General features: G+C 32.5%; 2 protein-coding genes across 2 annotated transcripts; one reads left to right on the forward strand and one right to left on the reverse strand.

The window, feature by feature from the left end:
• Nucleotides 1-3,314: 3,314 nt before the first annotated feature.
• LOC144547893 (polyubiquitin-like) lies at nt 3,315-60,008 on the reverse strand. The gene is made up of 15 exons (XM_078296572.1): nt 59,886-60,008; nt 59,263-59,349; nt 59,130-59,168; nt 36,976-37,071; nt 36,820-36,846; nt 36,254-36,340; nt 36,120-36,158; nt 20,997-21,107; nt 20,118-20,204; nt 19,990-20,026; nt 5,056-5,159; nt 4,198-4,284; nt 3,986-4,106; nt 3,628-3,694; nt 3,315-3,529 (listed from the first exon to the last, which is right to left on the reverse strand). The coding sequence occupies exons 1-15, from the start codon at nt 59,980-59,982 to the stop codon at nt 3,503-3,505; spliced, it is 1,113 nt and encodes a 370-aa protein (XP_078152698.1). The 5' UTR covers nt 59,983-60,008; the 3' UTR covers nt 3,315-3,502.
• Nucleotides 47,648-48,838, forward strand: LOC144547890 (putative F-box protein At2g02030). The gene has a single exon (XM_078296570.1). The coding sequence runs from the start codon at nt 47,679-47,681 to the stop codon at nt 48,819-48,821; it is 1,143 nt and encodes a 380-aa protein (XP_078152696.1). The 5' UTR covers nt 47,648-47,678; the 3' UTR covers nt 48,822-48,838.
• Nucleotides 60,009-71,991: the final 11,983 nt, after the last annotated feature.

Genomic DNA, 71,991 nt, shown 5'->3' on the forward strand with positions numbered 1-71,991 from the left:
ATAATATATAAGAGAGAGAGAGAGTTGGGCTCCGGTGCTTCATGAAATAAAGCGAGTGTTTTACTTCACAGTCATATTTTGCGATTTTAAAATTCAAAATGTCGATCCAAACCATTCAATTAAGTTGATCTCCATATTAAATTGGGCCCTTTCAAATGCATTAAAAATTTATAGGCAAAGCAATTCACACAAATTGGCTGTTACCAACTTTTCAACATGCAACAAGTCTCTAGCTTTAGACCTAAAATATGACAAAACTTCTCTGCTTTTAGAATGCAATGTATGATGAGTTGATCACATACTATGAACGCTCTCATCCCAAAAGGGTTGATGATTGCTTCAAAGGTACGTAGGTGATTGCCAATTTGTGTGAAGCTTCGTTTATAAATTTTGAATGCATTTGATAGATTTGTTCCTAAGTTCACCACATTGAAACTGTTTTTCTTTAATTTTTTTTAAGATACAAAATGGAAACAAAAACTACAGTTGTGATATTGAAGGAAACTAAAAAATTAGTTAACTATATACTGAAATTAAAGTAATGTATACATTTTCTAGAAAACCGAGTTTCCTTTAAGATTCTCATAATCTTCTCATTGATTTTCAAACGATCGATGATGATTATTAATTTTTTCAAGAATATTTATCTAGTAATCATATCATCAAAATATTGAAAGTAAAAATCCAATTTTGCTTCCTAAATTTTTTTTGGGTTCGTGCTTTGTAAAAACACACAATCCATGATGAAATTTTGAAGCGAAGACATACAATGAGTTCATCATCGATGTACTTGGATCCTTATTAGAGAGTTAAAATTACATTGGAGTTGCAAAAATGCCGAAGGAATTTTCTTGATCAAATTTGGATTGATTATATTACAAAATTATGCATTTATTCAGAATTATATTAAAACTCTATAGATTCTATCAAAATGTAAACGGACTCTACTACGATTGTAATAAAATTATATAAAGTGTGTTTTCAAAAGAGTTTCCTGATAACTTGCAATTAAAGTCTACAATATTAGGTGTTAGAAGCGTAATTTGGTCTATTTTGCTTGACATTTAGCACTATACTTATCAATCACAAAACTAGACTTGATATACAAATATATATACAAATATGTTTGAGTTTTAGGCATTTTCAAAATTTATTTTGTATTGGATATGTTCTATAGCTTTCTTTCATTCTGATTTATTGGTTATAATCATCTCTCTTTTTTTTAAACTTGTTTTATTATGTTCTGCAATTTCAATCATCCTATTTTTGTGTAGGTTCATGACAGAGACTTTCAAGATGATGTGTAAAATCAAAACCTTTTATCAGCATCTGGAAATTAGTTAACAGACTTAAAAAAAGGGGAATTTCATGTATACCTCTCAAAAACCTCAAAATTACGTATTTCATTCTCTAAAATTCATAATATCATATTTATCCTTCTAAATTTAAAAAAATAAAAAAATAAAAAATTTACACAAATTTATTAACTTTTCTATGAATGTGAAGACTGACTATTTATAAATGTGATGTTTGATCGATATGACTGTTGTTGCCTGAACACTAATTTGTAGTTATACTAGCTTATGTCGTTCTGTGCATGTATAGTTGTTTTGGATGTTAATTTATAGTTATACTAGCTTATGTAGTTATATTAGGTGCATTCCTTGTTTAGATATGTTTTAATTTAACTTTCTTATGTACTAATCTATTTGTTTTTAATTGTATGTATGAACTTATGATAACAATGAGCATTTATTGATTATGAACTAATTGGTACTTTAATTAATCTTGGTAACAATGAGTATTTTTAATCTTGATACTTAATTTAATTTTGATTATGAACTTATGATAACAATGAGTATTTATTGTTTTTAATTTAGCTAGTAATATTTTAATTATGAACTTTTTATGTTAACAAATTATAACACCAAAATTTCCCCCGTACGTTAATCCTTATTATTTAATTAGATATTATTGAGTTGGTATTATATATGTATGTTATTAAATTATTTATCCCATTATATTAATTGCCGAGTATATATAGCTCCAAACTTAATGACACAATACATCACAAGGAACACGTACAGTTGAGAACATCGCCATCCGTTCAACAAGGAACGCAATTGGTACTAATTAAACTAATGCTGACGGCTTATCTATATCACGGATGGTAAAGATCACCACATCTACACCATCTGTTTAATAGTCCAACCGATGTTAAAGAGTCTCTCAATACTAACTGTTCGTGAAATTTAACCGATGGAAAAGGAGGGGGTCCATCAATGCCATCAGTTTGTTATCAAGAACAAGTTCAACGTAATTACAGCACTGTCACTCGTGACGAGCGCCATCTGTGCGGAAGCACATCCGATGATAAAGGGGCGATGGAAAAAATATTTTTTGTAGTAGTGACACAGAACTTGCATGTATCGCCTATTTTTGACTCCCCATTTATAGCATTTAGATATATCATAAACTGAGAGAAATCCGGTTGCTTACCTCCACACATTCAATCATTCCTACATCTCCAAGGGCCCTGCCAAGTTAACATACAATAGCCACTGTGAATCATCAAGGGTTTCCGATACCGTCTGCAACAGTTGAACAAAATCACCATTTAATTCATATGTTCTCATGCTCAGAGGTCCTGTAGAAAGCATGCTCTAGAGAAAAGGCAAAGGTGCAAGAGGTGGGTTGCATCCTCCTCCCCACTGCCACACGTAGTACACAACGGGTTTTGGTGCGGGAACCGGCGATGCATGGTTGTCACTTTTTGACAAGTTACCTTCCGTTTCTATCATTAATAATTTATTTTCGGTGATTTTTGTCATATTAATTTGATGCACTATTTGATTACTATTTTTTCCGTACTTGAAAATATAAGAGGTTAAGTAATTAAATAACACATAAAGGATATATAAGGCTGGAAAAATATAAGAGCAAATTAAAGAACTTGAATCGATTTCTACCGAATCAGTTAATATATGTATTTTTATTGTTTAATTTAAGTGTGTTATTGTTCAATCTATAGTTTTTATTGTTTAATTTATCTGAATCAATCTAGTATGAAAATTATTCTTACAATGATTTAGTGTGCAGTAACCACAATGCCGCTAATCAAAATTTTGCATAATTTAGCATTGTTTTAAATAACATTCTATTTGACATCTTAGTGAACAATTAGCGAATATTCTAGCAAAAATAGCAAATTTTGACAATAAAAATGCGAACACATAACTAACAATTAATTAGCTTTTTGTTCATCAAGATGTCAGACCACAATATCCATCATCAAGATATCAAATACTAATTATCCAATGTGATCTGATAATTCGCATAACAAACGATATTAATATTACTAATTGAGTTATTCTCAGTACTGAACAGAAGAAAAATACAAGGTAGATAGATGCCTAGGCACAAACATAACACAAAAAGCATACTGCTTTGACACTTCAACATAGATTGATAACCAAACGACAACATAGTTTGAACTATGCATTTATTGGAAAGGCTTCTTCTTCCTCAGCTGTTTAAATCAAAAAGAACAAAAAAAAATTAGTGACAAAAAAGAAAAAAATAAAACTCAAGATGAGATGAAATACGAAAATGGCAGCAATGACATACCTGGTTGCTGTGACCACATTTCTTCTTGCGGCAGTTAATAGCCCTCGGATGCAGACGGGCATAACAACTGCAATGTGAAAAAAACAAATAAGACCATGGAAACATAATCAATTCCTCTCAAACTAGTTCATTTAACTTCCAAGTAATTTTCATCTCAAGCTAATTCATATTTACTTCAAATTGGTTTCCATTATGTTATAATCATGTATATACATCTAAAAAGCGTATTGTTCATCTTCTAAAACATTATCAACAAAACTTCTTACTGCTGGTACTTGGTACTACGATGTAACAGCACATAATTATGAAAGATACTACAATTAATTAGAAATTAAAAACCGAAAGAAAAAGGTTTTACACGCGGCAAATCATTTTGTGTGAATTGTAACTTTGAGCAACTTTTAGCAATGTCGGCGGAACATTAGGCAAACCACCACGACCTCCACCCCTCAACCTCAGCACCAGGTGCAATGTCGACTCTGAAATATCAATTTTAGATTTAATGTTTGTTTAAAAGCCCTTTAATTGAAAATAAGGGACTAAATTGTAAAAATAAAACAACAGTATTACCCTTCTGGATGTTGTAATCAGCAAGTGTGCGGCCATCCTCAAGCTGTTTCCCAGCAAAGATCAAGCGCTGCTGATCAGGTGGAATACCTAAAACATCAAATATCAATAACGCACAATCAATTATAGCTTGTAAGTAATTTTAACATCAGATTGGTACTAAACAGAGTGATGCAATAAGTGCTAACAAGCACAAAATTTTTTTTTTACCAAACAGAGCATAAAACTGTTTGAACAGCACAACGCAACTGTTCAATTAAAAAGGCAAGAAGTTGAAAAGAACAAAATCAGAGGTAATATACAAAGCAGTTAACTACCTTGCAATGGCAAAGAAGAACAACTTATCAAGAAACCAGAGTATGATTAGTCTTAACACAAATCATAAGCACTTAATACAGATCTATAAATGGACCTCAAATAGTATGTATGTGCATCAATACAGATCCCTTCTCTCTGAAGGTAAAGAATCAACCTAGGTTAACATAAATCAAGAAGCCACATGCTCTTGTATTGTTACAGCTTAAACAAAATCAGAGTGTAAACCAATCGTTAAAATCAGAGAGACACCTTTGCGAATAAAACTACATCGTTTAAGGAAAATAATAGATCCTCCAGTTGATCTTGAAAGATGCAAACCAAGTTCTAACTGCACATTACATTTCGAGGTTAAAAACCTAAAAAAAAAAAAAATGAAAGAGAACAACTTCAGAGCAGAAACAGAATCAGTACTATCTAATAAACTAGCATAACATCGAATCTATCAAAAAAATCGACTGAGGATAGACAAGACTAACAAAAACAACAAAACACACTGAAGATCAAACAAGAGAACAAGATCTTATTAGAAACAGATGATTATACCTTCCTTGTCTTGGATCTTGGACTTGACATTTTCGATCGTGTCGCTGCTCTCGACCTCAAGCGTGATCGTCTTCCCAGTTAGGGTTTTCACGAAAATCTGCATTTTTCTCTCTTGTTTGTTTCTTGGTTCGTTCTCTCTCGAAGTGTGGACTGAGGAGTATTAATTAATTTCTTCGCAATTTTATACAGAGGGGTCCAGCGCCGCCTCCAGGTCCCTAGGGTTTTCCCTTTTTTTAATAGTACCGAAATGACGAGATTGTCCCTTCTAAAACGACGCTTCATGAATATTAATTGAATATTAATGTGGGCCCCATAAATCAGTGGACGCTCTAATCTAAAACTATAGAGAAATGCTTCGCTTCTCCAAACTGTGTTGCACACATATGGCCACCGACATACCCGCTTTTCTATACTGAATTAATTAATTCGCCTTATTATCCAGTAAGCTAATTAGCGTTATTCTTTTTGCTATTTCATTTCCTTCCCTTTTTTACGAGGAAGATTTTTCTGAGCAAGAGGGGAACTACCGAAAAAGGTAATTACTATAACTACTATAAGAATCTACCACTATCTACCAAGGTAAATAGTTAAATAGTGACTATTGTTCAGAGTATATCGACATAACTTAATATTTTTAAAGATATTGTTATATCATGACATAAAAAAAAAACTGTTTTACCCTCACATAGTAACATCAGAATTGATTATGAAGTATGATCCAATTCGGTTCAATAGTAAAAATAATGATAACAGTAAAATATAGCAGCTAAACAATTTCTATTTATCATCGTTTCAATATAAATTAATTAATTAAAATTTAGCTTCTTTTTGTTTAATTAATTATAATTATGATTAAAGTACCCACCACCTTTGAACAATGTAGTTTGGGGTATCCATAACAATCTTTTATTCATTTATTTGACCTTTATTGTATCCGAAAAGACGAATAAAAGTAAGATTTTTTTCGTTAGCTTGTTAAGTACATATAAGAATAATGGCTTTTCCGGTTATCTTACTTGGTATCTTATAATATAATTTTTAAAAATAAAATTATATATAAATATATATAAATATATATTTATATGAAGATAATACATGAGTAGAACTAGAGTGTTCCTTAGTTCATTGAATTTCTTTATGAACTCAACTCTAAAATCTATTGTCTATATAAGCAGTAGAGATGTAAATCAAAATCAATCAATGGAAATACAACTTTAGATTCATTCTCAATTATCTCATACGTACCAGTATCCATCTCATTAGAGGTGCTCCATAATTTTTCACGGGTAGAGCTAATTAAGAGAATGGAGAACATCACAGACGAAATACAAATACAAATAAGATATATAGCAAGTTGAGCTGCCATGGAATATTAATGGGAAACGCTACGTGAGTGAACAGTACCATGCAAGAGGATTCCAGAAGGGACATCGATCTCCTCAATGCTTTATATTAATTAATGAAATGAGGGCTTGTATTTTTAAAATGTGTTGTTAAGATAAATAATACAAAATGTATCTGAAATAAGGTGAATATGTGATACTCAGTTGTTACGAGGAGAGCTAGAAATAAAAATAGAGTAATTGACGTGACAAGATTAGATATGTACCATATATAGTAATAATATGAACATATATAGTTTTTAAAAAAAAATAGAAACTTAATTTTATATTATATATGCTACTTGCAAATAGTTCAATAAAGATCAATTAATTCTAAACTATATTATAACTTTTAAAAAGAAAGTTTATTTTATATCTTCCGATTATGATCTTTCAAATCTGCATGCTAATATAATAAGTTCTAAAATATTATTTTTTGAATCCTAAATTATTCTCCCTTTTTAATTATTTTAAGTAAATATAGTTAGTGCCCAAAAAAACCCAAATGCATCCGGTGGGTGCACCAACTACATTTATTAATTAAAAAAAAGACCTCTTTAATAACAATGATTAAAATAGCTTAATTACAATGTTGATACTTAATTAACAGACTCCTATAGCTCCATTTAGCACTTGCACGTGCATACTTGATTTAGTTGAAAAAATAAAATAACAATGTCTCTACATATTTGTTATTTGTTAAAGTAACATTATTGTGAATTCCATGACGATAGAGAGCAATACTAATGTGATTATCTATTAATTTATTTGTCCTCTAATTTAACAACTCAATTGTGAAAGTTCGTATGGGTAGATTAGAAGTTTTTCTTATTAAAAATTAGGGATCGACTAACTATCCCCCAATTAATTTCCTTCATTCATCCCCCAGTCAATAACTACTTGTGGAGACCATTAACTAACTGAACTTCATTAATTACTTGGTGACCACTTAATATTTAATAGATTTTATAATTGACGTGTGCAAATATGAATACCTATGAGTTTAAGTGTTAATATATAATATATCAAGTATTCATACCTAAGATACCAAGTATTTCAAAAAAAAAAAACTGGACACATCACACACACATCTTTTACACGTTTTTAGACTTGGATTTTTTTTCTCAATTTCATCAATATTTATGACGATTTGTGAGAAAATTTGTAAATCTAAAACCATGAACGTTTTTTACGTAATTTTCTTTTTCAAATGACATCCATGATGACATACTTTCGGGTTGTCCGTCATGCAAGTATTCATACCTCGTCGTGTAAGTATTCATATCTTGTTTAGCAAGTATTCATACCTCGTAATGCATTACCTGTGGGGACCGCTAATTAAGTGGGGGATCACTAACTACTTAGGTAACCACCTAATATTTGATAGATTTTACAACTGTCACGTGTAAATATGGATGCATATGCGTGCAGGTGTTAATATATAATATATCAAGTATGAATACTTGCGCGGTGGACAACTCAAAAGTACTTCATTATGGATCTCATTTGAAATAGAAAATTATGTAGAAAACATCTGTGACTTTAGATTCGCAAAAAAATTCACAGATTGTCAGAAATGTGGGTGACATTGAAGTAAGAAAAAAAAACCATAAAATTTGTAAAACATAAGTATGTGATAAGAAAGATTGTTTAAAAAAATACTTGATATCTTATATATGAATACTTACTATGTCACATCCCGACAATAAGACGGACAACCCACCGCGCTTATCAGCGCAAGGCGATTCCATAGTCATATACTATATATATATATATACATACATACATATATATAGAGTATGGCTAACGTGCTTCCTCTAGCATATGGGCCGAAATGCTTCCGGTGGAAAGTTGAAATTTCAAAATCCAAAAAGTCGATCTGAACCGTTCATCTTCTTCTCCATATTAATATCTGCTTGGAGACCAAATTTTACATTTTTCTGAAATTTTTTACTATTTATTAAGCCACTTTGAAAATTGCTGATCCAACGGTGGCTTACCAAACAGTAAAAATCAGAAGCTACCGTTGGATCAACGATTTTCAAAATGGCTTAATAAATAGTATAAAATTTCAGAAAAATGTAAAATTTGGTCTCCAAGCAGATATTAATATGGAGAAGAAGATGAACGGTTCAGATCGACTTTTTGGATTTTGAAATTTCAACTTTTCACCGGAAGCATTTCGGTCCATATGCTAGAGGAAGCGCGTTAGCCGTACTCCATATATATATATATATATATACATCCATACATTACCAATGACAAGACGAGCCACAACGCATGAATAAACTTTTTTTTAAAGTTTAGAAATTTACATGAAACAAACAAATTAAAAATAAACCTCTTATGGCACAATAAAATTCAATCGAAATACCATAACAGATTTATTTAAAGTGAACCAAATACTCATCTTTGTGGCATGTCATGCAGTCCTCTAGTTCGGCATCTCACCTTTGTGTCTCGCGCTTTGTACCTGGAACCCACCGAAGTGGAAATGTGAGAGATTGAAAATCTCCCAGTGCGGTATTCAGTTCCAGTCGAGTTATTCTAAGGCTCAACCAACTAAACCAAACCAGCACCGAGTTTAATTATAATGAAATAACAATAATTATAGATATCCAGGAAATAACAAACGAAACTAAAACCAATCAGGTAGCATGCAAATTTCTCATATAAAAGAAAACAAATATGCATTTATCTCAATACTTTACCCTAACATTAGTTTTTTTTATTATTATGCAATGCTCATGTATATGTCAAATGCATCAATGTTTAAGCCAAAATAATTAACTTATCACATGAGACATAACTGGTCACCAACATTTTCAAAAAGTATAACTCAAATTGAAGTACACATATTAAGTAACATAATATAAATTCACTTCATGCAATGCTCAATGTTCATGTCTATAATTTTTAAGAAAACTCATCTAAGTTTTAAAAATAAAACTTCAATATGTCATGCTTTATTCATGACTATTCATGATAGAATAAAATATCATTATATTAGGTAACCATTTTGGTATTAACAATACTCGGTCATGCGCTACAAGTACAGCGCCTACATGACCCCGGTCATGCGCTACAAGTTCAGCGCCTACATGACCGTCAAGACTCATACAGGACTCCGATCATGCGCTACCACAAGTATGGCGCCTACACAATTTCTGTTATGGCCATAACCTGAAATTATGCGCTTACCCCGAATAGGGCGCCTACATGACTAAAGTTATGCGCTACAAGTACAGCGCCTACATAATCGAGTCACGCGCTACCACGAATATGGCGCCTATGCAATTTATGTTATGCGCTACAAGTACAGCGCCTACATAACAAAAATTACACGCTTACCCCGAATATGGCGCCTATGCAATTTATGTTATGCGCTACAATTTCAGCGCCTACATAACAAAAATTGCACGCTTACCCCGAATAGGGCGCATACATGATCGTCAGGTTTCAGACATCTGGTTCTTTAACACAGTTCACAGTATCATATTTCAAATCATTCTTTTCCAAATCATGTGAAGCTTTCATTTCAAAATAAAAATATGCTCATGCATGCATCCTTTTCACTCAACTAATAAATACAATGCATAATATAATTCAAACAAGTCAATTCAAGCATACCAAGTACTTCAAACGATAAAATATGCCTTACATGCAAATTTATGCATTCATGTCATGCATTTAGAAGAAATACTTATGCATCCATATCATGCAAATGGGTCATTTAAATCAAACTCATGTTTAGTGGGAGTGCTTTGTATCATGTCATGTACTAGCTTAGGAAAAATATGACCATGTAAACATTTGAAGCTATCATTCATAGCATGCAATTTGAAAACCATAATAAGTACCTAATTATAATATGATAGACAAACATGAGGTCAACCAGCAATAATAATGAAAAATAGCAATCAAACAATTCAAATCATTTTTCAAACAGTGTTAAAACCAAATGATTCAACCATGTCTCTAGTCCCACAAATCGATAAAAAAACCGTCAAATACGAGACTTGAAGCTTATGCATATAATTCTAGAGTACAACACCTTGTGTAAAATGTGTCATAATACAACCCAATTTGTTTAACAAATAAGCAGAATACTCTTACAAAGTCTACTAATTTTTAGTTCACTCCATTTATATCAATTTCAATCTAGTCCCTTTATATTTGGTCAATACCCATATGTTATATTAGTTAAACATGCCTTGCAAATTGGACCCATTATCCAATAATTAAACTAATCATACTATGCACATAACAATCAAGCAACTAATTTAACCATAATACACAAACAATCAATAAGCACACAACATGCAATATAAGGCAAGCAAGAAATCCACAAGCAATCAACAATAATAACCTAATTAGTTGAAAGGGGCTAAGAATAACTCGAAATCCGCACCTTTTAATGTTGAGAACGATAAGACTCGAAGTCAGTTCACTGTTTAGAATCGAGTCGGTCGAGTCGTTCGAGAGCAGCCATAGATTTCAAGTAAGCACCCAATTGGAAATCGAGAAACTTCAGTCAGCTCTGTCTCCTTCTTCTCACTGCTTCGTTGGACTGCCGACACTCCTTTCTCCTCTCTTTTCTCCATTGATCTACCTCCGTTATTTTCCAGGCTAGAGACGGACTGGGCAAGAATGAGAGAGATGCGAGACAAAATGGAACAAAAGGAATGAAAATTGGAGAGGCAGAGAGTTCCATGTGACAGATATATATAAAATGAAGTTAATTAGGTGAGGGGGTAAACTTGTAGAATTTCATAAAAGAGAAGTAGTGGTTGCCATGTGTCGACATGTGAAGCTAAATCTTAAAATAAATTCCATTATATATTATTATATATTGTTTTAACGCACTTTACTTAATTGATATGGATAAATCATCATGTTTCAAAAATTATTAATAATAGAAAGTTAGTGGAATTGGGTGTTCAAATTGAATTATCCAAGTGATTGACAGGTGGAGAAATTAGTGGACCGGAATAAGCTGATGAAAATGAACCATCAAAGTATTTGACAGGTGTCTACACATGAAGCTATGATACAAGAAAAAGAAAATTGTTTAATTATTCTACTTATTCTCATAATGAATGACTTGCACACCGCATCCCATATATATATAATATTTTTAAAGAACTAAACATATTGTTATAAAAATCTTAATTTTAATCAACAGGTTGTTAATCTAAAAATATTTCAAAAACAATAAAATCTATCTAATCACTAGTATTACTTTATAATTAAATAAAGAAATCAGAGTAATTGCCATTAAAATTACTTGTGTGATGCTATCACCAAATCACTTTTAAACAGTTGTTATGTTTTATTTACAAAAGTTCGAGGTCAGTCTAAACATATTACAACGTTCTAAAATTTCTACCAATATTTAAAAGTTGGGTTGTTACATACTATATTAGATGTTAATACTTGCGTGTATAAGTATACATATTTATGCACATCAGTTGTAAAGTTTTTCAAATATAAGTGGTCCTCCAGTTAGTTAGCGGTCCCCCACATTATTAATGATTGATACACGTTTTATTTTGTCTTTTGTGCTGGAAATTGTGGTCCCCTCATATAATTAATAAATGGGGGATGGATGGGGGAAATAAATTGGAGGAAAAAAATCTTTATTCTTAAAAAAATTGCGCTCTTAAATTAAATAATGAAATACAAGTGTTTATTTAATTGGTCGGAATTGGTTCAAACCATTTTCTGCTATCTCTTGGACGTTGGACAATTTTATGCACCCTTTAATTATTTTTTTCAATAATTCTCCTCGTGCTAAAAAAAAAAAAATAAGTAAAAGCAAACAGCATTTGAGAAGTACGGTTAATTAGCTTATGAATATCAATTTTAGATCAATACATACACTGAATAATGGGGCCCGCATAATTAGTACTAACCAATATCTCGGATGGGTTTTCTCCCTAATAATTAATATTGTAATAACCGTCCTGAAACAGCATTTTATAAGGGGCAGTCTCGTCATTTCAGTATATTAAAAAGCGGAAAACCCTCAGACCCCTTTATATAAAATTAATTAATACTCTTCACTTCTCACTTCCCTGTTTCTTTCCAGGAGATAACGAATCAACGAACCAAGAAACAAGCAAGAGAGAAAAATGCAGATTTTTGTGAAAAACCTAACGAGGAAGACGATCACGATTGAGGTCGAGAAAACCGACACGATCAATATAGTCAAGTCAGCTAGTTCGCTTCACTGTTTCTCTTCAGGACAGTACCAGTTACCTATCACGTATGCAACCAATGAATAAGAGAACATTTTAGCATGTAACAAGGAGACGTTCCATAAACAAGAAATATAAATAACAATGCAGTTAGTAAGAGTCATGCTACACCATTACAGGTCCTACATATATAGTGCATGCCAATTAAGATATTTTTATCCAAGCCTTAAATTTATCTAATAAGCTTGTACAACTAAGATATTTTTAATTACTACAAATATTTGGTGAACAATTAGACTTAAGACTGCAACTACGCTGCGTGCATGCCAAGAGCTTACAATGAAGGCTTCACTGAATTGTAAATGTCATCAATATATTCATCCAATTTGGCTAAGAAAGTACCTTCTTTTCAAAATGCCTAAATAGGATATTCAGAATGGCTGAAATCTAGCTATCCTTTGTCAGCGTAAATTGAAAGATTGAAATAGCACTCAAATGGGAAGCATTTCATCCCAAATTTTTTTTATCCTCTCTTTCATTTTAGTAGTTCTTGTGAAACTATTACAAGTGAATCTAGCTTCAATTGAGTAAAATCAGCAAAAAATTATATCAGTTCGTTTAGACACAAAATAAAATAATAAAAACATTTTATAATTATATCGAGAGCCACAAACAAAAGCATTTGTAACATGCTTCAATAGCCAACACAATACATGGATATTTAACTGATTAGCTCCAACTAAAATAATCAATACAAGCACAGCAATGAAATTGACTTCATTTTGCTGGACTAAATATCCAAGCTCAAGTTAGGAGCTTCAAAAAGCTTGCCTCTTAGAGGAACATTTCTTAGAAAGCAACTTGATGACTTCTTTACGATTCTCTTTCATATGAAGATTGTTGAAATAAGCATCGCAGTTATTACCATCAGCATTACACGGCAACTTTGATTCCCATTCTTTCCTTTTCCTTTGTCCTTGAAAACTAATGAACATGGGAACCTAATGTAAAAAACAAATTTTATAATTATATAGTCAGTAGCAATATACTATAGAATCTGAAAAGACAAAATATATATATAAAAAAAAAGATGCATTTGACTAAAGACCGAGTAAAGCAACTTTACTGTGTCCCTAGCAAATCTCAACCATGGTAAAGCAACTAAAACAAGCTCACATTCTATTCCAATGGAGTCAACACTAAGAAATGCAATTGAACCCAACTAAAAGTTCTAGGTTCATTTGAACAATTATAAAGTTTGTATTTATAATTATATTGTTTGATCCCTTTTTGTGTTGATTATTTTCATCAAAGAATCATATGATAGCACATATAATGAAAAATTCTAAGCATATAGTTTACAAAAATAAAAATGATTATGTACCTTATGAACCAACTTTAATGATTCCAAAACGGGACAATTATGAAGCATTGTGGTGACAGCTTCTAAATTGTGCTCACGAAAACAAAGAGTCACATCCAAGTGCTTCAAATTAGAAAAATGTAGCACATCTCTTCCAATTTTCCACACAGGAGGAATTGGGTTCTTATCAGGCTGTATAAATAACAAACATGTCAAGTATATCCAAATAAAGCATCAACCAACAATTAATTGTACCACACATTATCAAGTAATCATATAAAATTGGCAAGCCGAATTCATATGTTCAGACACACATACCTAACAAATTAAGAGGTGCACAAAGAAAACATGACTGACATGTGGAAAATAATTATTAAGAGGGTAAAATTTTTACCTCGCCCTCTTTTATATGCAGGCTCAGCTCTTCCACATGTGAGACACAATTCAGCAACCGAGCAACAACACTAACATCTCTCTCACAAAAATCAGCAAAGTTAATCACAGCTTTTCTCAACAAAGGAATTTCTACACAAATGGTAGACAGACTTCGTAGGGCATATAAAGTTTCCAAATGAAGCGACTCCAATGAAGGAAGAGATAACACCACATTATTAATTTCATGAGTGAATTGAATAGTCAGTTTGAGATTTTTTATTGTGTGGGAGGAAAGGCAAAGTCCAAGCATACTTTGAATATCAAGATGTAAATCTTCCAAGGAACATAATTCAGAGATAAGTTGGTTTAGTTTGGTCGGGTTGGTCTCATATAATCGAAGGGAAAGATGTCTCAGACATGTTAAATTGGCTCCACAAGGAAAATTAATTTTTTTAAATTTTACATTTGCATCCAAACGATCAAGGGAGAGGCACCTGAGAGAGTTAATGGTAAAGATAATAGGGAGGATAGGTAATATATCTGAAAAACAGGAACCCTCAATGGTGAGGTGCCGCAAGTGGAGGGAGCGGGCCTTGACAAGCAAGGAAGAGAGAAATGAGAAATTTCGGTCACAGATCTCTAGGTGCAAGCTTAGAAGGGGGTGGGAGACATTGCGATCAAGAAGAGCACGCTTCGCCATGAAAACAAAGTTTTTATGTTGGAGGAGGGGATGGCCCTGTAGGGAGGTGAGATTAAGGGAAGGAGAGGCCTCCCAGAGGTGGCGGAAGCGGCGGCATAGGACGGAGGTGCGAGCGGCGATGTGAGTGGGGAGAAGCGAGATGATTGTGAGAAGCAAATCGTCGGAAAGATTAGAGAGACGATCGATTTCGCCCATGTTTTCCATGGCTGCCGCCTAGAGTAACGGCAAGAGGGTTTATCAATCAATTTTAAGCTAAATTAAGATAAAATTAGCAGTTGACGTGAGTCAATGTTGTGATTGGATGGCACGGATAAAATTACATTGCTAAGATAAAATTAGCCTGTTAAGATTTCACAAATGATGGCACGGATGTCTTTTGGAAATTCACATGTTTATGACCGGCTTCGTTTTTATTTTAATTTTTTTTATAAAGAAAATATTTGCACTCAAATGTTTGTTACAAGATAGGTTTGTTATTATTGTTGTTGTTGTTGTTTTCTATGATTTTACACAAATTTATACATAATAATTTTTAGGGTAAGGCTACGGTGCTATGGGTTGCATAGAGGGCTACAGTGCTACGGCTCAATATTCGAGTTTTCAAAATCCTAACGGTCGATCCGAACCATTCATCTTGTTCTCCATATTAATATGTGTTTGAAGACCAAATTTTATATATTTTTTTTAGTTCTTTTACTATTTTTTTAGATAGGTAGAAAATCAGTTGATCTAAAAAATTATGCTCCATTCAGATATTTGATTTTCTATCTATCTAAAAATAAATAAAAAATTTCCAAAAAATGTAAATTTGGTCTCCAAACACATATTAATTGATCTTTATTGGACTATTTGCAAGTAGCATATATAATATAAAATTAAGCTTCTATTTTAAAAAAAGAAAAAAAACTATATATGTTAATGTAATTACTATATATGCTACATATATAATCTTGTCACATCAACTACTCTATTTTTATCTCTGGCTCTCCTCGTAACAATTGAGTACCACATATTCACATTACTTCAAATACATTTTTTATTTTTTTATTTTGACAACACATTTTAAAAATACGAACCCTCATTTTACAAAGCAATCAATTGTCACTGGAGAGTAATAACCGTCAGTAAATATAGAAAATATGATGACTATTCACTACATGGAATATAAAGCATTGAGGAGATCGATGCCCCTTCTGTAATCCTCTTGCATGGTACTGTTCACTCACGTAACGTTCAAATTGCATGGCAGCTCAACTTGCTATATCTTATTCTTTGCGCAGCGTCGATCTGTTGGGCCCCACTGGCAGATTTATTCTTTGTGCTTGGTTTATGTTTCGGTATTTTTCACTAATATACCCTCAGATTGTTCATTATCAAATTGCCCGCTATTGAAAATGACGCCAAATTATACAACTCTCGAAAACAATTAAATATCGGTTTGTTGGTTAAAAAATAGGGTCCGGATCTCCTAGAGTAACATCAAAATTTTGGATTTTGGATCGGGACCGTCCGATTTGAACTCGTCGCTCAGATTGCCTCAAAATTTGAATCCGGTGCTCAAGATGTATGCGCTCGAGTTCAAAATGGATTGTTGTGGATTTGAATCAGACGGTTTCGATCTGAAACTAAAAAATTGAGTTACTTCACTGGATCTGAATTCTAAAAAATAGGGGAGGTTGATGAGTCAAAATTAGATCATAAAATCTTGATTTAACCAGGGTTTATAAATAAAAAGTAAAGTAGTCAAAATTAGAAGGTTTATAAATAAATTTTAATGCATTCATTTTTTGAATATCTTTCTACCACTTGACTCTATACAAAATTAATTCAAAATTTGGAAATTTTTGCATGTAGACGCATCACTCATAAGATAGACAAGTTTCAATGATTCAGATTCATCATTTAAAGCTAATCCAATAGATTTAATTTAGAGTTGAGTTCACAAAAAAGTTTAGTGAACTTAAGAACACTCTAGTTATATTCATGTATTATTTTCATATAAATATATATTGGTATATAATTTTATTTTTAAAAATTATATTATAAGATACCGAGTAAGATAACCGAAAAATCGTTATTCTTACCCATACTTAACAAGCTCACGAAAAAAAAAATCTTACTTTTGTTCGTCTTTTCGGATACAATAAATATCAGATAAACAAATAAAGATTGTCATTGATGCCCCTAACTACATTGTTCAAAGGTGATAGGTACTTAAATCATAATTACAATTAATTAAACAAAAAGTAGCTAAATTGCAATTAATTTATATTGAAACGATGATTTAATAGAAAATGTTTAGCTGCTATATTTGTTGTTATCATTATTTTTACTATTGAACCAAATTGGTTCATACTTCATAATCAATCCGGATAAACCAATTTACACCCTTTTTACAAGAATCTGTTATTATGTGAGGGTAAAAGAGTTTTTTGGTGTCAATATTATCGTAAATATTCCGGTTGAATGGTTGATAATAGCAATATCTATAAAAATATTAAATTCTGTTGATATATTCTTGAAAAAAAGTCACTATTTACCTTGGTAGATAGTAGTAGATTCTTATAGTAATTGATTGTTAAAATTATCCTGTTTTTGATCCGTTGACAATTTATGCCTTAATTACCTTTTTCTGATAGTTTTGCTCTTGCTCAGAAAAAGGAACGGTGTATGGATACTAAAAGCTTCCTTGTCAAAAAGTAATTCTGGAATACAAATTTTCTGAAATTCACAATCGTGAATAGTTCTGGAATATCTATCTTGTCGAATTAGCAGTTCAATTATTTGAGATTAGGGCACAGAAAAAACAGCTGCTTTGAGATTCGTGCATAAAAACTTGAACAACTGGATTCAAAAAAGAAAGAATTTCAAGGACACAGTTCACTCACAAAAAAATTTCAGCACATTCTATTCCTCGTAGCTAACTTTACCAGTTTAAAGCTGTCAGGACAGGGATACCGATTAAAGCTTTGAGGGACTTGTTTTATTTCCAAACTAAAAATAATAAAAATGAAAAATATTAAGGGTGGAATCTATTAAGTTCCTATGGGTTGATAATTTTAGTCTGTCAGATGGCCTTAATGTAAACAAACATATAAACATATATAAAAATTCAAAAATAATATTTTTATTTGTTTTTGAAAATATTGTCTAGCTTGTGTTGGAACCATACATATACAGGCGTGTTGTATTGTAAATGCTAGCCATTGGAATGTAACCACACTTTTCTTGAAAAATAAGAAGAAAAACTCAAGGAAAAGAAAAATAAAAAATAATTCGGTGGCCACAAGATACGCTTTAACACTACAAGATACGCTTTAACACTACAGAAGAATTTTTTTTACAAATTTTATCTAAAAACAGAAAGGATAGTGATTAACATGGCAACTGATAAAAGTTTGTAACCACTGAACAGAGAACAACATACTGATATGTAATACACAATATCTTGACCAACTAGTAAACAGTAAGAATTTTTCATACTTTCATGACCTTGTTCTCACTTAACCATAAACTTCATAATATGACAGTAGTGAGAAAATGAAACAAAAGGCAGTATACTGTGCCTTTACCCAGTTCATGACTAAAAGTAATTACCAAACAAAAACACAAAGCTTTGACAGCATTCTTCACTTGGTCAAACCACGGCCTTTTTTTCCATCGGCAAATCATCTTTGCTTGAACGCCCTGCCATTTTTTAAAGAAAGAAAACAATAAGTTATTGGCAACAAAAACTCAATATCAAATGAAACAAGAATTTATTAAATAAAGAAAATGGCAGCGAAACTATATATGGTACCTAATTATATTCCCCTTTCCCCTGGTGCTTCCCCCGGTGCTTCATCACCTACATCTTCCTCTGGTGCTTCATCACCTGCATCTTCCTCCGGTGCTTCCCCCGGTGCTTCATCACCTACATCTTCCCCCGGTGCTTCATCACCTGCATCTTCCCCCAGTGCTTCCCCCAGTGCTTCATCACCTGCATCTTCCCCCAGTGCTTCTGGGTTTTCCTTCCTTCTTTTTATGGCTGGTGCGGCATGCGGATCTTCCTCCCCAGCTGGTTGCGGTGGCATGACCCTGGGTTTAATTTCTTTCCAAGTCTTTTCTTCAGTGAAGCATATTTCCTCAAGTGGGAATGGAGTATTCTTGCCCTTATATAGATGAAAAAGCTGCTTGTTAGATCGGCTAATCAATTTCATCTTGCTGATGCAACGGGCATCCAACGGATCAGCCCTAATTTCATGCTCTTCTTCAATTCTATATCTTAGCTTGCGTGCAATAAAGTGCACAACTCCACCAATTCGTATTGGTGTCTCATCGTTGTGGATCACCCATGTAATGTGATTAGCGAGGAAATGACCCACATTTGGTCTAATTTTCATGCCCCTGGAGTTCAACAGCATACATCTTATGAAATATATTTCATCCCACTTAATGGTATTCATTGTCCCAGTACCTCCTCTTCTGAAAAAGGCATTGTGTATTGCCCGTTGGATGTAACGCAGGACTGGGTGACAGATTGAGTTAGTCGTCTGGTTATCCGGCACTTCATTTGTGATTTGGCTCCAGGTTTGATGTACATCAAGGGGGTTGTAGGAACTTTCTCCGTTGTCCATAAACCCTAGCACGCGGTTAAATTGCGCGATAGACATGTTATGGACCTGGGAATGGAATCGGAATGATACTCTGCCTTCCTTGTAGGAGAATGTCGAGAGGAAGGTGTACGTTGATTCCTTATAACCATTACATGTAGTGAGGCCTTTCAAAAACTTCCATATCTGAATCGACTTTGTCATAGCCTTGAACTGTTCTAGGATCCCTAATCTCTCCATAGTCAGTGGGCAAATAACCCCAAATGACGCAAGTCCCCTGGTCTCAATTGCCTTCTTTCTCTGTGCCTCATCGCTGTCTTGACCACCCCTCAACCTCAGCACCAGGTGCAATGTCGACTCTGAAATATCAATTTTAGATTTAATGTTTGTTCAAAAGCCCTTTAATTGAAAATAAGGGACTAAATTGTAAAAATAGAACAACAATATTACCCTTCTGGATGTTGTAATCAGCAAGTGTGCGGCCATCGTCAAGCTGCTTCCCAGCAAAGATCAAGCGCTGCTGATCAGGTGGAATACCTAAAACATCAAATATCAATAACGCTCAATCACTTATAGCTTGTAACTAATTTTAACATCAGATTGGTACTAAACAGAGTGATGCAATAAGTGCTAACTAGCACAAAACATATTTTTACTAAACAGAGCATAAAAATGTTTCAACAGCACAACGCAACTGTTCAATTAAAAAGGCAAGAAGTTGAAAAGAACAAAATCAGAGGTAATATACAAAGCAGTTAACTACCTTGCAATGGCAAAGAAGAACAACTTATCAAGAAACCAGAGTATGATTAGTCTTAACACAAATCATAAGCACTTAATACAGATCTATAAATGGACCTCAAATAGTATGTATGTGCATCAATACAGATCAATACAGATCCCTGCTCTGAAGGTAAAGAATCAACCTAGGTTAACATAAATCAAGAAGCCACATGCTCTAGTACTGTTACAGCTTAAACAAAATCAGAGTGTAAACAAATCGTTAAAATCAGAGAGATACCTTTGCGAATAAAACTACATCGTTTAAATAAAATAATAGATCCCCCAGTTGATCTTGAAAGATGCAAACCAAGTTCTAACTGCACATTACATTTCGAGGTTAAAAAACTAAAAAATAAAAAAGACAATGAAACAGAACAACTTCAAAGCAGAACAGAATCAATACTATCTAATAATCTAACATAACATCGAATCTACCAAAAAAATCGATCGAAGATAGACAAGACTAACTAAAACATCTTGCAAATGAGAAAACACACTGAAGATCAAACAAGAGAACAAGATCTTATTAGAAACAGATGATTATACCTTCCTTGTCTTGGATCTTGGACTTGACATTTTCGATCGTGTCGCTGCTCTCGACCTCAAGCGTGATCGTCTTCCCAGTTAGGGTTTTCACGAAAATCTGCATTTTTCTCTCTTTTTTGTTTCTTGGTTCGTTCTCTCTTGAAGTGTGAACTGAGGAGTATTAATTAATTCCTTCGCAATTTTATACAGAGGGGTCCAGCGCCGCCTCCGGGTCCCTAGGGTTTTCCGTTTTTTTTTAATAGTACCGAAATGACGAGATTGTCCCTTCTAAAACGACGCTTCATGAATATTCATTGAATATTAGTGTGGGCCCCATAAATCAGTGGACGCTCTAATCTAAAACTATAGAGAAATGCTTCGCTTCTCCAAACTGTGTTGCACACATATGGCCACCGATATACCCGCTTTTCTATACTGAATTAATTAATTCGCCTTATTATCCAGTAAGCTAATTAGCGTTATTCTTTTTGCTATTTCATTTCCTTCCCTTTTTGACGAGGAAGCTTTTTCTGAGCAAGAGGGGAACTACCGAAAAAGGTAATTAAGGCATAATTTGTCAACGGATCAAAAACATGATAATGTTAACAATCAATTACTATAATTACTATAAGAATCTACCACTATTACGGAGGTTAATAGTGACTATTGTTCAGAGTATATGGACATAATTTAATATTTTAAAAGATATCGCCATTATGACAGGAATATTCACAATAATATTGACACCAAAAATCACTACAGATCGATGCTGCGCAAAGAATAAGATATAGCAAGTTGAGTTGACAAGATTATATATGTAGCATATATAGTTATTATATGAACATATTTATATATATATATATTTTTTAAAATAGAAACTTAATTTTATATTATACATGCTACATGCAAATAGTCCAGTAAAGATTAATTAATTCTCAACTATATTTTAACTTTAGAAAGAAAGCTTATTTTATATCTTCCGATGATGATCTTTCAAATCTGCATGCTAATATAATAAGTTCTAAAATATTATTTCTGTAAGTTGAGGATCGAAATACTGTCATGGCGATTACTTCACTACTATCTGTTTGTATCCTAAATTCTTCTCCCTTTTTAATTACTTTAAGAAAATATAGTTAGTGCCCCAAAAACCCAAATTCATCATCCGGTCTGTGCACCAACTACATTTATTAATAAAAAAATAGCTCTTTGATAACAATGACTAAAATAGTTTAATTAATTACATGTTGATACTTAATTAATTAACAGAACTCCTATAGAGCCATTTAGCACTTGCACGTGCAAACTTGATTTAGTTGAAAAAATAATTAAAAAAAAATAAAATAACAATGTTAACGGACCTAAACCCTGTACAATTCCGAAGCCCAAATATTATTGAACCTTAATTTCTTATTCTCTCTGACCTTTTGAGTATTGGTTTATTTGCATCGATGTCTCTGCATATTTGTTATTTGTTAAAGTAACATTATTGTGAATTCCATGACGATAGAGAGCATTACTAATGTGATTATCTTTTAATTTATTTTTCGTCTAATTTAACAACTCAATTGTGAAAGTTCGTATGGGTAGATTAGAAAATTTTCCTATTAAAAATTATTGTGTATAAATTTGCGTAAAATCATAATTAGTGTCTAAATAATATTATCATATAAAACAACAACAACAAAAATAATAATAAACCTATCTTGTAATAAACATTTGAGTGCAAATATTTTCTTTATAAAAAAATAAAAAAATAAAAAAGAAGCCGGTCATAAACATGTGAATTTTCTAAAGATATCCGTGCCATCATTTGTGAAATCTTATCAGGCTAATTATATCTTAATTTAGCTTAAAATAGATTGCTAAACCCTCTTGCCGTTATTCTAGGCGGCAGCAATGGCAAACAGGGGTGAAATCGATCGCCTCTCTAATCTTTCCGACGATTTGCTCCTCACAATCATCTCGCTTCTCCCCACTCACATCGCCGCTCGCACCTCCGTCCTATGCCGCCAGTTCGGTCACCTCTGGGAGGCCTCTCCTTCCCTTAATCTCACCTCCCTGCAGGGCCATGCCCTCCTCCAACATAAAAACTTTGTTTTCATGGCGAAGCGTGCTCTTCTTGATCGCAATGTCTCCCACCCCCTTCTCAGCTTGCACCTAGAGATCTGTGACCGAAATTTCTCATTTCTCTCTTCCTTGCTTGTCAAGGCCCGCTCCCTCCACTTGCGGCACCTCACCATTGAGGGTTCCTGTTTTTCAGTTATATTACCTATCCTCCCTATTATCTTTACCATTAACTCTCTCAGGTGCCTCTCCCTTGATCGTTTGGATGCAGATGTAAAATTTAAAAAAATTAATTTTCCTTCTGGAGCCAATTTAACATGTCTGAGACATCTTTCCCTTCGATTGTATGAGACCAACCCGACCAAACTAAACCAACTTATCTCTGAATTATGTTCCTTGGAAGATTTACATCTTGATATTCAAAGTATGCTTGGACTTTGCCTTTCCTCCCACACAATAAAAAATCTCAAACTGACTATTCAATTCACTCATGAAATTAATAATGTGGTGTTATCTCTTCCTTCATTGGAGTCGCTTCATTTGGAAACTTTGTATGCCCTACGAAGTCTGTCTACCATTTGTGTAGAAATTCCTTTGTTGAGAAAAGCTGTGATTAACTTTGCTGATTTTTGTGAGAGAGATGTTAGTGTTGTTGCTCGGTTGCTGAATTGTGTCTCACATGTGGAAGAGCTAAGCCTGCATATAAAAGAGGGCGAGGTAATAAATTTTACCCTCTTAATAATTATTTTCCACATGTCAGTCATGTTTTCTTTGTGCACCTCTTAATTTGCTAGGTATGTGTGTCTGAACATATGAATTCGGCTTGCCAATTTTATATGCTTTCTTGGTAATGTATGGTACAATTGTTGGTTGATGCTTTATTTGGATAAACTTGACATGTTTATTATTTATACAGCCTGATAAGAACCCAATTCCTCCTGTGTGGAAAATTGGAAGAGATGTGCTACATTTTTCTAATTTGAAGCACTTGGATGTGACTCTCTGTTTTCGTGAGCACAATTTAGAAGCTGTCACCACGATGCTTCATAATTGTCCCGTTTTGGAATCATTAAAGTTGGTTCATAAGGTGCATAATCATTTTTTATTTTTGTAAACTATATGCTTAGAATTTTTCATTATATGTGCTATCATATGATTCTTTGATGAAAATAATCAACACAAAAAGGGATGAAACTATATAATAATCAATACAAACTATATAATTGTTCAAATGACTCCAGAACTTTTTGTTGGGTTCAATTGCATATCTTAGTGTTGACTCAATTGGAATAGAATGTGAGCTAGTTTTAGTTGCTTTACCATGGTTGAGATTTGCTAGGGACACAGTAAAGTTGCTTTACTCGGTATTTAGTCAATTGCATCTTTTTTTTATATATATATTTTGTCTTTCCAGATTTTATAGTATATTGCTACTGACTATATAATTATAAAATTTGTTTTTTACATTAGGTTCCCATGTTCATTAGTTTTCAAGGACAAAGGAAAAGGAAAGAATGGGAATCAAAGTTGCCGTGTAATGCTGATGGTAATAACTGCGATGCTTATTTCAACAATCTTCATATGAAAGAGAATCGTAAAGAAGTCATCAAGTTGCTTTCTAAGAAATGTTCCTCTAAGAGGCAAGCCTTTTGAAGCTCCCAACTTAGACTTGCATATATATATAGTCCAGCAAAATGAAGTCAATTTCATTACTTTGCTTGTATTGATTATTTTAGTTGGAGCTAATCAGTTAAATATCCATGTTACAAATGCTTTTTATTATTTTATTTTGTGTCTAACCAACTGATATAAATTTTTGATGATTTTACTCAATTGAAGATTCACTTTTAATAGTTTCACAAGAACTACTAAAATGAAGGAGAGGATAAAAAAAAAATCGGACGGTCCCAATCCAAAATCCAAAATTTTTGAGTTACTCTAGGAGATCCGGACCATACCGATATTTAATTGTTTTCGAGAGTTGTATAATTTGGCGTCATTTTTAATAGCGGGCAATTTGATAATGAACAATCTGAGGGTATATTAGTGAAAAATACCGAAACAGAAACCAAGCACAAAGAATAAATCTGCCAGTGGGGCCCAACAGATCGACGCTGCGCAAAGAATAAGATATAGCAAGTTGAGGTGCCATGGAATTTGAACGTTACGTGAGTGAACAGTACCATGCAAGAGGATTACAGAAGGGGCATCGATCTCCTCAATGCTTTATATTCCATGTAGACGTAGTGAATAGTCATCATATTTTCTATATTTACTGACGGTTATTACTCTCCAGTGACAATTGATTGCTTTGTAAAATGAGGGTTCGTATTTTTAAAATGTGTTGTCAAAATAAAAAAAAATAAAAAATGTATTTGAAGTAATGTGAATATGTGGTACTCAATTGTTACGAGGAGAGCTAGAGATAAAAATTAATAGAGTAGTTGATATGACAAGATTATATATGTAGCATATATAGTAATTACATGAACATATATAGTTTTTTTTTTTTAAAATAGAAACTTAATTTTATATTATATGTGCTACTTGCAAATAGTCCAATAAAGATCAATTAATATGTGTTTTTAAACCAAATTTTACATTTTTTGAAAATTTTTTACTATTTTTTTAGATAGGTAGAAAATCAAATATCTGAATGGTGCATAATTTTTTAGATCAACTGATTTTCTACCTATCTAAAAAATAGTAAAAAATCAAAAAAAAATATAAAATTTAGTCTTTAAACACATATTAATATGGAGAACAACATGAACAGTTCGGATCAACCGTTAAGATTTTGAAAACTCGAATATTGAGTGGTAGCACTGTAGCCCTCTATGCAACCCATAGCACCGTAGCCTTACCCTAAAAATTATTATGTATAAATTTGTGTAAAATCATAGAAAAAAACAACAACAACAATAATAACAAACCTATCTTGTAACAAACATTTGAGTGCAAATATTTTCTTTATAAAAAAAATTAAAATAAAAACGAAGCCGGTCATAAACATGTGAATTTCCAAAAGACATCCGTGCCATCATTTGTGAAATCTTAACAGGCTAATTTTATCTTAATTTAGCTTAAAATAGATTGATAAACCCTCTTGCCATTACTCTAGGCGGCAGTCATGGCAAATAGGTGCGAAATCGATCGCCTCTCTAATCTTTCCGACGATTTGCTCCTCACAATCATCTCGCTTCTCCCCACTCACATCGCCGCTCGCACCTCCGTCCTATGCCGCCGGTTCCGCCACCTCTGGGAGGCCTCTCCTTCCCTTAATCTCACCTCCCTACAGGGCCATCCCCTCCTCCAACATAAAAACTTTGTTTTCATGGCGAAGCGTGCTCTTCTTGATCGCAATGTCTCCCACCCCCTTCTCAGCTTGCACCTAGAGATCTGTGACCGAAATTTCTCATTTCTCTCTTCCTTGCTTGCCAAGGCCCGCTCCCTCAACTTGCGGCACCTCACCATTGAGGGTTCCTGTTTTTCAGTTATATTACCTATCCTTCCTATTATCTTTACCATTAACTCTCTCAGGTGCCTCTCCCTTGATCGTTTGGATGCAAATGTAAAATTTAAAAAAATTAATTTTCCTTCTGGAGCCAATTTAACATGTCTGAGACATCTTTCCCTTCGATTGTATGAGACCAACCCGACCAAACTAAACCAACTTATCTCTGAATTATGTTCCTTGGAAGATTTACATCTTGATATTCAAAGTATGCTTGGACTTTGCCTTTCCTCCCACACAATAAAAAATCTCAAACTGACTATTCAATTCACTCATGAAATTAATAATGTGGTGTTATCTCTTCCTTCATTGGAGTGGCTTCATTTGGAAACTTTGTATGCCCTACGAAGTCTGTCTACCATTTGTGTAGAAATTCCTTTGTTGAGAAAAGCTGTGATTAACTTTGCTGATTTTTGTGAGAGAGATGTTAGTGTTGTTGCTCGGTTGCTGAATTGTGTCTCACATGTGGAAGAGCTAAGCCTGCATATAAAAGAGGGCGAGGTAATAAATTTTACCCTCTTAATAATTATTTTCCACATGTCAGTCATGTTTTCTTTGTGCACCTCTTAATTTGCTAGGTATGTGTGTCTGAACATATGAATTCGGCTTGCCAATTTTATATGCTTTCTTGGTAATGTATGGTACAATTGTTGGTTGATGCTTTATTTGGATAAACTTGACATGTTTATTATTTATACAGCCTGATAAGAACCCAATTCCTCCTGTGTGGAAAATTGGAAGAGATGTGCTACATTTGTCTAATTTGAAGCACTTGGATGTGACTCTTTGTTTTCGTGAGCACAATTTAGAAGCTGTCACCACGATGCTTCATAATTGTCCCGTTTTGGAATCATTAAAGTTGGTTCATAAGGTGCATAATCATTTTTATTTTTGTAAACTATATGCTTAGAATTTTTCATTATATGTGCTATCATATGATTCTTTGATGAAAATAATCACCACAAAAAGGGATAAAACTATATAATAATAAATACAAACTATATAATTGTTCAAATGACTCTAGAACTTTTTGTTGGGTTCAATTGCATTTCTTAAGTGTTGACTCCATTGGAATAGAATGTGAGCTAGTTTTAGTTGATGGTTGAGATTTGGGACACAGTAAAGTTGCTTTACTCGGTATTTAGTCAATTGCATCTTTTTTTTTATATATATATTTTGTCTTTCCAGATTCTATAGTATATTGCTACTGACAATATTATTATAAAATTTGTTTTTTACATTAGGTTCCCATGTTCATTAGTTTTCAAGGACAAAGGAAAAGGAAAGAATGGGAATCAAAGTTGCCGTGTAATGCTGATGGTAATAACTGCGATGCTTATTTCAACAATCTTCATATGAAAGAGAATCGTAAAGAAGTCATCAAGTTGCTTTCTAAGAAATGTTCCTCTAAGAGGCAAGCCTTTTGAAGCTCCCAACTTAGACTTGCATATATATATAGTCCAGCAAAATGAAGTCAATTTCATTACTTTGCTTGTATTGATTATTTTAGTTGGAGCTAATCAGTTAAATATCCATGTTACAAATGCTTTTTATTATTTTATTTTGTGTCTAACCAACTGATATAAATTTTTGATGATTTTACTCAATTGAAGATTCACTTTTAATAGTTTCACAAGAACTACTAAAATGAAGGAGAGGATAAAAAAAAAATCGGACGGTCCCAATCCAAAATCCAAAATTTTTGAGTTACTCTAGGAGATCCGGACCATACCGATATTTAATTGTTTTCGAGAGTTGTATAATTTGGCGTCATTTTTAATAGCGGGCAATTTGATAATGAACAATCTGAGGGTATATTAGTGAAAAATACCGAAACAGAAACCAAGCACAAAGAATAAATCTGCCAGTGGGGCCCAACAGATCGACGCTGCGCAAAGAATAAGATATAGCAAGTTGAGGTGCCATGGAATTTGAACGTTACGTGAGTGAACAGTACCATGCAAGAGGATTACAGAAGGGGCATCGATCTCCTCAATGCTTTATATTCCATGTAGTGAATAGTCATCATATTTTCTATATTTACTGACGGTTATTACTCTCCAGTGACAATTGATTGCTTTGTAAAATGAGGGTTCGTATTTTTAAAATGTGTTGTCAAAATAAAAAAATAAAAAATGTATTTGAAGTAATGTGAATATGTGGTACTCAATTGTTACGAGGAGAGCTAGAGATAAAAATTAATATCGTAGTTGATATGACAAGATTATATATGTAGCATATATAGTAATTACATGAACATATATAGTTTTTTTTTTTTTTTAAAATGGAAACTTAATTTTATATTATATATGCTACTTGCAAATAGTCCAATAAAGATCAATTAATATGTGTTTGGAGACCAAATTTTACATTTTTTGGAAATTTTTTACTATTTTTTGGTGCATAATTTTTTAGATCAACTGATTTTCTACCTATCTAAAAAAATAGTAGAAAATTAAAAAAATATATAAAATTTGGTCTTCAAACACATATTAATATGGAGAACAAGATGAATGGTTCGGATCGACCGTTAGGATTTTGAAAACTCGAATATTGAGCCGTAGCACTGTAGCCCTCTATGCAACCCATAGCACCGTAGCCTTACCCTAAAAATTATTATGTATAAATTTGTGTAAAATCATAGAAAACAACAACAACAATAATAATAACAAACCTATCTTGTAACAAACATTTGAGTGCAAATAGTCCAATAAAGATCAATTAATATGTGTTTGGAGACCAAATTTTACATTTTTTGGAAATTTTTAATTTTTTTTACATAGATAGAAAATAAAATATCTGAATGGTGCATAATTTTTTAGATCAACTGATTTTCTACCTATATAAAAAAATAGTAAAAAAATTCAAAAAAATATAAAATTTGGTCTTCAAACATATATTAATATGCAGAACAAAATGACCGGTTCGGATCAACCGTTAGGATTTTGAAAAATCAAATATTGAGCCGTAGCACTGTAGCCCTCTATGCAACCCATAGCACCGTGCAGCCTTACCCTAAAAATTATTATGTATAAATTTGTGTAAAATCATAGAAAAAAATAACAACAACAATAATAACAAACCTATCTTGTAACAAACATTTGAGTGCAAATATTTTCTTTATAAAAAAAATTAAAATAAAAACGAAGCCGGTCATAAACATGTGAATTTCCAAAAGACATCCGTGCCATCATTTGTGAAATCTTAACAGGCTAATTTTATCTTAGCAGTGTAATTTTATCCGTGCCATCCAATCACAACATTGACTCACGTCAACTGCTAATTTTATCATAATTTAGCTTAAAATAGATTGATAAACCCTCTTGCCATTACTCTAGGCAGCAGCCATGGAAAACATGGGCGAAATCGATCGTCTCTCTAATCTCTCCGACGATTTGCTCCTCACAATCATCTCGCTTCTCCCCACTCACATCGCCGCTCGCACCTCCGTCCTATGCCGCCGCTTCCGCCACCTCTGGGAGGCCTCTCCTTCCCTTAATATCACCTCACTACAGGGCCATCCCCTCCAACATAAAAACTTTGTTTTCATGGCGAAGCGTGCTCTTCTTGATCGCAATGTCTCCCACCCCCTTCTCAGCTTGCACCTAGAGATCTGTGACCGAAATTTCTCATTTCTCTCTTCCTTGCTTGCCAAGGCCCGCTCCCTCGACTTGCGGCACCTCACCATTGAGGGTTCCTGTTTTTCAGTTATATTACCTATCCTCCCTATTATCTTTACCATTAACTCTCTCAGGTGCCTCTCCCTTGATCGTTTGGATGCAGATGTAAAATTTAAAAAAATTAATTTTCCTTCTGGAGCCAATTTAACATGTCTAAGACATCTTTCCCTTCGATTATATGAGACCAACCCGACCAAACTAAACCAACTTATCTCTGAATTATGTTCCTTGGAAGATTTACATCTTGATATTCAAAGTATGCTTGGACTTTGCCTTTCCTCCCACACAATAAAAAATCTCAAACTGACTATTCAATTCACTCATGAAATTAATAATGTGGTGTTATCTCTTCCTTCATTGGAGTCGCTTCATTTGGAAACTTTGTATGCCCTACGAAGTCTGGCTGCCATTCGTGTAAAAGTTCCTTTGTTGAGAAAAGCTGTGATTAACTTTGCTGATTTTTGTGAGAGAGATGTTAGTGTTGTTGCTCGACTGCTGAATTGTGTCTCACATGTGGAAGAGCTAAGCCTGCATATAAAAGAGGGCGAGGTAATAAATTTTACCCTCTTAATAATTATTTTCCACATGTCAGTCATGTTTTCTTTGTGCACCTCTTAATTTGTTAGGTATGTGTGTCTGAACATATGAATTCGGCTTGACAATTTTATATGCTTACTTGGTAATGTATGGTACAATTGTTGGTTGATGTTTTATTTGGATACACTTGACATGTTTATTATTTATACAGCCTGATAAGAACCCAATTCCTCCTGTGTGGAAAATTGGAAGAGATGTGCTACATTTTTCTAATTTGAAGGACTTGGATGTGACTCTTTGTTTTCGTGAGCACAATTTAGAAGCTGTCACCACAATGCTTCACAATTGTCCCGTTTTGGAATCATTAAAGTTGGTTCATAAGGTACATAATCATTTTAATTTTTGTAAACTATATGCTTAGAATTTTTCATTATATGTGCTATCATATGATTCTTTGATGAAAATAATCAACACAAAAAGGGATCAAACAATATAATTATAAATACAAACTTTATAATTGTTCAAATGACCCTAGAACTTTTAGTTGGGTTCAATTGCATTTCTTAGTGTTGACTCCATTGGAATAGAATGTGAGCTTGTTTTAGTTGCTTTACCATGGTTGAGATTTTCTAGGGACACAGTAGAGTTGCTTTACTCAGTTTTTTGTCAATTGCATCCTTTTTTTTATATATATATTTTGTCTTTTCAGATTCTATAGTATATTGCTACTGACTATATTATTATAAAATTTGTTTTTTTACATTAGGTTCCCATGTTCATTAGATTTCAAGGACAAAGGAAAAGGAAAGAATGGGAATCAAAGTTGCCGTGTAATGCTGATGGTAATAAGTGCGATGCTTATTTCAGAAATCTTCATATGAAAGAGAATCGTAAAGAAGTCATCAAGTTGCTTTCTAAGAAATGTTCCTCTAAGAGGCAAGCTTTTTGAAGCTCCTAACTTGGGCTTGCATATATAGTCCAGCAAAATGAAGTCAATTTCATTGCTTTGCTTGTATTGATTATTTTAGTTGGAGCTAATCAGTTAAATATCCATGTGTTGTGTTGACTGTTGAAGCATGTTACAAATGCTTTTGTTTGTGGCTCTCTGTTATGTGAAGTTGGACTTAGTTTCGCATGCATGCAGGTTGATATGAAAAATGTATGTATTTTTTTTTATTTTGTGTCTTAACCAACTTATATAAATTTTTGCTGATTTTACTCAATTGAAGTTTCACTTTTAATAGTTTAACAAGAACTACTAAAATGAAGGAGAGGAAAAAAGAAAATTGGGATTAAATGCTTTCCATTTGAGTGCTTTTTCAATATTTCAATTTACGCTGACAAAGGATATATAGCTGCATTTCAGCCATTCTGAATGTCTAATTTAGGCATTTTGAAGAGAAGATACCTTCTTAGCCAAATTGGATGAATATATTGATGACATTTACAATTCAGTGAAGGCTTCATGGTAAGATCTTGGCATGCACGCAACGTAGTTGCAGTCTTAAGTCTAATTGTTCACCAAGTCTTAAGTCTTAAGTCCAAATAATTAATGACTAAAATATCCTCCTTTTCTTCTCCTGCCATGGCGAAAGGCAAGATGAAAAGTTTGGCCATGGCAGAATGAAACTAGAGACAACTTATTTCATAATTGGACAACAAACCAGAATGAAACTCAAAAGAGTAACCGGATCTGATAACAATTAAACCATACACCTAATAGACCCACATCAGATGGCGTCAAAATACAGGAGAAAAGAAAGTCCTCAGAAAATAATCAAATGGAAAGGTGTGATAATTTTGTACAGAATATAATCAAAGGAGGATGTGATGAAATTTGTAGTTGAAAAAGGCACCTCAGAACTTCCATCGCATTAGAGTTACTATTCTAGCACAAGTACTCGACCTTTCTATATTTAGATCAAAAGAAAACATTATACTATTCACATCCCTTGCTGTTATTTTTGCATATTTTGTTGCCAGGCAGATGAATGCTTTCAATTAAAGTTTCATTTTCAACAAAATAGTTATAATATCATTCTGTATATATCTCATATGAATATTTAACAACAGTTGGAAACAAATATATGTTCTAAGTTCTAACCAATCAGATTAAATAGAACAAGTAGTAAAGAAAGGTATTTCAACTATAACATTTAATCAGATTAAATAGAACTAGTAGTAAAGAAAGGTATTTCAACTATAACATTTAATCAGATTAAATAGAACTAGTAATTTTCGCCATGGCAGGAGAAGAAGAGGAGGAGAAGAAGGGAGGATATTTTAGTCATTAATTATTTGGAGTGGCAAAATTATAAATTAATGAAGTTTGGAGTGGCATTTTTACAATTTCAAATTTCGGGATGGTATTTTTACAATTTGAAGGTTTTGGAGTGGCAAATAACCAATTTTCCCTAATTAAAAATATCTTAGTTGTACAAGCTTATTAGATAAATTTAAGGCTTAGATAAAAATATCTTAGTTGGCATGCACTATATATGTAGGACCTGTAATGGTGTAGCATGACTCTTACTAACTGCATTGTTATTTATATTTCTTGATTATGGAAGGTCTCCTTGTTACATGCTAAAATGTTCACTTATTCATTAGTTGCATACGTGATAGGTAACTGGTACAGTAGTTGAGTGGCTGTTTTCATTCAACTTGTTACTGGATTGTTACATCTAAACTACTGTTAACCTTGTTTCAAAAAGAGTAAAGAGGAGGGGACTAGAAGGGAGGGAAGGGGAAAATTAAAATTTTACTGGCTCCACAATGTAATAATTAGGATGGGAAGGGAAAGATTTCACATATTGCCATCAAATTAATGAACTAATTTTCTCCCTTCCAAATTGGGGTGTAGAGGAGGTAAAGTAAAATTGGTCACTTCGTCCGTCCCCTTATACCAGATTGTTGTGAAATTTTGTTCTTGCCTAACCGGTACCACGGAGATATGTCGGGACTAATTCAGACATTGAGTAGTTCTTTCAAAAAAATTAATAACCACACGTATCATAGATGTTTTTGAGAGTAGTTTTTTCAAAAATTAACGAATCAGTACAAAAATTGAGTATCACCTGAATATTTTGTTTATTTCTATACAATGTTTCTCATATTTCATTTAGGAGGGGTTTTCAAGCTAGAGTTGTTCTTACCTGAAGAATATTTAATGGCTGCTCCTAAGGTAAGTAAATGATAGCTTTTGGTCCATTCACCTAAAGGAAACTGTGTTTTGTAAAACAAAATGTGTGTGTGTGTGTGTTGGTGAGCCATATATTAGAAACATTGGAGGTATTCCATAGGTCTTATTCTACCCTTCCCCATTTTTAGGTGTGGTTATTAATTAATTGTTCACCCAATAAATGTAGTAATTAAAAATGTGTTAGTTGTACAATCTTATTAGATAAATTAAGCTTTGAAAACTGAATCTACGACTAATTTAAGGCTTAGTTAACAGACAACCGAAAGAGATCTAGTGCAAATATTCATGCGTTCTACTTACACTTGTCAATTATTCTTCATGGTGTCTCAAGAGAATTTGATTAGACCAACCTTTGGAATTACTCAATCGTCGTTCAAATTAAAGGTGCCGAGTAAGAATGGGGTCCGGATCCCTAAAGTAACCCAATTTTGGGGATTTTAATTGGGACCGTCCGATTCGAACCCATCGCTCGGGATCGTCTCAGAATTTGAATCTGTTGCTCCAGATCTGTGCGCTCCACTTCAGAATAGATTGTCGCAGATTCACATCAAACGGTCCAATCTAAAATAAAGTTGTAATTAGTTAATGAATAATTGGGTTGTTGAATTATGAGTAATATTCTCTATTATAAATGTATTTGTATATATGTTTAATATTGTCCTCAATAATATTGTCTTTTGTATGTGTAATATTATATGTTTAATTTAATGAGTAGTAAATATGGATGCTAGTCCATTATAAACGATATCAACCGTGTACAAAGGTAATCATGCACGGTTTGAATCATACACACACACACACGAGATGGTTCATCTAGAGTAACCATGTATGTATTACATATAAAACACTTTATGACAAAATAATTGAATATACATCTATATATAACTTTTTAATTAAATATACACAATTATATATTACAACAAAAATAAATTGAAACTTGAGGCAGGTTAAATTACAGCTATAATATTAATTGGAACATTAGGCAACATGAAATGAGAGAAAATGTATTTTGTTTTAATGGGATTATTTCTAGTTGACTACATTGTTCACGGTGGTAGGTACTTTAAAAATAACAATTAATTAAAAAAAAGATAAATTGCAATTAAGTTATATCGGAATGCTAGATTAATTAAGATAATTAATAAAACAATTAATGTTATAGAGTGAACAATAACACTCTTAAATTAATAAACAATATATTAATTAATCCGATCGAAATTGATTCATGTTCGTCGACTTCGCTTTTAGATTTTTCCAGTTTTATAAGATATTTAGTTACTTATCTTTTCAAGTTTTCCTCATGCTCAGAAAAAAAAGAAGAAGAAAAAGAAGAAGAAGAAAAGTGTATGCATACCGAAAGAATTAATTAAATAACGCACAAAATTAATTATCATATCAAAAGATATGTCAAATGGAACTACGGCGGGGAAAGAAATAAACAGTTAATAAATGAAACATAAACTTTATAACAGTATACTGTGCCTTTACCCAGTTCCTGACTAGCAAGCGTTGTGATGCAAATGCTAGCCATTGGAATTTAATCGCACTTTTCTTAAAAAAAAAAACAAAGAACAGCATACTGATGTATACGCAATATCATCAACTATAGTAAACAGTAAGAATTTTTATACTTTCAGACCCTTCCTTCTTACAACCATAAACTTTATAACAGTCGTGAGCAAATGAAACAAAAGACAGTATATATACTGTGCCTATACCCAGTTCCTGACTAGAAAGCGGTAACCAAACAAAAACACAAAGTTTTGACAGCATTCTTCACTTGGTCAAACGACAAACGGCCTCTTTTCTCCTCTGTTTAGTCAAGAAAGAAATCAATTTCAAAACAAGTCAGGGAAAAATATAAACATGTTTAATAAAAAAGAATATAAATAGAATATTAAAAAAGCATGTCTAAATTAAACTTCGAACCTTATTGGAAGGGCTTCTTCTACCTCAGCTGTTAAATAAAAAAGAACAATAAATCATTGGCAACAAAATTAATCTCAATATGAAATGAAATTAGAATTAATTAAAGAAAGATATGGCAGCTACAATATGCACCTGGCTGCTGAAACAACATTTCTTCTTGTAACTTTGAGCAACATTTACCTGTGTTGGCGCAACATTAGGCAAACCGCCACGACCACCACCCCCCCACCTCAGCAACAGGTACAGTGTTGACTCTGGAACATTAATTTTTTCATCTTTTTTATGTTTGCTCAAAAGCCCTTTAATAAAAAATAAGGGACTAAATTGTAAAATAGAACATCAACATTACCCTTCTGGATGTAGTAATCAGCAAGTGTGCGGTCATCCACAAGTTGCTTCCCGGCAAAAATCAGGCGCTGGTCACTTGTTGGGATCCCTACAACAAAGATCAAATGATTCAAACCAAGATTCTTACTTGACCTTTTATATCTGATTTTATTTCAGATATACTGAGAACTGAAAAGAAGAGCATGAGTGTAGTCTTATAAGGAAATCAGAGTATTAATAGTCCTAATTATCACAAACCAAGAAGCCATATCTAGTATTGTTACTGGTTAAATAAAATCAGAGAAACCAATTGTTAGAATCAGAGAGACACCTTTACAACTAACTGAAGTCATTTAAGGGATATAATACAATCAGTTCATCTGTATTCTTGAATGACGCAAACTAAGTTCTAAATGCACATTATATTTCATGGTTTAACAGCAAGATATAATCATGAAACAGAACAACTTCAGAGCAGAAACAAAATCAGTACAATCAAATAACTAACATATACCACCGAATCTATCAATAAATTCAAATATTCAATCAAGGATAAACACAGAAAATTTAAGAAATGGATGCAAATACCTAGCCTTTCTTGGATCTTGGACTTGACTATTTGGATTGTGTCGGTTTCATGGACGTTAAGTGTGATTGTGTCTTCGTTTCTTACGAAGATCTGCATTTTCTTCTCTTGTTTGTTTCTTGATTTGTTCTGTCCTGGAGAGAAACAGTGAAGCGAACTAGCTGACTTGACTATATTGATTGTGTCGGTTTTCTCGACCTCAACCGTGATCGTCTTCCCAGTTAGGTTTTTCACAAAAATCTGCATTTTTCTCTCTTTCTTGTTTCTTGGTTCGTTAATTCGTTATCTCCTGGAAAGAAACAGAGAAGTGAGAAGTGAAGAGTATTAATTAATTTTAAATAAAGGTGTCCATGGGTTTTCCGCTTTTTAATGTAATGAAATGACGAGACTGCCCCTTCTAAAATGCTGTTTCAGGACGGTTATTACAATATTACTTATTATACGGGCCCCATTATTCAGTGTATGTATTGATCTTAAATTGATACTCATAAGCTAATTAACCGTACTTCTCAAGTACTGTTTGCTGTTTGCTTTTTCTTATTTTTATTTTCGAAAAGATTTAACTGCAAATGGTTTGAACCAATTCCGACCAATTAAATAAACGCTTGTATTTTATTATTTAATTTAAGAGAGTAATTTTTTTAATTACTTTTATATGTATCTATTGTACAGTTTATCAAAATTAATCATGAACCAGTTCCATTCAACGATAGTAATGATGGTAGCAATGACGAAGGCACGAGTACATTTCTATTTAATAGAGCACCATTCTGATATAACTTAGTTGCAATTTTTTTCTTGTTTAATTGATAATCATATTAATATCTAGCTCAAAATTCATTGAAATTGATCAGCTATCACTTTTGTCTCATCGTTTTGGTAAAGAAAGAATTCAAATTTAATTCTCAATTTTTATCCCGATTCGAGAACCAATCTTTAGTCTAGCAACAAAGACAATGCCCTCCGTGTGGAAGATCACAGGTTCAAAATCCAGATAGAGAAATTCTATATAGATATTACAAATTATCCCAATTCCCAACTGACTGACTGGCTCTTGCTCTATCCTACCAAGAATCAAGCATTTCCTATGGTGAGCAATTCATGAAGGCTTACCAATGCTAGCTGATGGCTCTCCAGATCAGTTGAGCCACTGAGTGCGTATGCACTGAATCCGACATGTCAAAGATGCGGGGTAGAAAATGAATTCACCACAGATGTTCTGTTTTTCTGCCCCATCTCATGGGCTACTTGGTGTGCCTTGCAGTTTCCATTGCGTGTTAATAAACTGCTGCTAGACTTCACTACTTCTCTCCTGACAGTTACTTAAACGATGCAATTGGATTGCATAATTCAATTTTGCAACTTAAGGAAAGCATGAAACAAGGAGATATATATTATCTGGCAAAAAGATCACACCCCCATCAATTAAAGCCCAGGCGAAATCACTGCCACTAACAAAAGAAGTAATGCAACTCAACCAAATAACCAACATACACCACCGGTGAAGGATAGAGCAAGAATGCACAGCGCACTTAATTTCCTAAAGGCGTAAGATCCACTAGAAATTGAAGCCCTAGCTATGTTTCATGTCCTACACCAAGTTTCAGAAGGGTCATAGGCCAGAGGTGTATGTTATGGCTGCCAATCGGTCCTACTTTAGGTTCAATGGGCTCCATGACCGTCTGAACTGCTTTATGATCCATGCGCGCTCCACTTTAATATATGTGCGCACTAGCATCAATTTTGTATGCACAGAACTTAAAGAGGATTGGACGGTCCTATAGCCCATCAAACCTGAAGTAGATCCGATGGGCATCAGACCTACTCTGTTCTTGTACGTTATATACATACTCAGATTTCCAAGTGTCGGTCAAGACCATCCACACAGCAGACATTGATAACTTACCATCCTTTTAAGGCTGTGCTGGTAGTGGCACAGTCTGTACATATCTTTGGGAGCATCAGACGGAAGGCACATATCATGTATGCGGGCAGACAAGCAACCATACATATCCCGGGCGCATGCCTTCCGTCTGATGAAACAGGGAACAAAAATCTCAAGGGAACACCTAGTGATACTTTTAGAAGAGAGCTAGGGCTGTGTTTCAGGATATATCAACCCCGAACATTTTGCTCTCGTTTCCCAAAATTCATTTAGATTGAGTGTTTTAATTATCAGCTATCACCTTAGTACTATCATTTTGGTAAACAGAGAATTCAAATTCACAATTTTTATCCCTGAGATGCAGTTTTTTTACTTATCAAGATATAAGATGATGATCGTTACTAAAATGAGAAATTTGAAATTTAATGACAATAACAAAAAATAGCATTTATTTGTGAGAATAGTAATGGAAAGTTGTCTTTTGACAAAAGAAAAGAAACTTCAATATTGTCTTGAGGAATTAATAATACTAAGCCTTAAATTTAACTTACAAATTCACATTATCCCTAGACATGCAATTCGAACGGAAAAATAAATAAAAAAATCCAAAAATAATTTTTTTCTCTGTCTTTGAAAATATGGTCTAGATTGTGTTTCACATAATTAATATTATTAGTAAGATAGTAAAAGATGATCCAACTATTTCTTAAAAGAAAAAAAAGGAAGATGATTAATTCAACTAAAGTATTCACCTTCTCTTGTGAACCATACATATACAAACGTTGTGATGTAATTAAATACTAACCATTGGAAAAGAAAACTACAATACAACTTGGTGGCCACAATTAACGACCACAGAAGCCAAATTTTAAGAATTTTATTTAAAAGACAGAAAGGATATTGATTAACATTGCAAGTGATACAAGTTTCTAACCACTGAACAGAGAACAGTATACTGATGTAATAAGCATTGTTCATACTTTCAGACCGTTCTTCTTACAACCATGAACTGAACAATGAGCAAATGAAACAAAAGGAAGCATGCTGTGGCTTTTCCCAGTTCATGACTTGCAAGTAATAACCAAGCAAAAGCACAAAGTTTCACACCCTTTCATACTTTCACACCCTTGTTCTTAACCATAATCAGCAAATGCCTTTACCAGTTTATTAGCAATTTAGTAACCAAACAAAAACAGCAAGTTTAGACTGATGAGATATTAAAACCTAAAAGCATGCAAAAGTAAATTAGACAATTAGCACTTCTGCTTGACAAGTAATAAATCCTAAAATGCGCTCAATTTGGTTGCAAGTGTACAACCTTATCGAGGAGTACTTAGGGATCGTCTCCACAGGGACAATTTGGAATATTAATTCTAACCTAGCTATTTAATTTAGTAAAAGTGAATTAAAAAGGTTTGTGTTTGTTTAAGAAGTTTGTTTGTCGGTGATCAAACTGAATTAACTAAATTCTAAGGTCGAAATGTGGTTTTTAAGCGAGAATGAGAAATTAGGGTTTCTTAGGGTTCCTATCCACTAATGTCACGATTAATTGATTTATTAAAGTTGTTCTTATAATTATGAAGGCACAGTCGAATGTTATAGGTATAAAGTAATATCTCTATATTAATACCATCTTTAAATTAGTATAAATGTCGCCTCTCGGTACTTTTGGTTACACTAATCCAAAGTCATTAAGTCCTTAACTGTCCCAATTGGTGTAGAAAGTTATTCGTCACCTCTCGGTACTTGGTACAATTTTCTAACCTATCGGGTTAAGCCCGTATAAGACAAGCGTCGCCTCTCGGTACTTAGCCTATCAAATACCCTATTATTTATGGTCAGGACTAAATATTCAATCTCTCGATTGCAAATACCAAATCCTAGGGTTTCATGCAATTTCGATTAAGTCATCACAATCAAATAATATAAAGAATAGATCATACCAAGGAACAAGTAAATATAATATAAAATCAACTAATTCATGACACAAGTTTCAAGCATAACCCTAATCAACCCTAGAAATGACCTTAGCCGATCATGGCTAAAGCACAAAAGAGAATAAACAAGTAAGAGAGTTCTAAAAGAAAGAAATCAATATAACCGCTCGAAGAATTCGCTATCTTCTTCTCCTTCCTTTTGTCTCTCCTTTTTCTCCCTATTCTCCTCTGCTTTTCTCTCTTTCTAATGTCTAAAATTCGTCCTTAAAAACAGTTATTCTCTTCCAGAAATAAAAACAACTAATAATAGCAAAAATATCATTCTGGAACTGTTTATTGCGGGCCGCAATAACCTCCATTGCGGGCCGCAATAATAATACAGAAATCTGTTCTGAAAATGCTGTTCTGTCTGAGTTGGTTGCGGCCCGCAATAAAAGAGAAAATTCGCCAGACTTCGTGCTGTCTTGCTCCGTTAAGCTCCAAGCACTTGATTGCCTACAAAATAAACACAACTAGAGCAGTAACTTGAACTTTTAAATATTTCTAACCTAATTAAATTCTAATTTCAACAAAACTCGGCTTAATTTACACAACAAACCCTAGGTTTCAACATATATCATTTCGGCTTATCACCTTCCGGCATGAATCAGGCGCTGCTTATCTGGTGGTATCCCTATGAAAAATATCAGATAATTCAAACCAAGATTCAAGTCAAAATGTTTCTTACTTAGATATCTGATTTTATTTCAGATGTATATATGGCATGTGTGTAGTACGTCTTATCAAGAAATCAGATTATAAGGAGTCTTAGCACAAATCATATATGAAGCCATTAAAGGAAAATAAAACAACTGCCAATTGATCTTGGAAGACCGAAACAAAATTTCAACTGCACATTATATTTCATGAAACAGAGCAAATTCAGAGCAGAAACAAAATTAGTACTTTTAATTAAAAGGAAAAATGTAGTGTGTTTTTACATGATTACATCTCCTCTCAGAAGGTAAATTAAGAATCAACCTAGAGTAACTCAAATCAAGAAGCCATACTGCTGTAGTATTGCTACAGGTTAAACACAATCTGAATCTAAACCAAGTTCTACAGTTCTACTTCTAACTGCACATTATATGCAAGATTGAAAAGCAAGAAAATATCATGAAACAAAGCAACATCAGAGCCGAAAATCAAGCATAGACTAGACTAATCAAAACATCATATGCAAATGCAAAACACAGGCACTGAATTAAAATCTAAGAAGAGAACTAGCTAGATCTAAGAAACGGATGCATATACCTTCCTTTTCATGAATCATGCACTTGACTTGTTGTATCGTATAGCTGCTATCGGATGCATATACCTTCCTTTTCATGAATCATGCACTTACCTTCCGGGTTTATTGCAAACTTTCATAAAGAATTGGAAAGAAAAAAATTGAGAACAAAACAAAAAACAATAAATAACCTCATGGCTATGTTAAATGATAATGTACTGGAAATATTCAAAACTTCTTTTCCTTCTTCTAATATCCAGTATTTGATTGTGGGTCACAAATTGGCAGTAGTTTTCACAATGGTTAATCTCAGTCTCGTTATGTGTTTCTTATGTGAGTGGCTGTAGCAATGAATTTTGTGTCGGAATGAGACAATTTTAATTTCATTTCATATACATGACAATTGTAAAGTTTTCTCTCAATAAATTTTAATACAAAATATGTTGATTTTCACTAATATCTTATAATAACTAGATCAATCAATACCAATCTATGAAAATTATATATTTTTGAGAAAATATGAGTTTAAGCCATCTAACATAAATATCTACAATAAATTTTTCAATCGGGATTTTGTTTCAGTAAACTAGCTAAATGTTAGATATGATAACAATATTTATTCTACATACTGAATAATCTTTTATATTGAGATTCATAGCAAATTTTCTATTGTGGTGTAAAATAATAAGAAGCAAGCAAAATTTCACACAAATAGAGCCGGAGCGCATGTCAAATCATGCGGATTGAGATGTTCATGGAATAGACATGAAAGCCAAACATAGTGCATGACATAAACTTACTTCATGTGCCTCCCTTGAAACTCTGTCTATTAATATATTTAGAAAAAGAAAATCAACGCAAAATCCGCCATGATCTCTAAATGATATACTTTCCAAAAAATTTATTAATAGCATAATAAAAAAAAAACCAAAACACCCTCATCTGGTCATCATTTGGTTAGAATTTGAGAATTACCGAAGCCGCTGGCCCAATCCACGGACCCAATTAATGGAGTCCACATAGCTAGTTTGCGGTCTCAGACTGAGGTCCGTATATTGAATCTGCGGCCCCACAATTTTTTTGTTTTTTTTAAAAAACATTTATTAATTAATAACAAAGGCTCAAATATTGAGGAGATATGTTAGACAATTGCAAAAGAAAAAGTAAAAAAATCATGCGAAGCTCCAAATCGACACGAATTCCAAGTAAAAGAAAAACTGGAGTCGCGGACTGGCTGTGCGGTCCTCGTTAAATGGGACCACGGGTTGGCTTTGTGGCCTGGGTATTGATGGAACTCCCTCAAAACGAGACTGTTTTGGTTTATTTTTTCTTTTATTATGCTATTAATAAAAATTTCGGTGAATACCTTAGTTTAGTTTGGTAGACGAAAACATTTCTATTTCATATTTCTGTTGTTAATTGTGTTAGAAAAAAATAAATAAAATGATGGCTTCTGGTTTACAAAATTTGACTTTCATGTATATATCTGTTAATAAAAACGAAATTCATTTAAACATAATTTAATCATATATTCAGTTATCTGTTACAAAATTTGGTTTTTATCAACAATTCACACAAAATGATCTGCCGCATGTAATGCCTTTGCCTTTTCCTTTTTTTGTTTTTTTGAGGAAAAATTTCTTTTGGTTCTTATTTTGTAATTGTATTTTCTTTAGTATTTATGGCTAGCTATACCATAGTTGTGGGTTCCAGTAAGCTTTTTTAGTAATGTTCATTTTGAATATCCTGGATTGTTTTGGCAGATATATATATATATATATATATTGATGGACAATATGCTTTCTATGCATACATGCATTGTTATAACATAATTCTAAACAGTTTGAAGATATATAGATGAACAATATACTTTATATGCATACATTCATTGTTATAACATAATTCTAAACAGTTTGAAGATATATAGATGAACAATATACTTTATATGCATACATGCATTGTTATAACATAATTCTAAACAGTTTGAAGTACATTAATTAGCTTGAGTGGAATACCGATTTGAAGTTAGAGGAACTTGTTGGAGAGAAAATGATTTTTCATCTGAGGTTCATTTTGACCATATGGAATTATATAACAATAGTGGTGAAATTCTGAAACAGAGGCCATTTGTTCATCTGTGGTACTGTTTTTCATATATTTTAAAGAGAATATTTATCACGTTTCAATGCTATTTTCTTTTAATTTTGGTCATGCTGCAGTTGTTATGCCCATCTGCATCCAAGAGCTGTCAACTGCCGCAAGAAGAAATGTGGTCACAGCAACCAGGTATCGTGTTGCTGCAATTATTTATTTTTTAATATATTCTTATTTCATTTCATCGTGAGTTAGTTTTGCCAATGCTATGTATGTTCATGTTATTTTTTATTAAACAGCTGAGGAAGAAGAAACCCTTCCAATAAGTTCAGAGTTCAACTGGTAGAAGTACTCATTATCATTTTAATATGTATCAATTTTGCTTATTGATTTCTCTAACTTCTTTTGATATTGGTTTCTTTAAACAGCTGAGTAAAAAGGAAGCCCTTTTTGATAATCTACAATTTTCTTTTGATATCTCGTCAGTCTAAACTGTGGTTTTGTTTAGTTATTACTTGTTAGTGGCAAAGTATACTGTCTTTTGATTCATTTGCTCATTATTAGTAAAAAGCTTATGGTTGTAAGGAGGTATAAAACTATGAAAGATGTCTGTTGTTTAAAAATATAGTATGCTCTTATCTATTCAACTTTAGATATTATCTATAAATTTTTGCTTCCGGGCGTTAAAGCATTTATTGTGATCACTAAATTGTTTTATATTTTTCTTGTTCAGTTTTTTTAGTGACACAATATTGTTAATTTTGATAAGGTGATAGTTAACGCATCTTCATTATTTTAAGTTATAGTTGGATCATCTTTTAGTGACACAATAAAAAAATAATGTGAACACACAAGCCAGATCATATTTAACAAATAAAATTATATTCCGATTTTTATTTATCTGTTCGAGTTGCATGTCGAACAGATTGAAGGCTTAATATTATTAATTCTATCTTTTCTTTTGTCAAAAGACAATTTTCCAATACTATTCTTCCAAATAAGATAATGTTAAGGTGTCGACAACTTTTTATTAATTTCTTAAAGTAAATCCTAAAATGGTCCTTAATTAAATTTTTTTTTAATTTTTCGGTCATTAAATATTCAAAATTTTCATACTATATTGACAGAAAATGAACATCACATTTATACAGTCATCATGAACATCAATATCTCACATCCTTGTAGCAGTTAGACATCCTCAAAACCTAGAATTGAATCGATTTCAGTTGAAATTTTACCAAAACGATGGGACAAATTAAGGTGCTATATATATATATATATATATATATATATATATATATATATATATATAGCTAATAATTGAAACACTGAATTTTAATGAATTTTGACTTAGTTATAAGCATTAATTAATTAAACAAAAAATGTTGCAATTAAGTTATATCAGAATTCTGATTAAAAAATTTTCTCCCCAAAAAAAAGTTATGATTAAATAGAAATTTTCTAGCGCCTTCTTCATTGCTACCATCATTACAATCGTTGAATGGAACTGGTTCATGATTCAATCAGATAAACTGAACAACAGATACATATAAATTTTAAAAAATAAGGCACTTAAATTAAATAATATAATACAAGCGTTCATTTAATTGGGTTGTTTTTACCGAACAGGCGGTAAAAAATTCAAAGTAATTATAGTGCTGTCACTTTTGACGTACACTATGTATGCGGAAGTACATCCGATGGTAAAGAAACAATAGTAAAAATATTTTTTGTAGTAGTGTATCCCCAAATCTCTGATCAGATTCAAATATCAATTTAGAAAAAATAGTTACATAAATTTTTTGTGTTCTTTATATAAATTAAAGGTATTGAAACCTAGTTTTCAAATAACATAATTTTTCTATATGGGTGCGTGACATTTCGTTTGATGATTTTAGAAGGTAGGAGTTTTTCCTTGTAGAAGGTATGAAGTGGTCTATACTGGGCCATAAGGTTGACATCTTGATCAATTTTCCAATTTATTTTTTTTATGTTTTTTGTTTTTATAAAAGGACTCCGGTAAACCTCATAATTTTTAAGATGTTATTTTCGAAATTAAACCTACGTTTTCTTGAAAGAGATACAAAGGTTCGTGACACTGTACTGTTCAATTTTCTCTTTTATTATAAAGATATATTCATGGTAAACAAAAACTAAGTTAGGCCAGCTCTGCCATATTAAACGCATTAAACTTTAAAACAGCTATTTTACAAGACTAAGATGTAATGAAACAAAAAAATTCTCTTTGCACTAAGCGATGCAATTCGGACGCTTAATGTAGCATGCATTCTGCACAAAATTATTCAGGTGATCCTATTTTTTGTAACAATGTTATAAATAGCGCGCTATAACATTTTTGAATCCTAAACGCTAAGCTATGGCATAATAACACGCTATTTGACCTACGGACGCTATAGCGGTAATAGCGGTCCGCTATAGCGCATAGCGTGTAGCGCAAATAGCTCCCGCTATGTAACATGAGCTGTTTTTTTTTTTTTTCAATTTATATGGGCTTTAAATAAAGGCTCAGATTGGATTTTAACTGTGATTTTTTGTTTTTGCAATTGAGATACTAAGCTTTATATTAAACTATTAAATATTTAATGAGAGATCCATCAAACGAAATCAAAATAAGGAAGCTACAGCGCACGATGCAACATGAGTTGGTTTTTTTTTTTCTCGTTTTTTCAATTTATATGGGCTTTAAATAAAGGCTTAGATTGAATATATTAAGATATTTCCTGAAATAAACAAAATGATACTTATAGTAGTTTGAATATTTTGAATAGATTAAGATAGTTAATTATGCCATGATGTCTAGGTTATTTTGAAATTTAAATAGAAAAAAAATAGATTATGTCATGATGCTAAATATATTTTGAATAGAAAAAGATAGATAGTTTATGATATTAGTATTATTATGGATATTTTGAGTCGCAATTTAGACTTTGTATTGGTTCGATATAAATATTATAATTTTTTAATCAATTTGATATTATTTATTGTTCTATGAGACTTAGAGAATGTTGATATTTAGTACAAATATATGATATAATTTTTATAAAAATAAAAAAACGCTATGTAGTATAGCTTTCGCTATATCTTTTTTGTAGGCTTCCCGCTATGATGCGATAAACGCTATTTAGAACCTTGTTTTGCAACAAACTCTCTTAATACCCAATTAACCTTCAATTGATTCTCTCTCTTCCTTATTTCTCTGCTATTAATGCACTCTAATAATAAATAAATTAAGAATGTTTAAAAATGAAAATAACACAATGGGATTTGTACCCTAATAAATTAAGAATGATTAAAAAAGAAAATATTATATACAATGAGATTGTTTAAAAATATCTTTGTGCCATAATCTCGGAAACTAAATATGGTATATGGTATATTCTGAAGGCCAATTATGATTTATAGTTATTATTAAACCTTGTTTTTCTTTTGCAAAGTATAGAAAAAGAATTACAGTCGGTAACAAAAAAAAAAATAATGAGCACAAAATAATTGTTAGTTTTGATAATTAAGCATGAGTATTTATAAAAACTATTTTATTTTTACCTAGTTTTCCTTGTTAGAATTTATAAGTATGTGTTGAAGACAAGAATTACAAACGAAAAAAATTCAAGTCTCCAACATAACTCAGAATCCTCCTTTAATTGTTCACATATTATGGAGAAACCAAATAAATCTCTAGGTAGAGAACTCCCCTATCTCCCTTCTGAAATACAACAGGAGATACTAACATGGCTTCCTGGCAAGTCGCTCGTCAGGTATCAAGCAACATGCAAATTGTGGAAAAGCTGCATTAACGATCCGACCTTTGCGAAAAAGCATTTTGACCGTGGAGGACGTCGTTACAAATGCATAAACTATTTCCTCAACTTCAGTCGAGAAGCTGTATTCCACATGGAAATCGTTGATAGGTCCATGCAGCCACATCATAAGCCGTTGATCGATCTCCAGTCACTACAGGAATCTTTGGGATACAATAAATATATGATATCTTATTCTTGCAATGGTATTTTTTGTATTTATAATGGGCATTGTGAAAGCAACATTATTCTCTATAACCCCTTAACCAAAGAGAGCGTGCTTCTGCCAGGGCCAAGAACATTAATTTCAGGTATTAAAGCCCAAATCTTTGGTTACGAGGATGTATACATAGGGTTTATTCCATCAATGGATGAATATAAGATCGTGTGTTTCTTTTCTGATAATGGTTCTTTGACATTAGGTCATTGCACTATTTTCTCATTATCATCTTGGTCATGGAATAAGATTACTGACATCACACTTCCACTTACAGCCACCCCGATAGTTGCTAACGGGGTAATGTTTTGGCATAATGATTCTGACACATCAGTTTTATGGTTAGATCTAGCTACTGAGCAATTCGGAATAATTGATCCCCCATCTCACACCATAATGCCAGACAGGATATTGCTATCTGAGGTGGAAGGAAGTCTTGTTTTACTGTATTGGCGCGATAAAGATTATATGTCAATTTGGAAGCTTGAAGATGTTGCACGAGGTATTTGGATGAGGTGCAACCCCATTTGCAAACCAATTTTTGTGCCCGTGGAAGAATGCGATTCGTGTTTCTGGGGTGATGTTATCTTCCATCAGGGAAGAGCATCTTTTGTTTTAGAGGATAAACTCTACATTAATGTTTCAATATTAGGCGACTCTCAAGTGGTGTACTGTTTTAATGAGGATGGTAAAAGACTGGATATGCTGGTACAACCAAATCTGCATGTGCATAGCTTGTTGTCTTTGAAGAAGTTTGTTCCTTCAAATTGTGGCAACTGCTGATGCTGGCTTTTCCAATCGACTCCGACCGTAACTTTCAGTTATTGATTTATCAGTGTTTTGCTCTGTGGCTGCACGCAAGTAGTTTTTTCTGGTTTATAGGTACTTCAGAATCTTTCTCTAATAGTAGAAATATTAATGTATTAATTGCAACATAAATATATTTTTATAAAATTCTGAAGTGGTTGTCTCTTGCATGATTAAAATCAGAATCAGAATTGGAATCATAATCGGTCACTTGATCATGGAATTGGAATTGGTCACTTGATCATGGAATTGGAATCGGATATAAATCGGCTAGAATTGGATAAATCGGCCAAAATCGGCTAAATTGGATCGGCAACTGGGATTTTTTTGGCAAAAACTTGTTTTGTACTAAAAAAATATATAAAAAATTGGTATTTTAATAGTTAACAGTTTAAATATTTATAACACTCATAATAATTAAATTGTGATGGATAACAATTAATTTAATTTGTAGTGTAATTACTTAAAATATTAAAATTATGTAATTTTAATATAAAATAGACGATTTCATAAAATAATAATAAAAAGCGTGAATGATATTCACAAAAGAGAAATAAAATATTCAATTTCTACATTTTATATTTTCTTAACAATCAAATTTAATTTGTAATATAGTACAATCTCATTCTTTACTTTGTCAAAAATAATGTATACATCTCCTACACTAGTTAAATATAAAAACTATAAATATAATAAAACAGTAATTAATGGCTTCATAGGCTACAAACCTAGCAAGGCACTCAAGCAAACCAGCACACTTTTGAGTCTTTGACAAAGTATTTTGTTCAACAGAAAAAGAAAAAAAAAAAAGTTGTTGGATCACGATATAAAATGGATAAGGTGAACCACTACAAATTCAAATTTTCTATAGTACAAAATTATACATCAAATCTAGCCATAGAAATAGCTGAAAATTCTTCTAACTCAGCCAAGAACTTCTGCCTTTCCAATTTTTTTTTTTTTAGCACCATTTCCTTCTTCAAACTCAAATCAGTAACAATGATTTTCTTGCTCTCAACCTCAAGATATAACAAGAAGATAAGGCAGGAGACCAAATCAGTCTAGGACAATGATTTTCACCGCCCATGTACTGACTTGGGTGAAACTCGATATATTTGACTCAGCTTGAAATCGGAAAATTAAAAGTTATCAGGAGAAAGAAAATCCGTCCGAGAAATTGGATATTTATTATGCGGGCCCATAATTCAGTGGATATATTGGTCTCAAATTGATATTCCTTTGGCCACCGCCGTACCCACTTTGTATTTTAGTTTGCAACCAATTAAGAAACCATACATGAGAACTATCGAAAAGAATATTTAAAATAATGCAGAAAGTTTATTTTCTAGTTCTATGTTTTGTTTAGACATAGTTTATGGATTTTGGTTGCTATGTGATGAGAGGTGGACTAAGAAGATTAGAAGATCCAATAGATCTATTGATCCCATTTAATTTTAATTTATTGTATAATTTAGCGTAAAATGTTATGGTACGTAAAATTAGTTTCCATTCTCCACATTAAATTTGTATATAATTGATTTATATAGTTCGAAATTTTTTGTGTGATTATTCCATATGTATTTGACTCCGCCTCTGTATATAGTACTAGCTTAGTAGCTTAATTAGTACCATCTTAATTAGAGACAATGATACTAGTTTCTGAATGGAACTGGTTCACCCCACTTTTGTAAAAAATAAAAAATTTGTCCTACGTCCAAGGGATAAATAATCGGAAAATTTTAACAGAAAATGGTTTCAACCAATTCCGACCAATTAAATTAATTAACACTTGTATTTTATTATTTAATTTAGAACCGTTACTTTTTTTACTTTATATATGTATATCTTTTTTATGAAAGAAGTGGCTTAGCCACCGATTTTCATATAACAAAAAATCATACAATATCCAATTAGTACCAATCGGACAAAATCGATACATCAACAAAACAAAACGGCACATATAAACCTACTACAACTTAGGATAACCAAAACAAGTAATCAACAAAGTAACAATCTATAACAACACCACAAACACCATAGACATGCCAATAGTAAAAAAAGACCCTGTACGCCTATATATTAGAGGATATGGAGGAGCTGGAACCGGACACTTCATCCATCAAAGCTATCCCTGGTACATGCATATGGGTTGAATCTTGTATAACCTCCATAGAAACCGTAGTGGAACCTATCAGGTCCTTCAAATCAGAAAGCAATATTAGATTAAGTTGAGATGTAAGATTAGACTTTTGATTCGTAGACCAAAAGTTAGCTACCGCAATAATCTTGGCTCCTAAAACCTGTACAGTGTATATATGACCTGCATTAAATAAAATTATGTTTCGGTCTAGCCATATGTTCCATAAACCCCACCCCCCCCCCCCCCCGAATTATCTCAACAAGATTAGCATCTTTGAGAGGGATGCAATAATCCAGCTCCCATAAATCAACAACAAAATTACATACAAAAACAAACCTATTATACGTAGCAATCCAAGCCCATATAGATCTAGCAAAATGATAATGGGCAAATAAATGATCAACAAACTCCATCTCAGAACATTATACACATTGCATATTACCAAACCACCCCCTTCTACTAAGGTTATCCCTTGTTAAAACCCTATTTTGCTTAACTAACCATAAAAATAAAAATAAAATTGAGGGGGATGGTAGCAGCCCATATACTCTTAAATTCAAGATTATGAACCCCACCATATTCAAGCAAACTATAAAATGAATGAACTATGAAATTACCATGCGGAGTCCATCTCCACAATGTCTGATCTGGTATGTTATTCAACCTAAAACTCAAAAATTGGTTAACTAGAGAGCATCATTCTATAAAGTCCCCATGTAGTTGTCTCGTATATTCTAAGTTAATAAAAGCAACTGACAAAACCTCATGCACAGTGATATATTTATTATACGTAATCTGAAACAGATTAGGATATTCATCAAAAAGAACAATCTCACCATGCCATTTATCTAACCAGAATCTAACATTCTTATCATTACCCACATTCCAATAAGAACTAACTTGCACAAGATGGATAATTTTCATAATACCTGACCATAAAGATGATTTAGTTCGCATCTGACCTATACTGTTGTATTTGTCAAGTAAGATAAGCTTCCATGTACCTGTAACTCTTGAATCATAAAATCTGAATAACCACTTAATTAGCTAACAAAGCTGAATTCATTCTCTTTAAATCCAATACACCTAAGCCCCCTGTTTTTTACTTCTACAGACTTTATATATATATATATATATCCATTGTTCAAATTATGTAAATTAATCATGAACCAGTTCCATTCAACGATAGCAATGATGGTAGCAATGAACAAGGTGCGAGAACATTTTTATTTAATCAGCATTAATTCTAATAGAATGACTTAATTGCAATTTTATTCAATAATTAATAATTATAAAGAAAGAATTCAAAATTCCAATTTTTATCCCAATTCCCAAAATCTTTCCTGCTGACACCACAGAGTTTGATCAGTCTGATTGATGGACATGCATTGAACAAAATTTGGTTTGATATCTGGTTAGTGTCATTCTATCCGCATCAAAATCTGTATGAACAGTTTTATATATAATTCGTATAAATCAAATCCTCACAAATTTTAATACAGATCAGATCATACTGAATTTAAACCTGATGCAGTCATGCAGATAAGGACATACTTCTGACTCAACAGATTAGACGTGTCAAAATGATTAGGCGGTACCACAAAGTTAGGGGAATAGAAATAACATGCATATATGGTACGGGGAAAATGGATGGTGCGGATCGATCATGTCATTAGGCAGCAGCAGGAATTAATTAATAACACGTTAAAATGATCTCATCCATTGAACATGCATAGGCCTGAATTACGTTTCATTTTCCAAAGAATAGTATGAAACTATAAATATATATAAACTCATCCTATGAATGATCTTTGAAACCAAAATATAATTATATATAATGTTTGCTAATTTCATTTAAGAACGGAGGTAAAAGTCAAACACGTATAAGAGTCAATCATATAAAATTATTCTACGAGAAATAGAGATAAATTTTATAATAACATATAATTTTACTCTAAATTATATAGAAAATAATACATAAATTAAAAAAAAAAAAGACAATTGACCTCCATTATCTTTTTGTTCCATTGGCCCCTAATCTCATTAGTACGTTAAAGGACATATTGAAAATGTTCAAAGCTGCTTTCGCTGCTTCTACTGTATCCAACATCTGATTTTGAGTATGAAATTGACCATTATTATAACAATGGTGAAACTCAATCTCGTCTATTTACTTCTTATGTGGGTGGATATATGCGGGAAGAATTTCATTTTAGGAAATTTATTCGAGTAAATTTTAATGCGTTTTATTTACTTGACAACGAATTTCATTTCGGAAGTACGAGACAATTTTAATACGTTTTTTTTACTTGGCAATAGTAAAATTTGTTTAAATGCATATTGGCTCACTTGTTTTAGAATCTTTAAATTTTAATACAAAATATGTTGATTTTCACTAATATATATCTTATTTTAATTAAATCGATTCATACCAATATATGCACGCATTTGTGTCAATTTTGTGTGCACAAATTTTAAAGCGGATCTGACGGTCCTGAAGCCCATCAAACCTAAAGTAGGTCTAATGGGCATCAGACCTACTCCGTTCTCGTACGTTATATAAGAAATTAGAAGAGTTGGTGAAACCAAATCAAACATCCACCTTATTGCACTCATATTAAAAGGAAATGACACTGAAGAATATAAGTATATAACAATAAAAATAAAAGAGAGACTGAATTACTCTTGCATTAATTTGCCGCTCATTCACAGTGACCGTGATTCTTGTACCTCAAGTTCATGCTCGACAGCTTGCATCGAGGCCTTCAAAATTAGAACATTTGGATTAGGGAAAAAAATGCCAAAAAAGTGATGTGTAAAAAAGGGGAACTGTAGCTACTACCTGGATGACTAGACCATTTTTTCAAAAATATAACATCTTCTATTTAATTAAAATAAAAACTCTAATATTTCTAAAAAATAAAAATATAAATATAACATCTTTTATTTTATTAAAATAAAAAATCAGAAAATTATATTTCTCATAAATTATTTACTAGAAATAGGATTTTAAATTTGTTGAATAATTTACCGTACATAGGGCTTTTTTCCAATAAATTATATACCAAAATTGGCAGATTTGAAATTTTATTCAAAACTTGTGTTTACTTGAAAATTTTATATTTTTTATATTAAATAAAAATTTCAGACCAAACTGCCTTTTTTTTTCTTGGAGATAAGAATTTGAGGAATATCTAGAACGAATATTTTTTAATTTATTAATGGACTAGAATTTGCAGGATTATTTAAGTAATTTTATTTTTAGTAGATAATTAAATGGTCAAATTTAACTTAACTTGTTGTTTTATATTTATATATTGATCTGGCAATTCATTAATATCTATGGAGGAGCGCATATAAGGATTAAAGATGACAAAGTAGGAAAACTTTATTTAGAAAAAAGAAACACTATAAATATTTGTTCAAACTCAGGAAGATGATGAGATGTTGTTTCATATCTTTCGAGATGAACGAGATGGTTCAATAAAAGATAAGTCCTATGTTTTTTTAGTGTGGTGCATGCATTAGATAGTAAGTTGTGGAATCGGATCTGCTTGTCCCCCCGGATTCCCCCTGAAGAACCTAAACGGACGTTTGGTCAAAGGCTGAGGTGTACTAGGGGCACACAGTGTGCCAGGAGAAGACGAAGCTGCTGCTTAAATAGGTGGGGTTGCTGAACGGGCTGCTACCCTATGGGACATCACCGAGTGAAACAATTATTGAATAGAGGAAAGTAAGCAATAATTACAATGAAGATTATTTTTCTGCTTGTTCTCGTTTTGCTTTTTTCTGGTATGTAATTAACTAGTTTCATTTCATATATATGTTGTTAATTATTACGCTAGCTAGCTAGCTAGAACTATATATTAATTTTTTTTATTTTTAAATAAAATAAATTTAATTAGGTTCAACACTAACAGTAAATGCGTGTGATGAAATGGAGATGCCTTTGCCATTTTATTGCACTGATCAGGGACAGTGCAATTTCAGAATGGATCACACTCCCAAATTGTACCAACAAAAATTCCATTCTTAAATTACATTTTTGTCGTCACACTAATTTACTGTTGGTGTTGGACCTAATTAAATTTATTTTATTAGAAAACAAAAAAAAATTAATATATAGTTCCAGCTAGCTAGCTAGCTGTAATAATTAACAACATATATATGAAATGAAACTAATTAATTACTTGCCGGGAAAAACCAAAACGAGAACAAGTAAAAAACTAATCTTCATTGTAATTATTGCTTGGTTTGCTCTGTTCAATAATTGTTGTGAGAGCGGATCAAGAAACAAACATGAGAGAAAGATGCAGATCTTCGTAAGACACAAAGATACAATCAAGCTTAGCGTTGAGAAAACCGACACAATCAGAAGAGTCAAGTCCAAGATCCAAGAAAGGCTAGGTACATGCAGCCGTTTCTTACATTTTCTGTGTTATTTTATTGCATTTGTAAGATGTATTGATTAATCTAGTCTATCCTCCATGGAATATTTGAATTTATTGATAGATTCAGTGCGATATGTTAGTTTATTTGATTGTACTGATTCTGTTTATGCTCTGAAGTTGTTCTGTTTCATGATTATATCTTGCTGTTAAATCTTGAAATATAATGTGCATTTAGAACTTAGTTTGATTGTATTATTTCCCTTATATGACTCATTTTTAGTCATAAAAGTGTCTCTCTGATTCTAAAAATTGGTTTTAACTCTGATTTCATCTAACCTGTAACAATACTAGATCGGTATGGCTTCTTGGTTTCAGTTAACCTAGGTTGATTCTTTACCTTCAGAGATCATGGGATATGTAATGGTGCAATAATATATACTACTTTAGTTCCATATATGGATCTGTATTAAGTGCTTGATTGATGCTAATTAGGACTATTTATACTCTGATTTCTTGATAAGACTACACACATGCTCTTCTTTTCAGTTCTCAATATATCTAAAGTGAAATCAGATATAAATATTCAAGTACGAATATTAGTTTGAATCGTCTGATCTTTGTTGTAGGGATCCCAACAAGTGACCAGAGCCTGATTTATGCCAAGAAGTGACTTGAGGACGACCGCACACTTGCTGATTATAACATCGAAAACGGTAATGTTGAAGTTCTGTCTTTACAATTTAGCCTTTTATTTTTTTATTATAGGGCTTTTGAGAAAACATAAAAATATGAAAATTTAATGTTCCAGAGTCGACATTGGACCTGTGGCTTAGGTGGACGGGTGGCCAGGTACGTCTGATCAGAACAGCCAGGTGCATATTGTCGCTGCCATTTCATTCTTTAATATATTATTATTTCATTTTATATTGAGTTTTTGTTGCCAATGATTTATTGTTCTTTTTTTATTAAATAGCTGAGGTAGAAGAAGCCCTTCCAATAAGGTTCATAGTTTAATTATAAACATTTTTTTTCTGTTACATTCTATTAATTACTTCCTTTTTGATTAAACATTTTTTTCTTTCTATAACTTGTTTTGACATTAATTTCTTTCTTGAATAAACATTTTCTTTTGTCGTTTGATCAAGTGAAAAATGCTGTCAAGCAGAAGTGCTTTAAGATCTCATCAATCTAAACTTTGTATTTTTATTTGTTTAGAACTTGCTAGTCATGAATTGTGTAAAGGCAGAGTATACTGTTTACTTCTAGTTAGAAAGTTTTGCATAAAAATGCTTACTGTGTTTACTTGTTGTCAAGATATTCTGTTCAGTGGTTGAAACTTTTATTAGTTTTCATGTTAATCACTTCTATTAGTTGAATAAAATTTGTGAAGCTTTTCTTCTGTAGTGTTAAAGCGTTTATTATGGCCACAAAATTGTTTTCTATTTTTCTTTTTTTTTCTCAAGAGAAGTGTGATTAAATTCCAATGGCTAGCATTTACATCACAACGCCTGTATATGTATGATTCACAACACAAGGCGAATACTTTAGTTGAATTAATCATCTCCTTTTTTTAATTAATCATGTGAAACACAAGCTAGACCATATTTCAAAGACAAAGAAAAATGTTACTTTTTATTTGTATTTATCTTTCCATTTGAATTGCATGTCTAGGGATAATATGAATTTATCTTTTGAGAAATAGGGTAATGTGAATTTGAAGTTAACTTTAAGGGTTTAGTATTATTAATTCCTCAGAACAATAGTACGGATTCTTTTCTTTTGTCAAAAGACAGCTTTCCATTACTATTCTTACAAATAATGCTATTTTTTTGTTTCGGTCATTAAATTTCAAAATTTTAATTTTAGTAACGATCATCATATATCCTGGTAAGTGAAAAAATTGCATCTCAGTGATTTAGAAAATGTAATAATATATATTATGACAGAATTCATAAAAATATATACTATGTACAGTCATCGTAAAAATCAAAATCTCACATCCTTGTTACATATAGACATCCTCCAAACACATAATAGTTAGCTTGGATTTCACTTGAAACTTTGTGTTAATGTTTGGTTACTAAGTTGCTAGAGAACTGGGTAAAGGCAGATTATACTGTTAAGTTTATGGTTGTAGAAAGTATGAAATATGCGTGTTACATCAATATATATATATGCTGTTCTCTGTTCTGAAAATCAGAATCCGAAATAGAATCAGTAAGTTGTTATAGAAATTTGGATTAAGATGAGTTCAGGTAGCTTAACATTTTGTAGCATAATTAGACATTTAAACCATAATAGTGACTGATGGGCCCAGGCCCAAAAGCTTGAAATATATATATGAAATAAGAAAAGCCCAAATATAGGCAGACTCTACTTCCCCAGTTCTCCTCCAGTCCGTACATCTCCATTCCAAAATCGTACATATTTCTCCAACGCGCTGCTCTCTGCTCCCTCACAAGTCACATCTCTGCTCGTGCTACTCAAAATCGGGATAATTGGTCTGATTCGGACAAAAACTCAGTTGAATGGTTCCAGTTTTACAGAATTCTACCGATTTTTATGATAAAACTCGCCATCTGCAAAACTCGGACGTATCTCGGCTTGGCCATAGCCCATTCCAATCCGACTCAGACGAGTCAATTTTAATCCCAATTCCCCAATATAACTCAGACCTAACAGTACTATCTTTCAATATTTCAACGGACATCAATGCAATTCAAGGACTGGAGGATGTCTAACTGCTATAAGGATGCAAAATATAATATTGATTTTCATGATAACTGTATAAAATGCGACGTTAATTTTCTGTCATAGTATGTTATTGAATTTTCCAGATCACTGCATGCTGAGATACAGTTTTTTTATTTTATTGAAAATATAGTCTCGCTTGCATTTCACATGATTCTTAGTAAGATACTGTCACTACAAAGTGATCCAACTATTACTTAAAATAAAGCAAAATGATTCAACCATACATATTCAAAGCGTTGTAATGTAAACGCTCGTCATTGGGGACTTAATAACAATTTCCTAAAAAAAAGGGAAAAAAAATTACAAAAATAATTTGGTGGCCACAATAAGAGCTTTAACACCAAAGAAGTAAAAAAGTAAAAATATTATCTAAAAAGAGAAAGGATGTATAGTGATTAATATGGCAACTGATACAAGTTTCTAACGACTGAACCGAGAACAGCAAACTGATATAATACACAATATCTAGACCAACAAGTAAATAGCAAGCATCCTTCATACTTTCTTACCCTTCTAAATAAGTTATAACAAACTTAAGCTTTTTACTAATAATGAGCAAATTAAACAAAAGACAATATACTCTGCTTATACCAGTTCATGACTAGCAAGCAGTAACCAAACGAAAACACAGTTTAGACTGATGAGATACAAAAGCAAAAAGGTATTCAGTAAAAAGCATCTCTAGGATTCTTCACTTAGTCAAAGGGCCATTATTTCCTCAGCTGTTCAGTAAAGAAATAAATCAATGTCAAAAGAAGTTAGAGAAAAATATAAACATGCTTCATTAAAAAGAATTTAATCGAGTATAAAAAAAAACATGTATAAATTATACTCCAAACCTTATTGGAAGGGCTTTTTCCTCAGCTATTTAATAAAAAAAGAACAATGAATCATTGGCAACAAAAACTCAATATGAAATGAAATAAGAATAATTAAAGAAAGAAATGGCAGTGACAATAAGTACCTGGTTGGCGCAACATCAGGCAAACTGCCCACGACCGCCGCCCCTCCACCTCATGAACAGGTGTAGTGTCATGTCTGGACCATTAAATTTTCATATTTTTATGTTTGTTCAAAAGCCCTTTAATAAAAAACAAGGGACTAAATTGTAAAGATAGAACTTCAACATTACTCTTCTGGATGTTATAATCAACAAGTGTGCGGTCATCCTCAAGTGGCTTCCCACCATAAATCAGGCGCTGGTAACTTATTGGGATCCCTACAACAAAGATCAGATGATTGAAACCAAGATTCTTTACTTGAATATTTATATCTGATTTTGTTTTAATTATATGGAGAACTGAAAAGAAGATCATGTGTGTAGTCTTATAAAAAAATCAGAGTATGAATGGTCTTAATTAGCAGAAATCATAAGCACAAAATACAGATCTATATATGGACATAAAGTAGTATATATTATTGCATCATTACATAAAATCAGAGTTTAAACCAATTGTTAGAATCAGAGAGACACCTTTACAACTAAAAGACTTCATCCAAGGGAAATAATACATATACCAGTTGATCATGAAAGACGCAAACTAATTTCTAAATGCACATTATATTTCAAGGTTTTACAGCAAAATATAATCATGATACAGAACAACTTCAGAGCAGAAACAGAATCAGTACAATAGAATAAACTAACATATAGCACCGAATCTGTCAATAAATTCAATCGAGAATAGACAAGACTAATCAAAACATCTTGCAAATCCAATAAACACAGAAAATGTAAGAAACGGATGCACATACCAAGCTTTTGTTGGTATTTGGACTTGACTATTCTGATTGTATCGGTTTTCTCGACGTTAAGCGTGATTGTATCTTCGTGTCTTACGAAGATCTGCATCTTTCTGTCTTGTTTGTTTCTTGGTCCGTTCTCTACTGGAGTGAAACAGTGAAGTGAACTAGCTGACTTGACTATTTTGATCGTGTCGGTTTTCTGGACATCAACCGTGATCATCTTCCCAGTTAGGTTTTTCACAAAAATCTGCATTTTTCTCTCTTGTTTGTTTCTTGGTTGGTTCTCTCCTGGAAAGAAACAGGGACTGGGAAGGGAAGTGAGCTAGTGAAGAGAAGAGTATTAATTAATTTTATATAGAGGGGTCGAGGGTTTTCCGCTTTTTAATAAACTGAAATGACGAGAATGCCCCTCCTGTTTCAGGACGGTTATTACTAATTAGTAGGGGTGAGTAATGAGCGAGCATGAGCGAGTTAGGCTATGCTCATGCTCGCTCATTTAATAAATGAGCGAGTTGTTAAATGAGCGAGTTCAAGCGAGCGAATAAATGAGCGAGTTCAAGCGAGCGAATAAATGAGCGAGTTATGAGCGGCTCACGAGTTATGAGTACTAAAATTTAATAAATTGTCATAATTCAATTAAATAGAATAATAACAAAAAAATCAACGGTATTACAAAAATAGAATAATAACAACATAAACTAACAATAGCATCAACAAACAACAATCAACAAAAACTAAAGCAGCACTAATAAAAATCCAACATAAATCCAAAAACATAAACTAACAACAGCGCACTGTTTTGAGGCGTCTGTTTAAAAAAAAAAAAAAATGTATAAACTATGAATATTTGGGATTGAATGTGGCGGTGGGATTAGATGTGGCAAATTGTAAATGAGCGAGTTATGAGCGAGTTGGGGCATGCTCATGCTCGCTCATTTAATAAATGAGCGAGTTGTTAATGAGCGAGTTTAAGTGAGCGGATAAATGAGCGAGTTATGAGCGACTCAAGAGTTATGAGCAATTTACTCACCCCTACTAATTAGGGAGAAAACCTGTCCTAGAAATTGGATATTATTTATGCGGGCCCCATAATTCAGTGGATGTATTGATCTCAAATTGATATATCACATGGCCACCGCCTTACCAGCTTTTTCTATTATCGGTAATTAGTTGGCCTTATCCAGTAAAGCTAATTAGCCGTACTTTGTTTCGTTTGCTTTCATTAATTCTTCCGTTGTTTCTTTGATGCCTGGTCCATGCATACACCGTTTTTTTTTTTTTTTCAGCATAAGGAGAACTAATGATGTACGGACTGGACGGGAAATTATGTACGATTTTGGAATAGAGATGTACGGACTGGAGGGGAAATGGGCCTTTCTTATTTCATATATATTTCAATCTTTTGGGCCTTTTTTTTATTTTCCGGGCCCATCTGTCACTATTATGATTTGAACTTGACTAATTATACGGCCCAACAAGTAAATTGGTAGTCTAACAAGTTTCAACTGACATCCAAGCTATTATGGGTCTGGAGGATGTCTAAATGTGACAAGGGTGTGAGATTTTGATTTTTATTTTTATGATGACTGTACATACATAGTGTATATTTTTATGAATTCTGTCATAGTATATATTATTACATTTTTATGAATTCTGACAAGGGTGTGAGATTTTCACTTACCAAGATGATCGTTACTAAAATTAAATTTTGAAATTTAATGACCGAAAGAAAAAAATAGCATTATTTGTAAGAATAGTAATGGAATGTTGTCTTTTGACAAAAGAAAAGAATCCTTACTATTGTGCTGAGGAATTAATAATACTAAAGCTTTAAATTTAACTTTCAAATTCACATCATCTGTATTTCTCAAAAAATAAATTCACATATATTATCCCTGGACATGCAATTCTTTCTAACCACTGAATAGAGAATAGCATACTGATATGTAATAAGCAACATGTTGACCAACAAGTTAACAGTAAGCATTTTTACGCAAAACTTTCTAACTAGCAAGTAAACAGTATACTCTGCCTTTACACAATTCATGACTAGCAAGTACTAACCAAACAAATACACAAAGTTTAGTCAAGAAACAGTATACTCTGCCTTTACTAGCAAGTAAGCATTTTTAAAGCACGTCTGCTTGACAGCATTTTTCACTTGATCAAACGGCCTCTTTTTCCTCAGCTGTTTAATCAAGAAAGAAATCAATGTCAAAACAAGTTATAGAAAAAAAAATATATTTAATAAAAAAGGAAGTACCTAAAAGAATGTAACAGAAAAACAAAAAACATTTTTAAATTAAACTCTGAACCTTATTGGAAGGGCTTCTACCTCAGTTGTTTAACAAAAAAATAGCAATAAATCACTGGCAACAAAAACTCAATATGAAATGAAATAATAATAAGTTAAAGAAGGAACTAGCAGCGACAATATGCACTTGTCTGTTCTGATCAGATGTACCCGGCCCCACCACCTCAGCCACAGGTCCAATGTCGACTCTGGAACATTAATTTTTCATATTTTTAGGTTCGTTCAAAAGCCCTATAATAAAAAATAAGGGGCTCAATTGTAAAGATAGAACATTACCATTCCCAATGTTGTAATCAGCAAGTGTGCGGTCATCCTCAAGTCGCTTCCTGCCATAAATCAAGCTCTGGTCACTTATTACACTCCCAAATAGTGCCAACGAAGATGTGATGAACAAAGTTTCGGAAGCCGCATCAAAAGCCGATGTCACAAAGTTTCGTAAACCACATTTTTGTTGGCACAATTTGGGAGTGCAATCCATTCTGAAATTGCACCCCTCCCTGATCATTGCAATATATTGGCAAAGACATCTCCATTTCATCACACGCATTTAAGACATCTACAGAATCTAGGGGGACAAGCAGTTCTAATTCCACAACTTACTATCTAATGCATGCACCACACTAAAAGCATAGGGCTTATTTTTTATTGGACCACCTCGCTCATCTCAAAAGATATGGAACAGCACCTCATCTCCTTCCTGAGTTGGAACATATATTTATAGTGTTCTCTTTTTTCTAAATAAAGTTTTTGTGCTTTGTCACCTATAATCTTTATATGTGCGCCTCCATAGATATTAATGAATTGTCAGACCAATATATAATTATAAAACAACAAGTTAAGTTAAATTTGACCATTTAATTATCGACTAAAAATAAAATTACTTCAATAATCCTGCGAATTCTAGTCCATTAATAAATTAGAAATTGACCGTTCCAGGTATCCCTCAAATTCTTATCTCCAAGAAAAAAAAGGCAGTTTGGTCCGAAATTTTTATTTAATATAACAAATATAAAATTTCCAAGTCTACACATGTTTTGAATAAACTTTCAAATCTGCCAATTCTAGTAAATAATTTATTGGAAATAAGCCCTATGTATGGTAAATTATTCAACAAATTTAAAATCCTATTTCTGGTATGATTTTTATTTTAATTAAATAGAAGATGTTATATTTTTTATTTTAATTAAATAGAAGATGTTATACTTTTGATACAAAATACGTAATTTTAAATTTTTTCGAGGGATACATGAAACTCCCCCTTTTATGTATTGACCACGTGCCATCAACACGTATTTTTGTTGAGTATTTTTTTTATAAATACGTGTCATTTAATTTTTTTTTTAATATTCAAAGTCACCTCACAATTTTTTGTTAAAAATACAAAGGCTCTTATCAATACGTGTTAAATTTATTAAAAAATTGGACGAAGAATTTATAAACAAGTGTTTCAAATATAAAGGCTCTTACCTTTTTTTTTTTATTTCAAACCCGTAGGCCTTCATTAATTGAAAAGTAAAGAAACATTCAAAAGCTTACGAAGATGTCATATTCTGTACGTGCAAAAATCATATCAACTTTTATTTCAATCATATTAATTATGTATTTTGTGTCATCCCTTCAAAAGCTTTTACTCCACAATCTTTTTCATTCCTATTTATAACACCTCTGACTCACTTTACAGTTGGCAATTGGCATGCGCAACAAACTTCTTTTGTTTTTGTTATTTGTGGCATTCAATTATGATATAAAATTATTCAAAATGTTCTTCCCGAAATCAAATATATATATATATTAATTAGTAATTCTTGTTAATTGTTGATATTAATTACAAATTTATTTCGAATAATTTTTAGTTCAAGTTCTTACATAAATTAATTTTTAGTGGCATGAGAATTCGGATCACACCAGCTGTCAATACGGATTGGCTTGCATTGGCCTCTATATATTAATTCAGAATTCTTCTAAAAGTTCTTTGTATTTTAATTTTTCCTAATTCAAGTCTTACTTTATGTAGCTTTCTTATTCGATTTTCCCAATTCCACTAACATAAATATGTTGTAGCCAAACAATGGATTTTACAGTTTAACAAACAAAAAGACGGCTATGCAAGTTTCCATCTTTGAAAAGCAGCATGGCAAGATGTCACCGATGAAGAATAAGTTCAATGAAAAGAAATAATGATCATCAAGATTTTGACCGCTAGGTATCATAATTATACTTCCAAAGAGTATTGTTATACTTCTATTTTTAATATTTAGAAAATGATTTCAATTGAATTTGAACTTACCAAGTTATAATTGTATTAATTATAATTAAGATAAATTTCATCAGAAGTCATTGAACTTGAAATAATTATTAATTATAATTATAATTAAGATTATATTGTCCCTTATAAAATTAAAATTTGAAGTATGGATTTCGGTTGGCACACGTCGATGTCCATAGGACCAATTTTTTTTTTTTTTTTTAGTATTGACCGAATATCTAATAAGTCTATATGTTACTGCAACATATGTAAATATTATGTTTGAATCAAGTTGATTAACACTCCAAATTAATTGCAAAAAAAATGATGAATCTCTTTATTCATGCCCAGGTTATAAGGTATAAAGCATTTTTCTGGTTTCTTCAAAAAAAAAAAAAAATTGTGTTTGTTGTATATACAGGAACTAGTCATTCAAAATCTTACGAAGATGTCATATTCTGTATGTGCAAAAATTATATCAACTTTTATTTCAATCATATTAATTATGTACTTTGTGTCATCCCTTTCCGCACTTTTACTCCACAATCTTTTTCATTCCTATTTATAACACCTCTGACTCACTTTACAGTTGGCAATATAACTTTATAGGTGGCAGTTGGCATGCGCAACAAACTTCTTTTGTTTTTGTTATTTGTGGCATTCAATTATGATATAAAATTATTCAAAATGCTCAGTATATTAATGTTTCCATCAAATAGAGTATAGTAGCGTAGGATATCGCATTGACTGTAATACATGCAATTAAGGAATCTGTACTTAAATGCATATCAGCTACCCCTTTTGTACCTGAAAACAGCTGATCCAACGGTGGCTGGTGGTACCGCTCCTGCATGAACATGGTTTCAAACATGTACTGCACATCTACCATTGGTCTCAAACCAACTAAGTGGATTAGCCACATCCATATACCTAGTGCCACGAAGTTGCAATTATCTCAAATTGTTTTCATAAAGGATGAGGGTGGCTTCATTGGTGTGTCTTACTCTCAGAACAGGAGAATATCTGGAGTGATGCAAATAACATCCTCCTATATTTTCCAATACAAGAATAAACTGATCTGCAAAGGTCTTTTAACATTTGAACAGTGGTACAGGAACCTCTGTGGGATCGATGCACTTCACGACCTATGTTATATGCATGGCATGTTTGTTAAAAACAGAAGCAAATGTGAGAGTATTGCGAGCAAGTGACATTATCCCAAGCACGATCCTTGACGACAATGAAGTTTTGTGCCGTGTACAAGAGCTCAAAACTTTTATTCCCAATAATCTCATAGTGCCAAATGAGCTTAAAATTTTGGAGGAGAAGGTGATGGAACATTATCAAAGAAGTGCCTATAGAGTATATGAAGAGTTCAAGAAACGCTACTGCTCGAATCCATGGATAATAATTATCTCCATCATCGTCGGCATCTTATTGTTTGTCCTTAGTTTTCTTCAAACCGTATATGGTATGCTTAGCTACTACAATCAATGATTGCGCTAGTAATATCGTCTTGTCCTTAATTTTCTTTTATTTCATTATATCATTTATGCAATTACAATTGTGTGTGTACTAGTGGTTTATCTTTATTCAATTCACTATATTGTTCTATATCATGTATGATGTACTTTATTTTCAATAATTAATTAATGTATGTTCTACCTTATTTTCAATGTAATTCATTTGTCATTTTTATGTATTTATGTGGGACCATGTGTGATTTTATCTTTTCTCTTGTTGTATTGTATCAATTCACCTAACAAGCAAGTGTTCAACCATTAATTAAGTATGGTTATTTCTTTATTAATTATAAACTTTCCTTGTGAGGGTATAAAGTACCTCCTCCTGAGTGTTTCTCCCAAAATTCTAATTTATGATTTTATTCAATTTATTCCCATGTCAATTTTCAATAAATCTATTTAAAATTTTAGGATTTATTTTTTCTAGGACCTCTCCTCAATAAAAAAAAAAGAGAGAAAGAAGAAGAAAAAGAAAAAGAAAAAGAAAAAGAAAAGCAAAAAAAGGAAAGAGACAACTAGAAGGAATTCCTCACTGGGCCCAACCCACTTTGGCATTCCATGAATCGGACCGGATCTGCTTCTAAAACTTTGAATAGGGTAAATTTGACACTTCCAACACAAGAAAATAAGAAAAATGTAAAGGAGAAAAGAATTGAAGCAGCATGATCAGAATCTGGACTATTCAATATCCGTGTCAAAACATGTCTGATTGCATTTCTTTAAGTCCCTTATTTCCATCAGGAATTATAATTTTCCAGTAATTGATGTGTCTAAGTTTTTTGCCTAATTATTGAGGATCTTCTTTAATTAGTTCTAAAATTGAAGGTGAAGAGAGTTGGAGGAAAGAATAAATGTAATCCATCTATAATCAATTAATTAAATAAAAATATCTTCATTATGTAGATGAAAGATGAATATTATGTGTTAATTAGAGATTGACTAAACTTAATGGAGAACAAGATTTTGAGATTCGGATCCATGTAGAGCGAGTCGAAATATGAGACCTACGTAGTTTTATCGAAGATCTCAACTTATCAAGTAACTTTGTTGAAAAATTTATATGCCACGTGAAAAAATTCACTTTGTTGAACAAACAGAGAACTGGAAATCTAAGAAAGGAGCAAGGGAGGGGGAGTTTAGCGAAGGTTAGCAACTTAGCACTGGGGAATCAATATTTTTCGGTTGCGATTTTCAAAAGCCTAGAATTTTAATGGATATTTCATTAAATTAGGAGCATTAGTTATAAAAATTAGGAGCATTAATTATAAAAATTAACAGTACTTGCACATGGGGGAATAAAGAGCCTGGCTTCATTTGTTGTCGTCCTTTTGCATGGAATATGTTTCTTTAATTAAGATGCATTAACTGCCTAATTAAAGTGAGAAAAAAAGGCAGGGAGAGAGAGAGATCAATCCATATGCATTAATTTAATTTACTTGCTTTTACCTTGGAAAATAATAATGCCTTTTCTTGTGACTAATTAAAATTGCATATATGAATCCATTGGAAATTGAGGTTACAAAAATACTAAATATATAAAATAAAATGGGGAATAGAAATTTAAATAGTGAAGTTGTGATCAATGTCTTGTCGGTTGCATATATATTATTCAAGCTAGCATTACAAAATTTCGCAAAAGGATCCAGATATTTGAAGCATACACATAATGTGAAGATGCATCTCAACCGTACCCAAGCATATAACCTATAAACTTCTACAAATAGGTTAGGGACACACACGTATGAATAAGGAGACTTAGTTCTTTTCTTGTATTTCATTAACTAAGATGCATTGTCTAATTGAAGTGAGAAAAAGGCTGAGAGAGAATCCATATGTACTATATATCTTCAAGCAATACAAATCCTACTTGCTTTACCTTTGAATATGTTAATGCCTTTGCTTGTGAAGTAGGTTAAAAAAAGGCTGAGAGAGAATCCATATGTACTATATATCTTCAAGCAATACAAATTCTACATGCTTTACATTAGAATATATTAATGCCTTTACTTGTGAAGTAGGTTAGGAACATTCAGTTAATATATAAGATTGACTACGTTATCTGTGTGTATCCTAGTGCCCTTAAAAAAAAAAAAAGTTACGAAGACAGTACTCGTCCTCTCCTCTCCTCTTTGGTACTTCTCTCTGCATATTTTTCTATCTAATTATAAGAATATTTTATTTAATATTAATTCTTATTTCTTCAAATCATAATTGGATGACCCAGATCTTAGTGGATCGATCCTCCGATTTGTGTATATATGCTTACTAGATCGATCAGTTTGTGAATTGTTGTGTTGGGGGATCTGTTAGTTTCATATCCATATTGTGCATATATTTTGTTTTTTCTCTATTTTTGGAGATGATACATAGTAATTAGTCCGTTAATTACTAATATTTTATTTCGGTTGAATTTGTGTAGATGATTTTAAGATTGAATGATTATTTGATTTCTAATTTAATTTCAATCTTTAGTATCTAATTAAGATAGGAAAAGTTGGCTCTACTTCAGGTAAATTCATTCTTGAACAATTCCCTACACAAGCCTGAATATTACACAAGTTTGTGAATTCATTCTTGAACATTTACTAACACATTTACCTCCTCCCTTTCTGATCTTATCTCTCACATAAAACCTCTGATCCTACCACTGCCCTTAGAGACATTATTGTGGATATTCAGGCTGTGCAACCAGGGGGTTCAAGTTAGATTTTATGGCTAATATCTTTACTTGGAATTCTCAAGGCCATGGACTTTTTGATAAACATAGATTTCTCAGGGATTATCTCCTAGAACATCACATTGATATAGTGTGTATTCAAGAAACCAAAAAGGATAATTTCCCTTCTAGAACCTTTTATCTGAATTTTGAACACATGATCTCCCAACATAGGATTGTCATTTGCCACTAGAATAAATGATGGTTCGTCTTTGAATGCTTCACTTTACACTAAATTAATTCTCAAAGTTATACATTTGACATGCAAATACATCACTCGTGAAGTAAATCGGTATCAATGATTTGAGTTAGACGTTTAAATTAAGTATATCTGATTTCTTTTAGTTAAGCTTATCAAGACTTTGATGAGCGTAAAAACAACTTAGTTCTACTTATAAATACACACACACACACTCACACACACATGTGTGAGTGTGTGTGTGTGTGTATAATAGTTCAAAATACTATTGGTGTTTGTATTTAGATATTCACCAACCTGTAATTGCTTTACTCAAGTCATCAGGTTCTACCCAAGGTTTTTCAATATTAAACCAAAGATAGAGTATAAATTTATAGGAAAATGAAGTATAATAAAGAAAAAAGTAAGAGATCTTTTCTGACACTACATATATAATTGTCCAATATATACAGTTCGCTACACAGAGACACTTCAAATGCGTAGCAGAGGATTTGCGTAGTCTTCGCTTGTCCACTTGACAATTTTCGAATTCGCCTGGAGAAAGAGCCATAAGACGAAGATAGTCGATCATCCTCTCCTCTTTGGTTCTTATCTCTAATAATTCTTACTATCTTATTTTTTTATTGCTAATTTTTATTTGTCCGATCGGTAAGTTTTCACAACAAGTTATATACATCCACTTACACTTTTTTTTATGACACCAGATTACGTGTACCCTACATTTTCAAAGTCCAAACAGTTGATCCAAACTGTTTAACACGATGAATATATTAAAATGTGTTTGCAGATCAACTTTTACATTTTTGTTTAACTATTTATTAAGGTGCATACAAAAATTGAATGGTCTGAAACAATGATTTTGTAAAATACTTTATAAATAGTAAAAAAATTCAAAAAAAATGTGTTTGCAGATCAACTTTTACATTTTTTTACCTCCAGGTCTAACTTGTACTGCTCTTACTAATTTCCTGCCCAACCTGTCCAGTTCAGCCTCCATTGTGGGGGGGCATGAATTAGCAACTTCGTAATTTTCAGATTTGAATTATGCACCATTTATAGCATTTTTTTAAATGTTTCTTTTGCAGTGCAGTAACTTGGTGGAGCTTGCAGTTGATTTGAATGTGAGATTTTGTTACACCAGGGAAAGAAGAGACTATAAAGACACTGCAACTTGTGCAAAGGTATTCTCAATGCTTCGAGAAATTTACATTCGATCTTATAATATAGGTGATTGTTAGGTGTATATTTATTTATCATTTGCTCAAATGATATTCCAATAGTAATAGCATTCAAACAAAAGTCAAAGTGTTGTAAAAGGAGGTTTTCATTTAAACTGTTTGTTTGGTTTTGCTATATTACAAAAGAGCACATCATGATTTGCTCTGGTCTACTTTACAATTGATAAAAACACCTTTTTTTTTTTTTTACACACCTGGTTAGAATGACGATATAAGAATTTGGTACTTTGCTGAATTTCACACACCTCACACCTGGTTATCGCTCACAAAAGATAGAATTAAACAGTTTAGGAAGACTTAGAGAGGGGGAGAGAAATTAGAGGGAGAAGATGAATATATAGAAACAATGGAACTTTTCATTAATTGCCCAACAATTCTTAAAATTGTCATGAGCCTAACAAGTGTTGTTAAAACTGGATCGCACAGGACAGTTCAACCGGAAAAAACCAGGCCCAGAATCCAGTCCGGTTTGGTTCTTTGGAGATATTGTTTATGTAACTGAACCGGTCCAAACCCGATTTATTATTGGTTTTATTACAAAACCGACAACAGTTTAGAAAAAGAAAATTCAGTTTTAAACATATTTTGCTCCTTCCCTTTCTTGTGGATATTTGATGGCCGGTGCTCCTTTGAACGGAGCAATCCTTCTCTCACATTAGGCAAGATCTTGATTTTGTTCTTTAGTTTCAACCCCTTACTGAGTTTCAAATCGTAACTCAAAGAGAGAATGTTTCAGTGAGCAAGTACTCTAAGAGCTAGCTAAACACGATTGGAGGGGGGGGGGGGGGGGGGGGCTGGCTAATCCTCTGTTCAGGAGTGAACCCGTTCTTTCTATTTTCTCTTCCTTTAGCTACGTACACTCATATATTTTGTGATTATTATATGTAAACTTTCATGTCCCTTCTAATTATTAACTCATTAGATGGTCTATTTAAAAAAATCAACTGACCTCTTTAACAGACCAAAAAAAATTGATACAATACAATCTCCATCTTCAAAGCTCTGTGATCCTACTTTTACCTGGTCGATATCCGGTCCGGTTCTGATAACATTGAGCCTAACAATTAGCTCTGTGAAAACATAATATGATATTCTCTAGTTTTCATATCTATATTGTCTCCATTACTCTTTTGTGTTTCACCACACTGTGGGTCCAATGTATTAAATTATTAATAATTAAGCCTTTCAAATATTCCGCGTCAGTCTCTTGCTGGCCCACATTAATTTGTCAGGATATTTAATTCTTCCTTTGGCCACACGACTTAAAAGGTCTCCCGTCTCTTGTTTCTCTTTCTTCCTTCATAATTCTGCATCCAATTGTGTTGCCCGTTACCGACATTTTTATATTATCTAATATTAATGGTGATTCTGAGTTTTTTCATATGAAAACAAATTCGAAAAAAAAAATGTGGTTATGTTAGGATTTTTGAAAAATAAAATTAGTTTATGAATAAAAAATTCGGTTTGTTATCTATATATGTATTGTTTCACAAAAAAGAATTACATGACATTGCCATATATATATATATAAGTAAAAGATTAAAACATACATGCGACGTTTAATAATAATCTTACAATTAGAAAACAGACTGGAATCAAAATGAACAAGTAAATAGTATTTTTAAATTCTAAGCATGCAGACATATATTGAAAAACAAAGCTCCTCTCTAGAAAATTACGTCCGCATCACACCTACTAGTCATAATTACGGCAACAAATTATACATATCAAAATATGAAAAATAATATACAGACTCACGCTGACAAATTCTGTAACTTTGGTTTCACTTCTATATATGTCTCTCACTCATTTCCTATCCAACCTGCTCGGTTCTGGCCTCCATGTAGAGGGGCCTGATCTGTTGACAGAGGCTCATAGGT

The sequence above is a fragment of the Carex rostrata genome, chromosome 32, assembly GCF_964058835.1.
Source record: "Carex rostrata chromosome 32, lpCarRost1.2, whole genome shotgun sequence".
NCBI classification, from domain to species: Eukaryota; Viridiplantae; Streptophyta; class Magnoliopsida; order Poales; family Cyperaceae; genus Carex; species Carex rostrata.

Coding starts and splice junctions, on each gene's coding strand:
- LOC144547890 (XM_078296570.1), top strand. CDS start 47,679: ATGGAGAAACCAAATAAATCTCTAGGTAGAGAACTCCCCTATCTCCCT.
- LOC144547893 (XM_078296572.1), bottom strand. CDS start 59,982: ATGCAGATCTTCGTAAGACACGAAGATACAATCACGCTTAACGTCGAG. Junction 36,341..36,819: donor CAAGATCCAAGAAAGGCTAG/GTATTTGCATCC, acceptor TCTTTGTTGTAG/GGATCCCAACAAGTGACCAG. Junction 4,285..5,055: donor CAAGATCCAAGACAAGGAAG/GTATAATCATCT, acceptor TTGATGTTTTAG/GTATTCCACCTGATCAGCAG.